The 60,948-nt window shown below is 42.3% G+C and overlaps 3 protein-coding genes and 1 pseudogene across 3 annotated transcripts; 1 reads left to right on the top strand and 3 right to left on the bottom strand.

Moving 5' to 3' along the window:
* Positions 1-1,565: 1,565 nt before the first annotated feature.
* On the bottom strand, positions 1,566-2,246 carry LOC143552044 (secreted RxLR effector protein 161 pseudogene; annotated as a pseudogene).
* A 1,689-nt stretch (positions 2,247-3,935) lies between these two features.
* LOC143552047 (putative mitochondrial protein AtMg00300) lies at positions 3,936-4,454 on the bottom strand. The gene has a single exon (XM_077042349.1). It carries the CDS (start codon positions 4,452-4,454, stop codon positions 3,936-3,938), a length of 519 nt encoding a protein of 172 aa, XP_076898464.1.
* A 113-nt stretch (positions 4,455-4,567) lies between these two features.
* On the bottom strand, positions 4,568-13,557 carry LOC143552048 (uncharacterized). Its single transcript, XM_077042350.1, has 2 exons — positions 12,987-13,557; positions 4,568-5,070 (listed from the first exon to the last, which is right to left on the bottom strand). Exons 1-2 carry the CDS (start codon positions 13,555-13,557, stop codon positions 4,568-4,570), a joined length of 1,074 nt encoding a protein of 357 aa, XP_076898465.1.
* Positions 13,558-48,717: 35,160 nt separating this feature from the next.
* Positions 48,718-50,548, top strand: LOC143552060 (1-aminocyclopropane-1-carboxylate oxidase-like). The gene is made up of 4 exons (XM_077042362.1): positions 48,718-48,889; positions 48,975-49,201; positions 49,619-49,952; positions 50,092-50,548. The coding sequence occupies exons 1-4, from the start codon at positions 48,785-48,787 to the stop codon at positions 50,383-50,385; spliced, it is 960 nt and encodes a 319-aa protein (XP_076898477.1). The 5' UTR covers positions 48,718-48,784; the 3' UTR covers positions 50,386-50,548.
* Positions 50,549-60,948: the final 10,400 nt, after the last annotated feature.

Genomic DNA, 60,948 nt, shown 5'->3' on the forward strand with positions numbered 1-60,948 from the left:
AATTTATAAAGTATAGTTTGTTAAAGTTAAATGCAAAACATAAGAGATATTTTATATCTTTATTAATACTTTAGAAGAAGAAAACATATAAATATATGATATGCAATATAAACTTATACATATAACTTGTAAGTATATATTAAAAAACAAAGAAAAAATAATTGAGTGATTTTGCAAAATAATATATAGATAATGGCTTCTAACTTTACATATCTAATAATAATTTGATCCTAAATTATTTAGTTGACTAGAAAGTACAAATGTTCTTTTGTTATTTTTAACTTGTGTTTATGATTAGGTTATGGGCATTAGATTCTGTTAGCACCCAATAAGATTTGAACATGCTTAAAAGCCCCACCACATAACTTTGTACTTACCGCACCACAATATATATATCATTGACTAGTACTATCCTCCTCGTCAATAATTGAACACTACCAGCAATGTTAAAAAAAAAGATTATAATGAAACTAAAAAGTTATAAGAAAACGAGAAAATTATTATTAACCAATCAAATTTCTTTTAGTTTATATTATAAGGTTACAAATATATATAAGAGAAAAAAATAGAAAAAAAAAAATATTTAGCTCAAAACGTTACACACACATGATTTTTTTTAATGACCAACGAAGAAAATTTTATTAAAATACTAGCAAGGTGCTAGGTAGCGGTATCCGATTTTATAATGGTCAACAAAAGCAATACTTTCAAAAGAAAAACAACCCAACACTCTCTATTGATCAACTACATTAAAAGCCCATCAACCTTTCCATGTTAATCCCGACCACCTTGCTCGACTCTTCACCCACAAAAAACTTGGTGCTTTAATTTCGCCTATCAACCGGCTTAAACATGTCGACTTCCTATTGAATACCACCTCATTCCTTGTCCGCCAATATGATTGTTAAACACACTTGGTGAAATGCCTTAGCCATTTTCCCTAGAAAGAACGTGTATTTGTATAACTCTAGCAAGTCATGGAGAAAGCATAATTTATGAGAACTTACATCATGTTAAAATACCTACCCGATTGAGCAAATTGGCAGGATATAAGTAAGTGTTATGCCAATTCCACTTCTTGACTTTTTGAGTATTTTCTTTGTTTGGTAAGATTTGAGTATATATTCTGTTAAACTTGGAATCGTTTCACAAGTGATAATTACACCACAGTTTAGAACACGAACTACAGCAACTGTTTATTGTTGCTGATCAACCAGAACCAAAACAAAAACAAATTGCTTTGATCTTCAAGCTACTGATTGCAATTGACACAAACAGAATAAACCAACTAATGATTATGCTTTATTGATAAAAGACAAACTAAAAACTCAACAAAACACCAATACAAGGGTATACATATATACCCCACGGTTCACAATCCTATTCTATATCAAATACATAATTTGACTCAAAAACAAATAGGACTAAATAGATAAAACTAACTTATTAAGATAAGACTAACTTATCAAATTAAATACTAAACTAATTATTATTTAAAAATAATCTCCTCCAAGCCACCCCATGAGATTTTACCGAACCGCCCTTCATAAAGTAATATCGCATGTTTAATGCTCCCTCTTGATATTAGCTTTCATCATGCCAATATCGCTGCAAAACTTCATGATCTTTTCATGAGACAAACTCTTGGTGAGCATATCTGCAACTTGCTCCAATGTGTTAACATATTTAAAATCAATTTCCTCGTTCAAGACTTTTTCTCGAATGTAATGATAATGGAATTCTATATGTTTTGTTCGAGCGTGAAACGTAGGATTCTTGGCTAGCATAATTGAAGACATGTTATCTCCAAACAATGTTACCTTAGCACTCACCTTTTGATTCAACTCCTTCATGAGCTGCACTAACCAAGTACTCTCCTGAGCAACCATCGCGGCTGCACGATATTCAGCTTCGGTGGTAGACAATGAGACGGTTGGTTGCCTCTTGCTACACCAAGCTACAGCTCCACCTCCCATAACGAACACATACCCGGTCGTCGAACGTCGAGTAGACACGTCTTTAGCATAATCGGTATCACAGTAGCCGACCAAATCCAAACTTGACTCCCTCTTAAACTTTATACCGTAAGTCGAAGTTGTTTTAACATACCTCAACACCCGGCGAATAGCATCCAAATGAGGTTTCAATGGCTTTTGCATGAACCGACTAAGTACGCCTACCGCAAAAGCTATGTCGGGCCTTGTTAGTGTAAGATACATGAGGCTTCCAACAAGCCTTCGATACATGGTGACATCATTTAACTCTTTTCCTTTTTTCAACATGCAACTGTAGATTCACTTCCATTGGTGTTGAAGCTGGTTTAGAGCATTCCATACCAAATCTTACTAAAAGATCCACAACGTACTTACGTTGATGCAAGATCAGCCCATCATCTTCATATTTAATTTCTAGACCCAAAAAATGGCTCAACCGACCTAGATCTTTCATCCGAAACCGAGTGTTCAGATTCGCTTTTAGTTGGCTTATAACCTGTACTAAATCGCCGGTGATAATTAAATCATCTACATATACCAACACCATCGCAACATGCTCGCCTTGAGTTCGAACAAACAAACTTGTGTCGGCTAAAGTTGGTACAAAACCGTTTGCCTCCAAGAACTCGCCGATCTTCCCGAACCAAGCTCGCGGTGATTGTTTTAGCCCATACAACGCCTTCTTTAATTTACAAACATGATTTGGAAATTCTTTTTCACGAACCCACCCGGTTGTTCCATATAAATAGCCCGATCCAAATCTCCATAAAGAAACGCGTTGCTCACGTCCATTTGCCACAAATCCCATTGCTTACTCGTAGCTATGGCTAAAACAACTCGAACGGACGCGAGCTTTGCTACATGACTGAATGTCTCCTCATAATCGATTCCGAACTCTTGAGAAAACCCTCGAGCAACCAAGCGGGCTTTGTACCGATCTATCGACCCATCGACTTTTCGTTTAATTTTAAAGACCCACTTACACGAAATAGGTTTTGCATCAGCTGGTCTCTGAATTAGTTCCCACGTCTCGTTCTCGTTTAAAGATACTAATTCATCTTTCATTGCACGTACCCAGTTTTGATCGGTTAACGCCTCTTCAACCGTTTCCGGTTCCCGTTCATTTTTCTCGATTATGGCCACGTTGGCGTATTTTGGATTTGGGCGCTAAACTCTTTCTGACTTTCGAACCGTAGACGAACTCGGTTCATTGTCTTCTGTTTCATTCGGTCCATTTTGATGACTTGGAGATAGGCCCGTTTGCCATGATGTTCGCCTTTGGGATGACCTTTGAATGGATTTAGTTGTTTCTTCTATCACCTCAGATTCATCATCTAATTCTTCCATTCGTAAAGAGACCTTCTCATCTAATACTTTCTGAAAATCAACTGCATCGGGTAATGCCTCATATTTAGTTGACCACCATGACGACGCTTCATCGAAAATTACGTTCCGGGACACGTAACACTTCCCGGTTACCGGTTCACAACAACGCCACCCTTTCTTTTCGTTATCATACCCAACAAACATGCATCGAACTGCTTTCTTTTCCAACTTGTGTCTTAGATGGCCCGGGATGCACACGTAACACACGCATCCAAAAACTTTAAAATGACTAACATTCGGCTTAATCTTGAACAATCTTTCAAACAGTGACTCATAATCCATACCTTGTTGAGGCAAACGGTTACTCACGTACGTAGCCGTTTTCATACCTTCAGCCCAAAATCTTCCGGGAACATTCTTGTCATGCATCATACTTCCACACAACTCTGTTAGGTGACGGTTTTTCCTTTCGGAAACGCCGTTTTGTTGAGGCGTATTCGAACACGTAAGTTGGCGCTTTATTTTGTGTTCTTTCAAATAATCTGAGAACTCTTTCGATATATACTCTCCACCATTGTCAGATCTTAGACACACGATCGAACACTTGGTTTCTCGTTAAGCTTCCGACTTTTCCTTCATAAAGTTGGTCCAAAAATATCTTGAAAAATCATCAATAAACGTAATCATATACCGTTTACCTTCGATTAACGATTGTTTAACGGCACCGAACACATCGGTATGAACCAACTCGAGAGGCGCGGTTGAACGGTGCTGTGAGCTTCCGTATGGTAGTTCATGTGCCTTACCATATTGGCACCCGCTACACACTACATCGAGATTAACGTCCAAATTAGGCAAACCAATTGCGAATTGTTTCGTCATCATGAGTTTTAACTTGTCATAGCCCACGTGGCTTAGTCGTTGATGCCACAAATCTGCACTATTGTTTGTTTTCACCTTCCCTACAAAAGCCGTTCCAGCCGACAATACGTACACCGACTCGTTCTTCTTCCCGCCCACCACCGATTTCGATTTGGTCTCGAATTCATCAAAAATCATTACTTCTTTTGGCCCAAAAAGAACATATCTCCCGGTGTCGGTTATTTGGGGAACCGAAAGTAAATTTTTCTTCATTCCCGGAATGTGGAACACATCCTTCAGGAGTAACATATCACTTTTGCTTCCCGGGAATAATTCAACGTCTCCGATATGCTCAATACCGTGCCTTGAGTTATCCGCTATCACCACTACTTGGTTTCCCTCGGGTCCTTCAAACGAGACTTATCTCCTGTCATGTGATTGCTACATCCCGAATCAACTATCCAGTCTTGGATTTTATTACTCAACGATTCAGTTGTTGCAACTAGAGCATGGATCGACTTAGTAACCGTTTGGGTGAAATTTGCTTCTGCGTCCCAAGCAGGTTCAACTCTCGGTTCTGCTTCAGCAACGTTACCCTCTTCTTGTGATTTCGATGGACAATCTCTAGCTATGTGCCCTCGACGACCACAATTGTAGCACTTAAATGTTTTCTTTTTCTTATTCCAATTTCCCTGTTTTTGATCACCACTCCACTCCTTTTGTTCACGTTTATTGTTGTTGTTTGCCCTGCTATCTTCAGCCCCTTTTGTTCGAAACCCCGAGTTTCTTTTTCCTTGCCACTTTGATTTTCCTTTACTTGCATATAAGGCTTCCGATTCCTGCTTGACTGGGCCCGAAACAGAAACATCTGACATCTGTTTTGCAAGAGCTTTGTTGGTACATGATGTCAGTAGTTCAGTGTCTAGTGTCTGTAATCGAGTTAGTTGGATTTGTATTTTGTATTAAGCGAAGTTAGCTCACAAGTTCGCTTATATAGGCGAACTTGTGGAACAAGCGAAGTTAGTGACAACTTCGCCTAAACATGTTAGCGAAGTTGTCGTCTGTTATATACGGCTAGGTTACTGCTGAATTAGATGAATCAGTTTATGAGTTGTTCAGAGTTTGTATAATCGGTGATCAGTGAATCACGTGTTTCCAGTTGCAATACAACGTGTCTTTGTTTATTGTAACGTGTGTTTGATTGTGTTAACGTGTATCGTTTTCTACGCTCGTATCGTCTTACGTAGGGATTCCGCACCTACGTAGAACGAGATATTCCGTGTAGATCCGGCTGGGAACCTACAATTGGTATCAGAGCCTTAGGCTCTTATGCTATGGTTCGAGATCTGCGTTTTGGTGTTTCTAGCACGTTTCTAATGCGTTTATGGCCGAACAGCCGCTGCAGGCGAAGTTATGGGGTTCAGGCGAAGTTGTCGCTTAAATTTTAGGGTTTAGGCGAAGTTATGGACAGGCGAAGTTAAGGAGGGGCGAAGTTATGGACAGACGAAGTTATGGACAGGCGAAGTTAAGGAGGGGCGAAGTTGACTTTTAGGCGAAGTTAAAAAAAAAAAATAAAAAAAAAAAAAAAAATTGTTTGGAGTTTTCGTCTGTATGGCCAGGTGTACACGATTATTGTGAGACCGAAGACGTTGTTCTGTCAACGAGTGAAACTTGTTATCTCTTGGTCTTACGTGTGAACAAATACGTGTCAACTCTGGATATGGAGTTGAGGTTGTGAATGGGATATTGATTGAAACTGGATATTGACACATAGTTGGGTGTTTGTGGGCAATGAAATAGTTGTTGTTCGAGGTTGACCAACTGAAGAAAGTCAAATTGAACTGAAGGTTTTTGTCATTACTGGATTGCGGTCAGAGCATATTATTTATGTTATTTTCAAGGCGTTCGAGAATTGGATCCTGAAACGTGATGCTTATTTATTAAAGTGAAAATTTTGGAACAAGTTGGATTTAATCGGGAATTAAAGTGTTTATGTTCTTGATCATTATCCCTGGTGATTGAAGATGCTTCGGATTAATTAATGGTCATGTGTGTTAGATTCTGTCAAGGTGGTTTTGTGATGAAATTGATCACTTGATGTTGAGTAGTTGAAGATTAAACCTTATCGTATGCCGACGTGTTGGTGAAGTTGTGGAGGGAGCCCAACTTCACGTGTTGGTGAAGTCAGAAGGACTTCACGTGATTGGTTGAGATGATCAATTAGGCACGGGGATGCATGCATTTCAAAGACCTCAATCTATATAGTCGGAGAAGCTTACACTGAAGGGGAGATCTGATATGGAAGACGCTGGGTGATTGGTAGATTTGTGAAGCTACAAGACAGTTTAAGACACGGCTGGTTGAAGAGCAAACAGAAGATCATCAGTTAAGAGGGAGTCTGTTGGTGCATGTTTTGTAACAGATGATCTTTTGTGTTTGTTAGAATTGAGAGCAACGGTCAAAGGGGAGTCTGTTGGTGCATTTTGTGACCGTCGCTATGCAATTCTAATCAGCGGAAACGAAGTACGAAGTTAGAACAACTTCACCATAGGCGAAGTTATAACAACTTCTGCCATAGGCGAAGTTAGAACAACTTCGCCATAGGCGAAGTTATAACAACTTCGCCTACTGGCCAAAGCCCAAGCCTGCGAAGTTGTTTTGTCTATATATATATGTGTCTTGTTTAGGTTTGAGTATCCAGAAAATTAGAGTATTGTGTGTTCAGTTCAATTGTCTAGAGAGAAACCCAGAGGGAGAGTCGTGTGGGACGGCCCGAGGTAGAGCTCACCTCGGGTCGGACGTGTTTTGGTTTATGTTCGGTTTGTAACGTGGTTTGATTATTATATAAAAGATCTGCAGATTCGTTTATCCCATTCGTGTGTTTGTTCGTGTGTTTGTTTGTGTGTAATCGTGTTCTTCGTCTTCTACACCATTAAACGAGTCTAGGAGGATTCCGCACTCCTAGACCTCGTGCGGATCTCGTATCGATCGGCGACGCCCCGGTCGCCATTTCTACCTGTGAAGCAGAATACATGGCAGCATCGAACTGTTGCTCCCAGGTTCTTTGGATACAACAGCAATTGCGCGATTATGGTCTGAATTTCACTCATACTCCTATTTGCATAGATAACACTGCTGCTATCTCAGTAACTAACAATCCCGTAAAGCATAGCAAAACTAAACACATTGACATCCGTCATCATTTTATACGGGATTGTGCTGAGAAGAAATTGATTGTGCTCGAAAAGGTTGATTCGTTAGATAGTTTCGCTGATTTGTTTACTAAAGCGTTTGACAAAACTCGTTTTCAAAACCTTGTTGAGCTAAATGGGATGATCAATCCCGAGTAACCGTGTTTTTCGTTTTTGAGTATTTGTAAAAAAAAAAAAAAAAAAAAAAACCCGTCACTATCGCTTAGAATTATGTCGGTTGCTTCAGTTTGAAGGACATATCTTCGGATATGTTTGGTCCTCATTTCTACCTGTAGAGTATGAGGATAGCCATTAACCAGATGACTGAAAGTGACTGAGGCGGTTTATGATGTGTTTTTATTCTTTCGCTGAAAATTAGTCGTTCATACTTAGTTAGAAGGACACATACTCGTATGTGGTCGGTCCAGCTGATCCATTGGATCTTCAGGATAGCCGTTTACCTGAAGACTTCAAATTGATCGGGGCGATAGAAGTTAAATTTTTTTTTAGGGAGATGAAATTATTTTTCAAGTCTACTACTTCGTAAGAAGTTTCTTTACTATGTTTAAAAGAAAATTGATCCAACCTTGGAAAGTGATAGACAAACTGATTTTGTGTGCTTAATTAGTGAAGTTATTAGGCTTAAAAGACTTTAGAACAGTCATTGTATGTCATGGTAGCTTTTTATGGTGCGTAAAAGTAGAAGTGATACAAACTAAATCTCCTCGATTTTACGTGGAAACTCTTTAAGAGTTGTGCATGTCTCCATATATATCTTTCCGAATGATAGGCAGAAAAACGATTACCCAGTCATACACGAGCCCGTGAGTGTTCTGATTCCCGTGAAAATAGCGTGTCAAGAAACTGCAGTGATCCAGATTCAGGACTTGCAGTTGTTTACGTCTCTGAAACTGTGTAAATCTTGTTATTAAAAAAAAAAAACTGAGACATTTTAGAGCTTATAATGTTAATACTTCTCAATCAAGATGCAAGAAAGAGAACGTGAAGAAGAGTCTAAAGATCGAAGAGTACTTACTATTTAATCAGACACTACGGGTTGAGGTCAACTCGGGGTGACTTGGGGAAAGCCAAATACGCTTTGAGAATAGATAGGAGACATCACAATCTCTGATGTGTTGCCCATTTAAATTTTGAGCTTAATTGAACCTAACCCGTATCACAGAAGCGATGAAAACCATTTTAAGTTATTTACCTGCTTACAACCTGTCTCTTTATGTCATAATACAGCTGAACATGGATCTATGTGACAGTCACGTAATTAGTATGATTCATGTTCGGATCTTTTCTAAAACGTGGTAGTCCCTGTCGAGACTGAAATTTGATCCCGTGTACCTTATTTCTAAGTTTTATCCTACTTATGTAATTGTATGATTTTATACCTGGTTACTTGGTCTTGATCGTATCATTTAACTCTTTAAAGGATGTTTTAAAACTTAATTGCAAATTGTTCAAATTATAGGGGTTTGTTTTGTAAATTTTAACATCGGCGAAGTTATCCCAACTTCGCCTGCAATAGGCGAAGTTATCCATAACTTCGCCTGTATAACCTTGACCCTATATAAAGAAGTTTTTGGTCAAATGCTCAGTATTGTTTTTCAAAATCCGGCGAACTTATTCCCAGTAACCCTAAGCGAAGTTATATCTCGATCAATCTGTGTTATTTTTTCTCGAGTTCATTCCGTGTTAAAGGTGTGTAAGGTTGTTGCATCTTTTAATCTATGTCATTGGCATTAATCAAAGGTCGTTTCGACCCGTTTAGTGACCTCGTTCTTTCAAACATCCAATACCCGATTTTCAAACTTATTTTCACGTGGTCGTAATCATATTGATCGTCTAGATCTCCATAAAAACATGTGTTTAACAGTCCGCAATCTCCAAATTGACCAAATCAATTCGTTTGAACAACTAAACTGTTGTCGATTCATATTCAGGCGAACTTACAGTTTAGGCGAAGTTATCCTTAACTTCGCCTGAGGGTTAACTTCGCCTGATAATTAATTATGTAACAGTACATGAGGCGAAGTTGTGGTTAGGCGAAGTTATCATTAACTTCGCCTGGCCCTTTTTACTTAACATTGATCAGGCGAAGTTCAAGTTGAGGCGAAGTTGTTCCCAACTTCGCCCCACCTCTAACTTCGCCTATACAGAATAAATCATAACTTCGCTCATGGTAACAGGCGAACTTGTGATTTGCCACGACGATTCTCTAACTTAGTCTGTTTTTGTTGCAAAAATGGCAGTTGTAGCTGGAGCAGGTGGTGCAGGTGGTGACGAAGGAGGAGATAACCATCGACAGTTTTTCCCGGGGCATAACATGTACATCACATTGGACCCGGATGCGAGCGGTGTTGATGATTTCCGCGATATCATCACATTTCTACTCCGCTCGCGTATCTTCCACGCTATTACTACAACACTGCCTCTCTCATTGCCAAACATAGAAGATTTCTGGCAGACAGTGGAATATGACTGTCGAGTCGAGCCCTCGGTTATGCGTGCAACGGTTAACAATCAGATAGTACAGTTCTCGTCTAAACAGATCAGGGTGGCTTTACAGTTTGGGGATGAAACGAGAGACGATCCTACAGACTTCGTAGCTCCATTCAGAGATGGTGCTTTTCTGAGGATGGGATATTCTGGTCCATTGGGAGATACTCAAAGACGAAAGGGATTCTTATTAGACCAATGGCGATTTCTTATGCACGTGATGATCGTGTGTATGTCAGGGAGAAAGGCTGGTACGGATGGAATGGGTGCGACCATGCAGTCGTCGATGACTGCACTGACTTACAATATGCGGTATAGCTTTAGTCAGATAGTATTCTACGAGATAGACCGTCAAAGAAGAGCGGTGGCGCGTGAGAGATTTCTGATGTATCCAAGATTCCTTCAAATGATCTTGAATCATGTTGCTCCCACGTTACCTCAGCGCCGCCCGATTAGATATGTGGAGAGTGTAAGCAAGAGGATCTTCGCTCAGTGTAGATCATCAAGTGCAAGAAGCAAGCCTGAGCTCCGTCCTCGACATACTCCATTATTTGGGTACTTGATCAACCCAGAGTATGTTCTAGCTCGCGGGGACGAGTTTCGGGATCCGGCACCACAACAGGCTGGAGCACCTCAACCACCACCTGAGGTACAACAAGCTTTACCTGCTGCGTTTGGCGGTCAAGGATTTTTTGATATGGATCGTGTTGACCCTGAGGAAGAGGTACAGGTCTCGGTAGCCCGGGTTACTAGTGTGGATGTTTCTAGGGCAACTACGACTGAGGCTGATTCTGATTCTTCAGATGATGATGTGGCTGAAGCTAGACGGATTTTGGTTACACAAGAAAGGATTCATGGGAAGAGGAAGAGAGACAATGATGACAGTGAGTCGGATTTTGAGGAAGATTTACATCAGTTGGTCCATAGATCGAGAAGGAAACGGGCAGGTGCAGGTTCGGGAGCTGGTGAGAGCTCAAGGGTGGTTCGTTTCACTCCACCAGCACTGTCTGGTATGACTATAGTCCCTACACCATTGCAAGTTATAGGGCCAATCGCCACGGATGTTCCCGTGGTGACTACCTCATCTTCCTTCGGCATCCCACCCACTACATTCCAGCTCTCGGCTCCGGAGATTGTGTCCCTTCCACCTCCAACTCTTACTCCAACGGAGGTCGTAGCAAGGTTTGTTGAGTCGACAGTTGTTGCTACTGCATGGTTGTCGGTTACGATACCACCTGCGGTTACGTTTCCACCTGTTTCTGAGGTGCCGGTTACATTGGGAATCCCTCCTCCGTACGCTCAAGACATATCATATATGAGGTTTGATTTCAATGCAACCTTATCCGATTCGGAAAGAATAGCAGCGCTAGAAAGGGTCGTGGCAGAACAATCAAGGGTAAATCTTATCCAGACTCATGCTATTCAGCGCCTCGTTGCGGAGAATCAGATTCAGTCGTCCCTCCTGATCGAGCATGGTAAAATAATTGATGCCTTGAAACAGTTCTTGGCATCTCAGGGGGAGACGGGCTGTAAGGGTGATGAGCTGAGGACGAAGAAGCGTAATGATCGAGACGATGATCCCAATGCATCGAAAGGTGCAGGTGGAGAGTTGCCAAGAACTGAACAAGCTCTTGGGACTTCCACATCTCAGGGGGGGGGGGTCAACGAGTGCAGCTAGCGGTTCAGGGGGTGATGATGTGGTGGTTGTGGATGCTGAGGAGGTGTTAGATGATGTTATAGGTGATGAGGATGTGTTACCGATGGAGTAGATAGAGAAGATAGGGGCTGAGATTGTCATTGATAGTGAGATTGAAGAAGGAGAGATTGTGGAGGAGAACGTTGAGCACGAGATTCCGGAAGTTGATAAGGCAGATATGGGTCAAGATATGGGAAGCGATGAGACGGAATGGGAGGAGCAGCCAAGATGGAAAGAAGGCTACGTCAGTGGTTCGTAAAGAATAAGAAACCGGCGGTCCCTACTATGTTCAAGAAAAGTTACAACATCAGGGGTTATGCTGAATCGAGAAAGGGGATTATATGCTGGTTATATGATGAGCAGTTGAGGCTTTTTGTGATTAAAAGGTATGATGGGGTTCAGTATTTCAAGAGGCTGTTGAGATCGTTGAATACGTTGCCTGAGTGTGAAGTGAAGGACTTAGCCAGGTTGGGGTTGATAAACAGGAGTGATGATAACATGGCTAGGGTCATTGGGAAGATAGTCTGGAAGGAAAGCATAAAGGAGAAAAAGTTCGAGCTGTTGAAACCACAGAAAGGAAAGCTTGTTGAAGACAAAGACAGATGAATGAGAGCAGATGGCAAGTATAAGCCGATCCAGTGTTTAAAAGAAGTGCCGATGAAACAAATGCCCAAGGATGTGCTCAAAGATCTGAAGTGGTGGTATGTGGATTGTGAAACAGCTGAAGCAGTAATGGAGGATGAAGATGAACAAGAGCTGATGAGAGTTTATGATCCTATGCATCTAGTGAATCTGTCTCAAGCTGATCTGCAGGTGCTGAACGAGAAAAAGATATTTTATATTCCTGCTTGGAAAGAAGAAGCAAAGAAGTATCAAAGAGTTGTTTCGGTTTGTGTACAAGAAGGCGTTCATGCTTGAAGATGAAAGATACAAGATCTTTGGGATTACAAGACACTTGTTTGAAGATAGAGATATGAAGCTACTGCCAAGGGGGAGTCTGTTGGTACATGATGTCAGTAGTTCAGTGTCTAGTGTCTGTAATCGAGTTAGTTGAATTTGTATTTTGTATTAAGCGAAGTTAGCTCACAAGTTCGCTTATATAGGCGAACTTGTGGAACAAGCGAAGTTAGTGACAACTTCGCCTAAACATGTTAGGCGAAGTTGTCATCTGTTATATACGGCTAGGTTACGGCTGAATTAGATGAATCAGTTTATGAGTTGTTCAGAGTTTGTGTAATCGGTGATCAGTGAATCACGTGTCTCCAGTTGCAATACAACGTGTCTTTGTTTTTTGTAACGTGTGTTTGATTGTGTTAACGTGTATCGTCTTCTACGCTCGTATCGTCTTACGTAGGGATTCCGCACCTACGTAGAACGAGATATTCCGTGTAGATCCGGCTGGGAACCTACAAGCTTCTTGACTAGCAAGAAGATTTTCAAATTCTGCTAACGAGGGCTGGTTTGGCCACCCTTGAACAGCTGCAACGAAGCTTTGGAATTCTGGTTTCAACCCCTGCACGATAATTCTCTTCATACGTGCCTCACCAATACGGGCTAGTGGATCAAGATCGCCTATTTCTCGACATAAGGACCCAACCTTATGAAAATACTGTGGGATCGCCAAATTTTTCTGAGTTATAGATAATAACTCATTCTCCAACAGTTGAAGTCTCATATCATTCTTCTTGGAGAAAAGGGATGCCAAAGCATCCCATGCTTGCTTCGGTGTTTCGAGATCCCGTATGTGTTCCAAGAGTTCATCTTCAATAGTGGTTTTCAAGGTAAACATAGCCTTACCCTTCTTAACTCTCCACTTGTGAACAACCCCATTCGTATCGACCCGTGGTTCGGCGGTACTATCTCCGTTTACAACTTCCCAAAGATCTTGTCCTTGTAGGTATGAAACCATACAAGTTGACCACGTGTTGTAATTGTTGTTTTTCAGTTTCCTTATCGCAGCGGACACTTGAGAATCAGCCATAGTGAATGGGTTGACTCCTCTTCCTTCTCACCTAAATATTCTTCGACCTACAGCCTGATCGTTCGCCCAGAAGCAATCGATCGTGAGACTAGTCTCGTTGGCTGGACCTCGATCGCGAGAATCTTGTAACGAACGGACGCTTCGGTGATGTGGCTTTGATACCACTTGTTAAACTTGGAATCGTTTCACAAGTGATAATTACACCACAGTTTAGAACACGAACTGCAGCAACTGCTTATTGTTGCTGATCAACCAGAACCGAAACAGAAACAAATTGCTTTGATCTTCAAGCTACTGATTGCAATTGACACAAACAGAATAAACCAACTAATGATTATGCTTTATTGATAAAAGACAAACTAAAAACTCAACAAAACACCAATACATGGGTATACATATATACCCCACGGTTCACAATCCTATTCTATATCAAATACATAATTTGACTCAAAAACAAATAGGACTAAATAGATAAGACTAACTTATTAGGATAAGACTAACTTATCAAATTAAATAATAAACTAATTATTATTTAAAAATAATCTCCTCCAAGCCATCCTATGAGATTTTACCGAACCGTCCTTCATAAAGTAATATCACATGTTTAATATATTCATCTTTACTTTATTATTTTTTTTTTCTTTTTCTCTAATTTGAAACAATGTTTATAGATTCAGAACATGAACAACTTTACGAAACTAAGTATAGGAATATTTGAACGGTGATCGAGTAGAATAATAAACCATATATTGTTGTCAACTTGTGGTTAATTTCATGGTTCAAATTAAGTGTTGATAAATCATTAGTTTTTGATTGATATAAAAAAACTTTTGAACATGGCTGGAAAGCTAAAAATGGGATGATGGTAAAGCACATGCATTGTTTCGTTTGCCACTAATTGACAAATCATGTCATAGGGGTGCATCATCTACTTCCTCCTTTCATGTTTCTTTCTTTTTAACATGAGATTTTATTTTTACTTAAAATCCTTTAAACCTTGTATTTGTAATGATCGGAACTCATCATCTTTAATTTGAAAGGGTGAACATCATACCACTAAACCATCAGAAATTCTACGAAGAAGTCAAGAAGATGAAGTTTCAAAAATGTCATCCCCTATTTTGAGTTGAAATGTGTACGTTTGAAAATAGTCGGGTGAGATGGAATTGAGTTGAACATGGTCGGAGAAGACAAAGTTGAAAATGGTCAGAGAAGACGAAGTTGAGTTCTTTCATTTACGTTTAAACTAATAAATGAACTAACATAACGAATTAAACTAATTAATGAACTAACATAAACACTTACAAAATATTGTTTGTATTGTGTTTCTATTTTTTTTTTTTTGAGAAGGTAATTAAACATACGGATATAAATACTTAAAAATATATATACCTTATAAAATATCTAATTTAAGGTATATATAATATATGTTCTTCGATCATTAGTTTGGCCTAACTTTGTAATCAAACATATTACACACACACAATATATGATGATTTAAAAGTGACTGTCTATTGTTTGGTTAAAAGACAATTTTTAGATGGATAGGAGGGAAATAAGAGGAATATCTGATTGAGGTTTTGTATTTTGTGAGTTGTGGGTCAGGCTGTTTTAAGCAAATCTTAATACCAAGTGATCAAACACGAGAAAGTGTGTTACTAACACATGTTTATACTATTTTGTATTTGATAAGTTTGATTTGCTTGCGTAATAGCAATGCTATGACCCATATATATATATATATATATATATATATATATATATATATATATAGTTTTTGTAAAACTTAGTTTTCTATTCAAGAAGAGCAACCGGCACAACTTGTTTCTCATTTGCCATGTGTGGTGAGGTCGGAGGTTGTGTTAAAAATACGGATAGATTCGTGCAAGTGAAAATAGTGTATTTAAGAGTTATTCCAAATAAAGAAACAATGGAGATGATTAAAGATCGAGACAACTCATATCGACTTTATTAAAAGACCAAAAAATAGATCGGATTCATAGTATTTTAGACTACATCCAAATTCATGAGTGGCCACATGCCTGTTTTTGTAGACGTCAATTCATACCGCATATATCTTGCCAATTTTAATTTTTCCTTTTCTAATTATTTGTATTTTCAATCTTCAACTGTACACCACTCAATTCATATAAAATCGATATCATGTTTGAAAATTCATTTCGGCTAAAATCGGAGATAATTCAAATCTGTACTTATATTTATAGTTATAGCATTTCTTTGTAATTTATTGACACGTTTTTTTTACATATAACATTATATATATTCTTTTTATGTGTGTTCATACTGGGATTATATATTAAACATATACATTTTTAAGTGATATAAAAGCTAATTTGACAATTAAAAATTAAGTGGTTATAAAAAATAAACGGAAAAATTGATAAAAATTGTAAGAAGATTTGTTCTTGTCGTTGTTGTGTCATGATAAGACAAGATTTTAGTTATCTTTGTCCGCTCTCCCTCTTTTCACTTTGGCACCCGTTGAGCTACAACTACCAATTATCAACTATTATGAACGGTAAATTATCTTATTACTTTTAGAAGTTGAACTCAAGAGTCAAGACTTTTGGATTATTAAGATTTAAGAGGCTCTACATGGGCCACCAAGCCCAAGACACAAGTCATAAGTTGAGGATGTCGTTAAGGTGTTGAAAACCGAATTTCTCGGTGTTCAAAATTCTCCCAAATATGTGTAAACCACAAAACATCAAAGAAAAGTAATACAAAAGTATTTTTTTTTAATATTTATTTATTAAATTGTAAGTGTATTTTGGTTTGTTTCACATCAAGTAGGATGGACTTTATATATGCAAATTGTCATTATCATGGTTTATGATTTTCGAATTCATATATGCAAATTATCATTTTCTTTTCATGGTTTACAACATTTTATTTTACATGTAGAAAAGTTTTTTTCTAAAGCTAGCAGGACTCATATAGAAGTATCCCTTATATTCTTTGTAGTGTTAATGGACTAAGTTGGGCTTGGGTATTGGTAATCTTAGTCTCATACTTTGATACTTGGCTAATACACGTCTAGTATTTTTCGGGTAATTACTTGACGAATATATGGTATATCTGTTAGTTTGTTAAAGAAAATACCCATTGAGATCTCCAAGCACATTTCTTTCTTTTTTTTTACCATTATAACTGTTGTATAACTTTTAGTTGTATAAAAACTATAACTGAAGAAACGTGGATCGGCTCACTGGTAGACGATCAACTTTCCTCGGGTATGAGTGTGCTATATCACCGATGGTTCTCCGGAGTATGAATTCTTCCACCTACAAAATGAGCAGCACCGTAAACTTACCCCTCAGAAAGGGACAGAGGGGTCCTCTTTGGGGTAACCCTCCGGTGTGAGAATAAGAGATTGTAGGAGAAGATAATAATAATCTGAGAGTGAGTAAGGATTTAGAGTGTATTTTCTTGCTTACATCCCCTTGTAGAGGTGGTGTGGTATTTATAGTGTTAGGGTTTCCAATCATTGGGCTTAGGTCCCATTAGGGCCTTTTTGGCCTCCTCCTATTGCTTCGCGCCACGTGTCCTTAGGACACCTGGTGCTTTTTCATTGATTATTCTCTGACCAAGGTATTTCACCTGACCCATGTGCAATCACGTGGTAGCACATGGGTTTTGCTGAGTTGTCCACCTTTCATTGGCAGCTGTCAACATCAGCATATTCTTTATTCCTTAAATGATACCTTCTAGAAGGTTGTCTGATGAGCACAATCAGGGTTGTCCTTATCCTGATTTGGATAAGGACGAGGTTGATTATGTGCATGTGTGATATGCGCCTATCCTGAGGATGCGCGAGGTCTTCTCTTTATTCTCACGCGCAGATGTTTCATGCGCAGATGTTTGATGCGTGGGCATATGTGATATGCGCCACGCGCGGATGCGCCACGCGCAGATGTGATATGCGTGAGCATATATGATGCGTGAGCATATGTGATATACGCCACGCGCAGATGCGCCACGCGCAGATGTGATATGCGTGAGCATATATGGTGCGTGAGCATGTGATACGCGTGAGCATATGTGATGCGTGAGCATATGTGATATGCGTGAGCATATGTGATATGCGCCATGCTCATAGGTTTTGGCTTTGTGCCTTCATGACATCTTGATTTCAAGTCTCTTGTCTATATCTTGTGGGTTGACCCGCCCCGCTCGATGTTAGGGCGGGTGCATACCTCTTCAAGCCCCCCCAGTCTAATGTGTGTCTTGTCTCGCGCGAGCGAGGTAAGATAGATATTAGACTTGATAGTTTGCTCTTTTAATAGGGTTTGTTTTTTCTTTTTTATTTCTCATCGTTGCGCGAAATTCTATCCTTTTTGTTGGTACATGTATGTCAGTAGTTCATAGTCTAGCATTTGTAATCGAGTCTGTAATGTAATTATGTTTTGTTTATGTTTGTTTTGTAATGCGCGAAGTTGTCAACAAGTTCGCTATGGCGAACTTGTTGAATCAGCGAAGTTATTGACAACTTCGCCTGTGGCGAAGTTGTCGTGTTTAAATACTGTTCAGCAGAACAGATTACGTGTTGTTCGTTTTAGGGTTTTCGTTTCAGTTTTCAGTAACCGAGTTACGTGTCATAGTCTGTAACAGTGACCTCGGGTCACGTGTTTGTTATCAATATAACGTGGTTGGTTTATTGCTTGTGTGTTCGATCTCTACATACTCTACACTCGTATCTACCTACGCAGGGATTCCGCACCTGCGTTGTTAGAGACATCCCGTGTACGATCCGTCCAGGAACCTACAATTGGTATCAGAGCCAATCGGCTCGATTGTGAGGTTCGGGATTTCACGCGGGTGTAGAAAACGTCTCGTTTGACCTATTCGCGGGACGTGTTTTTGTTGGGATTGAGTTTTGCTAGTGCTTGACAGTCATTTTCAAGCCTTTGCATTGATCGGGAGCTGCTGGATTGACGAAAACAGATCTGAACAAACTTCCCTGTTCATCGGGCGAAGTTACCGTTCATCAGGCGAAGTTACCGTTCATTAGGCGAAGTTACCGTCGCTGGAGTTGCCGTCGCTGGAATTAGGGTTTTTGGCGAAGATATAAGGATTAGCGAAGTTAACTACAACTTCGCTCACTTCATAAGTTCGCCTTAGCGAAGTTATCCGCAACTTCGCTTCAAACCCAAGTTCGCTCAACTCATAAGTTCGCCAGAGCTAAGCGAAGTTATTCTTAACTTCGCCCAAATCAAGCGAATTTAAGATCTCAGCGAAGTTCTCTTTCAGCGAAGTTAACCTTCAAGCGAAGTTATTCTTAACTTCGCCAACTGAGCTGTTTTAATATTTTTTTTTGTTTTTTCAGGTTTTTCAGGTTTTTGCAAGGATGTCGTCGATCAATATCTCCGATTTGGTCAAGATGGAGGTAGAAGCGGGGTCTGCCACTAAGGCCCCGAGGCTTATGAAAGGAACTGACTTCGTGGCATGGAAGGATAGATTCATCCAATACATCAAATACCAGGATGCCAAAATGTGGGTGTGCATCCAGGATGGATATATCCCTCCTACTATGCAATACGAGGGCCGTGACGTAGTTAAGAAGTACAGCAAAATGGAGGACGAAGAAAAGAAAATGTACGAGGCCGAAAGCAAGGCCCATGCTGCGATAACAATGGCACTTCCTCAAGAAGTTCTCCATACGTTCCGAAAGTACACTTCTGCAAGAGAGCTTTGGGATGCTCTTGAAAATAGATTCGAGGGGAATGTGGGTATCCGTGCATCGAAGGTAAAACTTTTGAAGACCCAGTTCTCCGTCTTCAAATTTTTGAAGAACGAATCGCTGGATGATATTATCACCAGATACTATCATCTAATGACAGAGCTTAGCAATTATTCGATTGCTTACCGAGAAGAAGAGATCGTTGAAAAACTTCTCGATGCTCTTCCACCGAAGTGGGAAATGTACACCGTTCTTATGAGGGAAGATAGAGACTTTCCTAATTATGATCTTGAAACGGCAGTGAACAAGCTCAGAACTTATGAGCTTAATATGGTTCGAAAAGAAACACCTACAGATCAGATACAAGACCCTGGTATGTATGGTGCAAAGGTCAACTCAGGCTCAAGTTCAAGGCCTGAATCTGCTGCTTATTACTCTAAAGGGGAGTCAGGCTCTGACTCGTCTCATGAAGGAAACATTTCTGTAAACACGAATGGTGATGTATGTTTCGTTGCTGGAGGATCTAGTACTTCAAAGCCTCAAGCATCCACAAGTAGTTTTTCTGCAAATGCATCTAGCAATAGTTATTCCAAGATGCCTATGAGTGTAAAATCTGCTGAAGAGCAGTTTGCAGTCTATGCATCATTTATTGCTTCCTATGAAAACTACATCCAGGGGAAGATTGTGGACCCTGCTGTTCTGGATGAGGATTATGACCAGATCGATGCTGATGATCTGGAGGAGATGGATTTGCAATGGCAAATGGCCATGATAGTGAGGAGAGTCAAGCGTTTCATGAATAAGACGGGGAGAAAGTTTGTTGGTGGTCGGCCCGGGTTCGACAAGTCCAAAGTAAGGTGCTATAATTGTCAACAGTACGGGCACTTTGCCAAGGAATGCATAAATGAGAGGGTTGAACGAGGACAAGGTCGACCTACACAACACTCAGGAGTTAACAGAGAGATAAATGCCATGTTGACCAGAGAGGCAGGAGAGTACAACTGGAATCAACGCTCAAGTGGTTCTGGTGAGCAAGCAAACATGGCTGAGTCTGAAGCTGAAGAATGTGAGAAGGTTGAAGAAATTGAGAAAGCAAATGAAGAAGAAACCGCTTTCATGGCAAATGACAAAGATAATCGCTCCGAGGTAAGTCCTAAAACTATTTGTACTAGTTGTGAGAATTTGTCTGAGCAACTTAAAACAATAACTGATCAGTATGTCCATTTAGATGCTGACTTTAAAACTATTAAAGAAGATCACCATTTTACGAAAGCAAGAGAAACGAGTTATAAAATTAAAATAAAAGCATGTGAAAAAGACGTTCAAAGCTTAAAAATTAAACTTGCTGAGAAAATTGAAATAATTGATCTTAGTTATGAAGTTTTGGAGGAAAAAACTAAAGTGATTGCTGATCGGGATAAACAGATTGCTGACCACCAGGTAAAGGTGGTGGAACTGAACCGCAAACTTGAGCAGTTCAGGAATTCCTCGGCCATCCTTGATCACCTCGTGAGTGATCCAGGTACCTCTGCAAAGAGGGGAGGAATCGGATATAATGAAGTTCCACCACCCTTTAACCACAACTATACTTATAATCCGAGTGTTCAGAAATCTGTCGATTTCGAAGTTCCTCAGACAACTCCAATCAAGATTACAAGTGTAAAACCAAGTGTTAGCTGTGGAGAAACAAGTTCGAAAGTTTCTAATGTGAATATTTCTGTTTTGAGTCCAGTCTCATCAGATTCGGATAAGTTGTCCGAATCTGGTCAGACAAAAGAGAAGGTAGGTTTACCCACCGATGGAGATAAAAATAAAGTTTCTAAAAAGAGTTCTCCACTTAATCCGTACGTCCCACCTTATGTGAGACGAACGGCTGGTAACACTGCCTCTACATCCAAACCAACATTTGACAAGAAATTGGAGCGTCGATGTTGCTTTAGATGTAACAAATTAGGGCATTTAGTTGCAGATTGCCCTCTGGAGCCGAGATTCAGAGGTGTGAAGTCAGACAAAACTGAGTATAAGCGTCATTTTGATACTGCTAAAAATGAAAACTTTAAAAAATGCCAAAATGTAACGAATTCATGTTTTCATAAAAACCAACCTCAGTTTTACAACCAAACATCCAGAAATAACACTTTCAATTCTCAAAGGTTTGGTAGGCTTTACCCTCAATCTGCAAGGAGACTCCCGAACAGGACTTACAGAAATTATCGAGTCTCTAACTTGAGAAAGCCAGGGTACGGGACGTATCGATCCAAGACCAATTGGTCTTGGGTCCCAAGATTCTAACTCTTTGTTTTATTGTGCAGGAACAGTTGAACAGGGCTGCAAACAATCTTTGGATTGTAGATAGCGGCTGTTCCAGGCACATGACAGGCAACAAACACTTGTTGCAAGACTTAAAACCTGTTCAGGGAGCTAGAGTTAGTTTTGCTGGTGAAAGCGGAGGAAGGATTACCGGTAGAGGAACTGTGTCGAATGGGAGAATGACACTTGAAAATGTAAACTTTGTGGAGGAATTAAAGCACAATCTGCTGAGTGTGTCGCAGATCTGTGATAAAGAATACACTGTCCATTTCACTAAAAATGAAGCGATTGTATTGAAGCCTGGTTTTCATATACCAGAAGAATGGATAGTAATGAAAGCTCCACGTGAAACGAATACATATGTGATGGACATGAGGTCTACTGAAATGGCCACTGGAGAATCTTGTTTAATGACAAAAGCAAGCGAATCAGAATCAGAATTGTGGCACAGGAGAATGGGACATATTCATCTTCGTAAGATGAACTTCATTGTCAAAAATGGGCTTGTGATGGGCGTTCCCTTAAAGAGTTTTAACTTTGAAGATAAATGCATAGCGTGCAAGAAGGGAAAACAACACAAGAAAAGCCATCTCACCAAGACGATCAACTCAATTGCTGGTACTCTAGAACTACTTCATATGGATCTCTTCGGTCCGGTGAATGTACAAAGTCTAGGTGGTACTTCTTACTGCTTGGTGATAACTGATGATTACTCGCGATACTCGTGGGTATATTTTCTGAAAACGAAAGACGAGACGACTCAGATGGTGAAGAATCTAATTACAAAAGTCGAGAACGTCATGAGTAAATCAGTTAAATTCATCAGAAGCGACAATGGGACAGAGTTCAAGAACTTTGAGATGGAAATCTTTTGTCTTCAGAAGGGTATTGAGCATCAATACAGCGCTCCGTATACTCCACAACAGAACGGAGTAGCTGAAAGGAAGAACCGAACGTTGATTGAAGGAGCCAGAACTATGCTGGCAGACTCAAAGCTTCCTGTGATGTTCTGGGCTGAAGCAGTTGCTACAGCCTGCTATGTTCTGAATCGGGTGTTAACCGTTAAGAGACTTGGAAAAACCTGTTATGAGCTTATGCACGGAAGGAAGCCCAACTTGTGCGGTCTTGAACCTTTTGGGTCTCCTTGTTCGATTTTGAAGACTAATTCGAAATTTGGTGAAGTAGCTGATGAGGGAATCCTAGTCGGTTATGTTGTTGGGACTCCCAACAGACGGGTCTTCAATACGACAACTTGCAAGGTGGAGGTGGTTTGTAACACCGACATTACTAGTTACCAACCGCCAAAACCAAGCAATGGACCTGCTGAGCTGTTTGACTATGTTAAACTTTTTAAGTCGTTTAACGTACCTACTTTGGAAATTTCTGAAGAAGACGAAAGAGCAGTGACGAAGATGATTTTTGATGAGGAAGAGGAGGTAGTGCAACATCAGATGACAGAAAAATCTCAGCCTTCCACATCAAACCCTATCGATACCCCTGCGGCCTCAACTGAAGATGAGTTTATTAATCTTTTTCACTCTCAGCCTGAAACTACCATAGATGAGATCTCTTCAAACTTGGAAGACAATTTGCATGTCGGTGCTGTTCCGACCACGAGAATTCACAAAGATCACCCATTGGAGAATGTTATAGGTGACGTGTCCTCTAGTGTACAAACCAGAAGTAGCTTGAATGAGCACACCTGTGTTTATACAAGCATTAAAGATACAGGTATCATGAACGAATGTTTGTACTCTTGCTTCATAAGCCAAGTCGAACCGAAAAATTATCAAATGGCTTTAAAGGACAGCTCGTGGGTCGAAGCCATGCAAGAAGAGTTGGCTCAGTTCGAAAAAATGGAAGTTTGGACTTTGGTTGAAAAACCAAAGAATGTGCATGCTATAGGCACGAAATGGGTGTTCAAGTGCAAGAGAGATGAAAAGGGGATTATCGTGAGAAATAAGGCGAGGCTGGTTGTTAAAGGTTTTAATCAACAAGAGGGTATTGACTACAATGAGGTTTTCGCTCCTGTTGCCCGGTTAGAAGCGATTAGATTGTTTTTGGCGTTTGCTGCATCTAAAAAGATGAAGGTGTTTCAGTTAGATGTGAAGAGCGCGTTTCTTAACGGGAAAGTTGATGAGGTTGTGTTTGTTGAGCAACCTCCGGGTTTTCCTGACCCAGACTTTCCGGATCACGTATACAGGTTGAGCAAGGCGTTATATGGGTTACATCAGGCACCTCGTGCATGGTATTCAACGTTATCGGACTACTTGCTGGAAAATGGTTTTGAAAGAGGATTGATTGACAGTACGCTGTTTGTGAAGAGAGAAGGATGTGACTTCTTACTGGTTCAAGTCTACGTGGATGATATCATTTTTGCTGCATCAAGAGTATCCATGTGTCAGGATTTTGAGGCTGTCATGAAGAAACGATTCGAAATGAGTGCTATGGGTGAACTAACCTTCTTTCTAGGATTGCAGGTTGATCAGAAGAAGGATGGGATGTTCATTCATCAAACAAAGTATGTTCATGATGTGCTGAAGAGATTCAAGATGGAGGACAGTTCTCCATATGACACCCCAATCTGCGTCAATCACAAGTTGGGCGCTGAATCAGATGGTGACGCAGATGTGGACCCTACTCTGTATCGGGCGATAATAGGTTCATTAATGTATTTAACTGCTTCTAGGCCCGATATAATGTTTTCTGTTTGTCTTTGTGCTCGTTTTCAGGCAAACCCAAAGGAATCTCACATGAAAGGTGTGAAGAGGATTTTGCGGTATCTTAAGGGCAAGCCGAAACTAGGGTTGTGGTACCCAAAGGGAGGAGACGTTGAACTGGTGGCGTATACAGATTCCGAGTAACCATGTCTTTGATTTAAAAAAAAAAAAAAAAAAAAAAACATGGGTCATTTTTGCTTAAAATTAGTCGGTTACCTCAGTTTGATGGACATATCCTAGGATATGTTTTGGTCCTCGTTTCAACGTAGAGAATGAGGATAGCCATTAACTGGAAGACTGAAAGTGACCGGGGCAGCTATGACGTGTGTTCTTTCAGTTGCTGAAAATTAGTCGGTCATACTTAGTAAGAAGGACACATACTTGTATGTGGTCGGTCCAGTTGATCCATTGGATCTTCAGGATAGCCGTTTACCTGACGACTTTGACGTGATTGGGGCGATTGAATTTAAAGTTTTTTTTTTTTTTGTGGGAAATGAAATTAATGTTCAAGTCTGTTACTTCGTATGAAGTTCTATGCTGTGTTTAACAGAAAATTGATCCAACCTTGGAAAATGATATATATATTGATTGTGTGTGCTTAACTAGTGAAGTTATTAGGCTTAAAAGGCTTTAGAACAGTCATTGTATGTCATGGTAATTTTTATGGTGCGTAAAAGTGTATGTGATACTCACTTAAATTTACTCGAATTTACGTGGAAACTTCTTAAGAGTTTTGTATGTCTTCATACATATCTTTTCGAAGGATAGGCAGAAAAGCGACTACCCAGTCATACACGAGCCTGTGAGTGTTCTGATTCCCGTGAAGAAAGCATTTCAAGATACTGCAGTGATCCAGATTCGGGACTTGCAGTGATTTAGTACTCCGAAGTCGATAAAAATGTTTAATTTAAAAAAATATATATATATATATATATATATATATATATATATATATATATATATATATACGTGTATATAAATTTCTCAAGTCTGGAGTTAGAAGAAAACGGGAGGCAGACATAGTGTATCTACAAGATAATCAGACATTATGGGTCGAAGTCAATTCGGGGTGACTTGGGTATAGCCAAATACGCTTTGAGAATAGATAGAAGACATCATTATCTCTGAGATGTTGCCAACTTAAATTTTTGAGCTTAACTGAACCTTAATCCGTATCACAGAAACGATGAAAACCATTTACGTTATTTACATGCTTACAACCTGTGTCTCTATGTCATAATACAGCTAAACACGGATCTAAGTGACAGTCACATCGTTAGTATGATTCCTGTTAGGATCTTTTCTAAAACGCAGTGGTCCCTGACTAGACTGAAATTTGATCCCTTATTTCGTTAAAATTTTTCTAAGTTTTTTTGTTGTTTTTTGTAGTTATATTATTGTATTGTTGGTTACTGGGTCTTGATCATATTTGTTTAACTCTTTTTGGTAACTTATAAGGTTAAATTCAAGATTATTCAAACTTAAAGGGCTGATTTTGAAAATTACGGGCGAAGTTGTTGAATTCGGCGAAGTTGTGCTTAACTTCGCCTTGGCGAAGTTAAGCGTAACTTCGCCTGAACCAACTCTGCCCTATATAAGGGATTTTAAACAGTAACAGTATCACTTATTTTCGAAATTCCGGCGAACTTGTTACAATAACCATTATATCCGGATCTTGTTATTCACTTTCGATTTCGATCTTGTGTTCCTAGTTTCTACTACACTCGTGGTATGTGTAGTCAATATCATCCTATCTTTCTCGTTATAGTTTTACCCGGTTCGAGACCTCGGGTCGTCGAACCTTAGAAACCAAGTTTTCCGACCTCACGTTACGTGTTCATGGACAACCTTTTCGTCCTAACACCATTGAAATATGTTGGACTTCATTGTTAGATCGTTAAATCGGTCCGAAACATCGGATAAACCTTGTTTGAATCTGAACAGTCGCCGTTTCAGATTCAGACGAAGTTAAGGTTTACGCGAAGTTATTCTCAACTTCGCCAGTGGCTTAAGTTCGCCTTCAGCGAAGTTATCCACAACTTCGCTTGAAGCTTAATTTCGCCTATGGCGAAGTTATCCATAACTTCGCCTTGAACACAACTTCGCCTATTTCAAATTTTTTATAAGTTTATAGACGAACTTACAGATGAAGCGAAGTTGTTCCCAACTTCGCCTCAACTTTAAATTCGCCTGTACATCACAACTTCGCATATGGTACACAGCGAACTTGTGAGATGATTATATGGTCTCTAACTTGATTTGTTTTGTGCAGATATGGCTGCTGTTGGAGGTACTGGAGGTGATGATGGTGATGAGCAACGACAATTCTTCCCAGCCCATAACCAATACATCACTTTGGATCCAGACGCACGAGGCGTTGAAGACTATAGGGAGATTATCACATTTCTCCAACGATCACGAGTTTTTCACGCGATCACTAATACACTACCCATATCTCTGCCCAACATTCAAGATTTCTGGCAGACGGTGTATTATGATTGCAGACCTGAGCCTCCAGTGATGCGAGCAACTGTCAATGGTCAAGACATACAGTTTTCCTCGGAAGACATACGGTTGGCTCTGCAGTTCGGTGATGAAACGAGAGACGACCCAACGGAATTCGTAGCTCCTTTCCGTGACGGAGCTTACTTAAGGATGGGTTATTCGGGTCCGCTGGGGGACTCGCAGAGGAGGAAAGGCTTTCTGCTGGATCAATGGCGCTTTTTGATGCATGTGTTGATAGTATGCATGTCCGGCAGAAAGGCAGGAACAGATGGGATGGGTGCGACGATGCAATCGGCTATGATTGCGCTGACTTACAACCGCAGATATTCGTTTAGTCAGCTAATCTTTTACGAGATTGATCGTCAGAGACGGGCGACGGCGCGCGAGCGTTTTATTATGTATCCTCGGTTCCTACAAATGATTATCAATCATGTCGCTCCGTCTGTACCGCAAAGACGCCCTATCAGATACGTTGAGTGCGTAACAAAACGTATCTTTGCTCAGTGCAGAACGTCGAGCACTCGAAGCAACCCTGAGCGGCGTCCCAGGCATACTCCACTTTTCGGGTATCTCATTAACCCGGAGTATGTTCCTGCAGGAGGGGACGAGTTCAGGGATCCGCAACCACATCAGGCGGCAGCACCTCATGCTGTATCAGCTGCGCCTGTTGTATCTTCTGCTGCTGTGCCAGCTACTATATCTCAGGCTGTGTCCACTGCTGAAAACGTTGATCTAGATGCTGCTTTTAGTGGACATGGTTTGTTTGATATGGATGTCTCGGGTCCTCAGTTTATGGATGTTACCAGAGCAGCTACTTCGGTAGCTGACTCTGATCTAGACGAGACGTTTGCTGAGGCAAGAAGACTTATGGTGTCTCGTGAACGGACTACGGGAAAGAGGCCGAGAACTGTGGGGGAGGATGAGGATGAAGTGGATGAAGAGGAGGCAGTACAGATTGTGCTAAGACGCTCAAGAAGAGAACAGAGAGGGATAGGTTCGGGAGCTGGAGAATCTTCAAGACTAGTACGTTTTGCTCCACCTGCCTTATCTGGTATGTCTCTTATTCCTACTACTGCACAGGTTTCAGCGATCGAGACGTCGGCACCAACAATTGGATCCCTACCACCTCAACCGCTTAATCCACCGGTGGTAGTTGCACGGTTTGTGGAGTCGACAATCACCTCTACTGCAGGGTTACCAAGTGTACCACCTGCGGTCACTTCTGCTGATGTTCCACCAACTCCATTGCCTACTTCAGATACCGAGAGGATTCTTTCGCTAGAGCGGATTGTTGCTGAACAGTCAAAGACTATTGACCGCCTAGTGGAATCCAATCGACTACAAGCTGCCCTCCTGGTTGAACATGGACGAATAATAGATGCCTTCAAGGATTACTTGGCATCTCAGGGGGAGAAGACGTGTAGGGGCGATGAGTTGAGAACGAAAAGACGAGAAGATCATGACGATGATCCCAATGCACCTTCAGGTGCAGGTGATGAGCTGCCAAGAACCTCTCAGGCTCTTGGAGCTTCCACAACTGAGGGGGAGTCTACAAATGCAGATGGTGATGATGTTGTAGTTGTGGATGACGACGCTGATGTTGAAGACGTTATTGATGCGTTGAAGGAGTTGGATGAGGAGGAGGACGATGAGTTGATGGATGATGATGACGTGTTGCCTATGGATGAGATTGAGAGGATTGGAGAACAGATTAATGTGGAAGATGTATTAGAAGAAGGTGAGATTGTAGATGAGTCAGTGGAACATGAGATTCCAGCTGTTGAGAGATCAGAATTGGGGGATGAGAGTGTGATAGAAGATACAGTATGGGAGGAGCAGCCGAACTGGAAAGAAGGCTGTGCTCAGTGGTTTGTTAAAACCAAGAAGCCTGCAGTGCCAACGATGTTCAGAAAGACTTATAATATAAAGGGCTATGCAGAGTCAAAGAAAGGAATCATATGCTGGTTGTACGACAAAGAGCTGAAACTATTTGTGATCAAACGGTACGACGGCATTCAGTACTTTAAGAGATTGTTGAGATCTCTGAATTCCTTACCAGAATGTGAGGTGAGAGATTTAGCGAGATTGGGGCTGATCAATAGAAGTAATGATGATATGGCAAGAATCATTGGGAAGATCGTCTGGAAAGAAGCCATTAAAGACAAAAAGTTTGAACTCCTAAAGCCTCAAAAAGGAAAGTTGATAGAAGACAAAGATCGTGGAATGAGGGCTGACGGCAAACCTTGGATGGTAATGAAGTATAAACCAGTCCGTCATTTGAAGGAAGTACCGATGAAAGTTATGCCCAAGAACGTCCTAAAAGATTTAAAATGGTGGTACGTGGATTGTGAGACAGCTGAGGCGGTAATGGAAGATGAGGATGAACAAGAAGTACTTCGGGTGTACGACCCGATGCATCTTGTTAATCTATCGAAGGCTGATTTGAAAGTGCTCAACGAGAAGAAGATCTTCTACATTCCTGCTTGGAAGGATCAAGCTAGGAAATATCAAAGGGTAGTGTCGGTATGTGTGAGAGAAGGGGCGCACGCGTAGAGGTAAAGATTACAAGACTCAAGATTTGAAGATCAAGATATGAAGCTACTGCCAAGGGGGAGTCTGTTGGTACATGTATGTCAGTAGTTCATAGTCTAGCATTTGTAATCGAGTCTGTAATGTAATTATGTTTTGTTTATGTTTGTTTTGTAATGCGCGAAGTTGTCAACAAGTTCGCTATGGCGAACTTGTTGAATCAGCGAAGTTATTGACAACTTCGCCTGTGGCGAAGTTGTCGTGTTTAAATACTGTTCAGCAGAACAGATTACGTGTCGGTATGTGTGAGAGAAGGGGCGCACGCGTAGAGGTAAAGATTACAAGACTCAAGATTTGAAGATCAAGATATGAAGCTACTGCCAAGGGGGAGTCTGTTGGTACATGTATGTCAGTAGTTCATAGTCTAGCATTTGTAATCGAGTCTGTAATGTAATTATGTTTTGTTTATGTTTGTTTTGTAATGCGCGAAGTTGTCAACAAGTTCGCTATGGCGAACTTGTTGAATCAGCGAAGTTATTGACAACTTCACCTGTGGCGAAGTTGTCGTGTTTAAATACTGTTCAGCAGAACAGATTACGTGTTGTTCGTTTTAGGGTTTTCGTTTCAGTTTTCAGTAACCGAGTTACGTGTCATAGTCTGTAACAGTGACCTCGGGTCACGTGTTTGTTATCAATATAACGTGGTTGGTTTATTGCTTGTGTGTTCGATCTCTACATACTCTACACTCGTATCTACCTAGGCAGGGATTCCGCACCTGCGTTGTTAGAGACATCCCGTGTACGATCCGTCCAGGAACCTACACTTTTGGTTGAAATGAAACGTCCATGTACGTGGTTGGTTGGTGTTGACACGCGTCAGAGATGGAGACATGTGTCAGACTTTTCGTGTGCTCGAGGTGCTACAGTTGCCTTTCATGTCCCCTCACACAGTGTCAGGAACACGTGTCGCGCTCGTGTTGGCCTGCACCTGCGAGTGGGGGCGCGTGAACTCTGATCAGTACCTGTTTCGTTCCCTTTCATGTCCCCTCACACAGTGTCAGGAACACGTGTCGCGCTCGTGTTGGCCTGCACCTGCGAGTGGGGGCGCGTGAACTCTGATCAGTACCTGTTTCTTTCTCTCTCCTGGGCCTATAAAAGCAAGCCTTTTGAGTTGTTATTCTTCATCTTTATTGTTATTTCAGAGCTTTTTCTTTCCTTCCATTTTCATTCCGATTAAGAGCCTGTCTTTTGCTTCCAGATTTCCGTTCTTGAAGTAACCGCTGTTTGATTCACAGTTGTATGTCTGATAACCCAGACACCACAATCTCCCCCAGCAAACGCCGTGTAAAATCATTAGTCATGTCCACTTTGAAGAAGACCGGCAAGGGAAAACGGGCTGCCGAGGCCTCGTCGGAGGAGGTGGGGAAGGGCAAAACAGTGAAAAGATGGAATGAGATTCCCTGCAAACTGAAACAGTCTGACTTTGACAGTCTCATCGCCTCTCAGGGTTTTCTCCCTGAGTACGGCTGTATGCTCCCGGCGGCCGGGCAAACGGCGGCGGATCCGCCCACCGGCTATATCTCCTTATACTGCCATTTTTTCACTCACTGTAACCTTCGTCTCCCGATGACAAGGTTTATGGGTGCGCTGCTTCAATTTCATGGGATTCACATATCCCAAGTCCATCCTTTTGGACTTGTGCGCATGACTCATTTTGAGTTCATGTGCAAAGCTCAGCGCGAGGAGCCCACCCCCCGGCGCTTTCAATATTTTTACAAGCCAAAAATCCAAGATTCTTGGTTCTCATTCATTCCTCGCAGTCAGAAGGTTAAGTGCTGCACTGTTTCCTTCAAAAGCCTTCATGACTGGTCTGAGAAATTTTTTTATATTAAGGCTGGTGTGATTCCCATCCGCATGACCATGCGCGCGATTACTTCTGTGCCCGCGGATGAGAATGTTCTTAAGAACCCAACTGGCGCATGGGTTAATAAGTTGACTGCTGAACCATCCCCCGCCAAGAATATTTGCGAGGAGGCGCTGGTGGGGGTTGGTATGAGCAAGAGGTGGACCGACAGCGCGGCTGAGCCTGTCATTCAAGTTGATGGCTTATGTGAGTTATTAGCTCATTGCATTATTTCTGCGCGAATATAATTCGTTTTGCTGATATCATTTGTCTTGTATTATGCAGTAAGCAAGGAATACGTCCACGCCGCCTATGATGAGCATATGGAGGGTGGCTCTGTCGCGCTGGGCGCTGGGGAAGTTGCTTTCCCCGATCGCTTCGATGATATGTTCATCCCTGTTGATTTGGGATTTTGCTTTGACAGCGATGCGCCTGGTAAGCCTTTGTACTTATGTTTATGCCTTTAGAATACCAAGTTTGGTTAACATTTCTGTTGCACGTATTGTAGATGCGCTCGAGAACTATGAGCTGGAGCTCGCGGAAGAAGAGGTGGAGGAAGAAGCTGAGGCGCCACAACTCAAGCGCAAAGCTAAAGGCAAAACTGGCACAGGGGCCAGTAAAAAACAGAAGAAAAATGATGCCCCTGTTGCTCAGGATCCTCCTACTCAAGCGAAGGAACTTGAGAAAACCAAGAGGTTTACCTCCAAGTTTTCATTGTCTTCTTTGCCTCGAGGTGTGGGCAGTCCTCCTGTCCAAACGAGGTATGGTGCCGCCACCTCATCTCTTCGCGCGGCGGACAAGGGAAGCGGCGCTGCGCTTGCTGTTTCCTCTTCTCCAACAGGTATACTTTGTTTAAATTTTGTGGTTTTATGAACGTGATTCCGATAGAGTTATTAATGAATCTTTGCTCACTCAAATGTTTGTAGAGCCGGCGACCTTGGTGGATCAACCTCAGGCGCAGCAAGGTACCGAGGCTGCGCCGAAGGTTGCTTTGAAGTCCCCTGTTTTACCCTCGAAAAGGGGGAAAATGGACTTCATGGCGATGTTCGACTCGTGGACGGCGGTGCGCCAAGGTATATATTGCGCTTTGATTTTCTGACTTTTTTCTTTTAGATCAAGTCATGAATCATTTCTCTTTGGTTTTTTCATAGGAATTATAGCTGTCACACAAGCTGCTGGCGGCACTGCTGGCGCCGGCGCCGGCGCCGGCGCCGTTAGCTCTGCTCCTGCTCTGACAAGCACTGAATCTCCTCTTATTGGGATTACTAAGGAGCAGGAGACTATTTTACGCGCTGATCTAGCGGCGTCGAGACCTCCCTCACCTCCTCCCACGCGCAGCCCTCCTCGCGAGACTGGTTTTGATTTTTCCAAGTCGCAGGAGAAAAGGCCTGTTACAGAGGAAGATGAGGAAGTCCATTTTGAAGACTCCGATGGCGGCTGCGCAAGCCCTGTAGCGCCACGAGATTTCGTGGCGCAGCCTTCTCGTGGGGCTGGCGCTGACTTTTCTGCTTGCTCCCCGCAGGTATAAGTTCGTTTTGCTCCGCTGTGCGGACTTCCATATTAGTGTTTAGATGACTAGAACGTTGCTTTGTGTTTGCAGGAAGCCGATCACATATACCGCCCGAGATGGAATATTACTGAGGATAGCTCATTTCAGTCCATGGGTGTGTGTGAAGACTTCTGGGCTCACTCTGTGCCTCCAGCTGAAAGGAGGTTTCAGGAGGAGCGCGCCCGCGTGGACTTGCTCAACGATCATCTTTTCGCTGGGTCAGCGTTCTTTGCTGCCTCCCAAGAGCTTCGCTATGACTATGTAAAAGTGCGTGATGCTCTTGTGGAGGCCAAGCAAGAGGCTAAGGTTTCTGCTTGGAATCTTTCTGACGCTCGAGAGAGAGCTGAGAAACTCCAAGCAGAACTCAGCGAGAACCGAGCAAGTGCCAACGCTGCTTTTGTGAAGCGCGGGCATGAGCTGCAGGCTGCGCGGGAGAAGCTGCAGGCGGCAGAGGCGGATGCAGCCAGGTATGCGCGGCGAGCACGTGATTTGGAGCTAGAGGCAGAGGCGCGTGATCAAACTCTTGTGCAGGCTATCACTGACAAATCTTTATTAGAGAGTGAGGTTGCGCGCCTGAAGAAAGAGCTCGAAGCTGCGCGGGCAGAAAAGGATGAAGCCCTGGCGACAGCAGCGTCTAACAGCGAAGAGCTCGATGCTGCGCGAGCGGAAAGGAATGAGGCCTTGGCGGCAGCAGCGTCCGACAGAGAAGAGCTAAAACAGACCAAGGAAACTGTTGAATTGTTAAACTCTCAGATTCCTGCTCTTGAGACGTCTGTTTCTTCCCTCGCGCAGGATCGCCAATGGCTAATCTCACAGGGAATGACTCGTTGCGCTTATGCGATGAAATACTCAGACGAGTTTCAGACCCTTGTGATGGATTGCAACGCTGCGTCGCGCTTGGTGGGTCGAGCTGAAGGGTTTAAGGATGGCTGTGAATATAGCATGCTGAAGAAGAACCCATCCGACTACCCTTATCAGCTCGACGTTGTCTGCGCTGACATGGCCGAGGTGGGGGAGAAGTATTTGAATACTCCCATTCCCATCCTTGAGCAGGTATTTTATTCTTACTGAGTTTACCTTGACTTATTTTCCTAGTCTTTTGTACTCAATACTTTTCCTTGTGACTTGCAGATAGCCGCGCTTGCTGACCAGCCCGATCTCGGCGCGCTAAAGAAATTACTTGACTAGTGTGAAGGGGCTGGTGGCAACGATGATGGCGCGGGCAATGCTGCCTCTGCTAGCGGCTCTGGCGTGGCCAAAGGACCCGCTCCTGACACTATCGTGATAGAAGACGACTCCATTCAAGACGAACAGCTTGACTATGGTCAGTTTGGAGATGACGAGGAGCGGGCTGCGCCAGATGCTGAGGGAGGAGCTAATGATGAGGACGATGAAGAGGCCGATGTTGATATAGAGACTTGAGAAGCCCTTCATGTTTTTTTTTTTTTTTTTATATTTGTAATTTGTATCTCATCATTTTGTAAATTTTGTAAACTTCTATGTTTTGGAATGAAATTTTGTTTTTCCCTTATTCGCATCTTGCGCATTCCAAATTCATCTCTTTATATTGCATGTGTTTGCTTGTTGAATATAAGATATGCTTGAACATTGAAACTTGAACAAGGTTGTAAGGAAATTATTTTACTTAATCCTTGTCATATTTCAAGTTGTTTTGGCGTTTCATTATTTCTCTTTTGCGCGACGTTATCGCGCATTTATTATAGGGAATTATGAATGAGTTTTTTAGCCTTTACGTGTCAGTATGTGTTACTCTGATATCCATTACAATTCCATGCGCGACCTCGACCTGAGACCTTAACAACTATGTTTTGGCATGTGCTTTGCCTTAGCTGTGCTTAGGTATTTTTATGGTCTAGCTGCGCAGCATGTAGGATGGATGTTGTGAGTGATTTGAGCTAAGGCTCGTATTATTGGGCTAAGGCCCTGAGCTAAGGCTCGTATTATTGGGCTAAGGCCCTGACGTTTTAGAGTTAAAACTCGTTAACGCGTTTGAGCTTGAAGCTCGCGCATGTATGTTTTACTTCGTTTTATTTTTTAGTTTTGATGTCAATACAATGTTGTCATATTGCTCAAAATTAATAAAGGGAAGTGTGAAACATGTATGCAAAAGGTAATAGAACACACATTAAGAGAAAATAGCGCTTATCATTATTCATAATGGCTTAAAAAGCCTTGATTACAAACTTGACAATTTTTACATGAAACATTTTCTAAGCTGTGCTGCGTTCCATGCGCGCGGGATCTTCTTTCCATTCAAATCTTTTAAAGCGTATGCGCCTTTTTCCAATTCTTCCGAGACTTGATAAGGTCCCTCCCAGTTGGGGGACATTTTTCCCGGAGGTATTGCGCGGCTAGCTTCATTGTTCCGAAGGACGAAATCATTCTTCTTGAAGTGGCATTCTTTCACGCGCTGATTGTAATATTTTTCTAGTTTTTTCTTGTATTTGGCTTCACTGATGATAGCCGCCTCTCTGCGCCCTTCAAGTAAGTTGAGATCCAACCTCCTTTCGCGCTCGTTATCTATCTTACTCATCATGAGCACTCTATGGGATGGGCATCCAATTTCTGCTGGAATCATAGCCTCCGTTCCATAGGTTAGGCTGAACGGGGATTCGCCATTGCTGGTTTTGCTTAATGTCCTGTGCGCCCACAGAACATTAGGTAGCTCCTCGACCCATGAATGGGATTCTCCCTCCAACCTTTTCTTCAGCCCATTCAGCAAGCTTTGGTTCGCGCGCTCCACTTGGCCATTCCCCTGAGGGTGGTATACTGAAGTGAAGATTTGGTTGATGCGCAATTCTTTGAGCCAACTGGATATCTTCCTGTCAGTGAATTGTTTGCCATTGTCGCTCACAATTTCCATGGGCAGGCCAAAACGGCATATGATGTGGCTCCAAATAAATTGCTTCATCGCCTCGGCTGTGATTTTTGCTAGTGGCTTGGCTTCAACCCATTTTGTGAAATAGTCTACTGCCACTACCAAAAATTTTACTCGCCCTTGCGCTTGCGGTAAGGGACCCACAATATCGATTGCCCATTTGTGGAAAGGCCATGCGGAGGTCACTGGAATCAGGTTGTTCTTTGGCCGCATGGTGTTTGGCGCATAGCTCTGACACGCTTTGCATTTTTGGATCTCTTTTAACGCGTCCAAGTACATGCCTGGCCAATAGTAACCTGCGTTCATTGCCTTGGCAACCACCATGCGCGGGCCAGCATGTATTCCACAGATTCCTTCGTGTATCTCTCTGATCACATAGCTTGCTTCCTCAGCATCTAGGCATTTCATGAGTGGTCCAAGATAAGAGCGTCGATATAACGTACCATTAAGCAGTTCGTAGTTCTGCGACTTGTGTCTTATCTTCCTCGCCTGTGCGCGATCGTCCGGTACCTTTCCCTCCTTCAAGAATTCCATTAATGGAGTTATCCATGATGAAGGTGTTGTATGAATTACAAGGACAGACTTCGCTCCCACCGACGGGTTGCTCATTACTTCCACCCTGACATCTTTGCCAAAGTGATCGAAGCTGGTTGATGCCATCTTGCTCAGCGCGTCGGCGGACTTGTTTTCACTGCGCGGAATATGTATGATTCTGAAGAAGTCAAATTTCTAGATGAGTTTTTTCGCCTGCTCTAGATACAGAGGCATAGTGTTCTCCTTGGCATCATAAAGGCCATTGACCTGTGCTGCTACCAAGTATGAATCAACATGGGCCTCTAGCTTTTTAACTCCGAACTTGTGCGCGATGCGCAGGCCAGCCAGCAGGGCTTCATACTCAGCTTCATTGTTGGTGCTCTTGAAATCCAACCTGATTGCGTAAGTATACTCATGATTTTCTGGATCCACCAGTTTGAGGCCTGCGCCGGACCCCTCGTTGTTTGAAGCTCCATCAGTGAATAATCTCCAAACATTTTCTTCATTATTGGCCTGCGGAGGGTCTACTTCGCGCTGAGCCTCTTCAATTTTTCCTTCGGGGATTTCTGCGATGAAATCAGCTAAGACTTGTCCCTTTATTGCTGGACGGGGCTTATAGGCGATCGTGTGCTCTCCTAATTCCAGCGCCCATTTTGTCAGCCTTCCTGAGAGCGCGGGACGCCGCAAGACTTGCTGGATGTTGTAACCAGTCAGGACTTCAATAGGATGACCATTGAAATATCTGTGAAGCTTGCGCGACGCATGCGTTAGTGATAAAACTAACTTTTCCATGATGGAGTAGCGCGTCTCAGGATCTGTCAGCACCCGACTTACATAATAGATTGGTGTTTGGATTCCCTTGCGATCCACCAACAACACTGCGCCAATGGCGCGCTCTCCTGCTGACAGGTACAACGTTAAAGTTTCACCAGGAAGTGGAGCTGTGAGCGCGGGCAGATTTATCAGACATTCTTTTATCTCATTGAAAGCTTGCTCGGCCTCAGGAGTCCACTTGAATTGGCTTTTCTTTAAGCAATTTCTCAATGTGTTAACAAATGGGGTAGATTTGCTTGCATGGTTCGCCAGGAACCTGTTGATTGATACCAATCTACCATTCAACTTTTGAACTTCCTTCATGGTGGATGGTGAGGGCATGTCAAGGATAGCCTCCACCTTCTGTGGGTTCACCTTGAAACCATCCTTGGTGACCATTACACCTAGAAATTTCCCTTCTTCTACGCCGAATGTGCATTTGCTCGGGTTGGGCTTCATGTTTACTTCCTTTAGGCGCCAAAGGGTTTTTTCGATGTCTTTGAGCATTTTTTTTTCCTCCCTGCTTTTAATCACCAAATCATCCACGTAGACTTCTAGGTTTCTTCCAATTTGCTCGTTGAAAACCGCATCCATGAGTCTTTGGTAAGTGGCTCCTGCATTCTTCAAACCAAAGGGCATTTTTGTGTAACAAAAAACACCCTTGTCAGTTCTGAAGGCAGTCTTGTCCTCATCTTGTGGTGCCATTTGAATTTGGTGATAGCCCTTATAGGCATCCAGGAAACATTTGAGCTTAAATGGCGCCACATAGTCCACCTTCGCGTCAATGTTTGGGAGGGGGTAACAATCTTTTGGACATGCTTTGTTGAGGTCCTTGAAGTCAATGCACATCCTCCATGACCCGTTGCTCTAATTTACCATCACAGGATTGGCTACCCATGTCTGGTATCGTATTGGGCGGATGATGTTTGCGCGCAGTAGATCCTCTACTTGCTCATTCATGGCCTTTGCCTTCTCATCCCCCATGACTCTCTTCTTTTGAGCAATTGGCTCTACAGACTTGAACGTGTTGAGAGAATGTTGCGCCAGGTCTCGCGGAACCCCAGTCATATCAGAATGTTGCCACGCGAAGACCGACATATACGTTGTGAGCAATCTTTTCATTCTCAACCTTGTGTCGTCTGATATCGTAGCTCCAATTGTGATTGTTTGCTCTGGGAATTTTGGGTTGAGAATCCATTCCTCTGGCGCGTTGTTTGCCATTGGAAGTTTCATTCTCCCTTCCCGCGGTATACTTGTCACTGCGCACAAATGATCTCGGTATACAAATGTTACACCTGTTGGTGTTGGGAACCCCAACGCGCCGTGCGCTGGCGACGGTATGGCGTTGAATTGGGCAATCGTTCCTCTACCCAAGATCATATTGTGGCATGAAGTGGTGGGCAAGACCAAGAAGTTGACAATTTCAGCTCGCTTGTGTTTCTCATCCTTCATAGTTAGTTCAAATTGTATCTGACCTAGGGGGTGAATAATTTCATTTGTAACACCCGAGATTGGTGCATTCACAATTTCGAGCCTTGCTTGATCTGCTGGATCCAACTTCCTGAAACATTGCTCATACATGATGTCTGATTCACTGCCGGTGTCCACCAGGACTTTTGACACCTCATAATGAGCAATGTGTGTAGTGATGACTAGAGGACTGCTGATAGACGGGCCTCCTCTGATTCTTGGGAAGATTACTTGTTGCTCGCGCCAATCTCCTTGGACTTGCGCGCTTCTCTTTCTCGATCTTTGCCCCAGCCTTCCTCCCTCGGCTACACAGATTCTTTTGAACTTTTTACTGGCTGAGGCTCCATTTGGTTGTTCATTCTCTGGTCTTGGGTTTTTCACCAGGTGAGCCAACTTTCCTGATTTCACATCTCTTTCAATCGCATCCTTCAAATGGTGGCATGCATCGGTGTTGTGCCCTGTGGACTTGTGAAACTCACAATACTTGCCACTGTTTGGTGGTCCCTTATAGTGTAGTGGCTTGGGGCTTTTAAACTGGACATTCTCTGTGCTTAACACTTGTGAAGGCGTTTTAGTGAGGGGAGTCCATATTCTTGGTAGAGGTCTGTTAGGCTCTCTGCCGCCTTCCCTCTTGTCACCCTCTCCGCGATTACGAGTGTCTTTTTGGGGCTGGGGTGAACTTGGTTGCGCCTGCTTTTCTGCGGGAGAAAAACTGGTTTGTTGCAACCTGGACCATACAGAGTTTTGTTTGCCCCTCCTTTCGTTGTTGCGCGGTGCTTCTGCTTGATGCCCTCTGTCTCTTGCTCTATCTTGGGCAATTTGTTTTTCATTTCGCGCGAAGACTCGCGATGCTTCCATTAGCTTGGCCCAAGTGGTTGGCATGCCATCTCTGCTCACGAGAGCTCTGCGGAGTTGATCACTGCGCGCACCTCGTATAAAGGCCACGCGCAAGACTTGCTCAGTGATACCTCCAATTGCAAGAGATTCCTGGTTGAAATGGGTTATGTAGTCTTCAATTGTTTCATCATTCCTGCGCACGCAGTGCATGATGTCATCGGGGTCGCGCGTGTGTCTGCGCTGCTGTACGAAGTGAGCTTGGAACTTCTCCAATAGCTCTTCGAACCCATCGATTTGTCCAGTCGGCAAGCTTTCGAACCAGACACGCGCCGCGCCCGTGAGGCAGCGAGCAAACATGTGACACCATGTTGGCATCGTCCAGCTTTCTAGGTTTCCAGTGTTGTAAAAACCTTGTAAGAAATCGTCTGGATCTGTTGTACCATCGTACTTGCCCAACCCACTTGGCATCTTGGTTTTGTGTTGAATGGGAGCCTTCGCGATGCGCTCAGTGAATTTTGAATGCTTCACCAAGATGGCTGGCCTGTATGGTGTGGTTACGTCCACTTGCCCTCTCGCTGGTGGGTTGTACGGTGTGTACAGATCCAGATCGGCTTTGGCTCCAGGCGCTATGTTCATGTGCGCGCGGAGCTGTGAGCCTCCTGCATGAGTATCTCGCGTCTTCCTCATGCTGTGCACTTCTTCATCACTAAAATCAGCATGTTCGGTGTGAACAGAGTGATCATCTTCCGGCGCGCGCGCCCTTTTTGTTGTTCCATGAATGGTTTGCTTATCAAATGCGAGCCTTTGTGTTAAGTCGGCTAACTTTTTGTGTTTGACCAGCTCATTGTACTTGTCCATTAAACGCCGTTTTCGTTTATGAGCCATTCTTTAGGGTCATTGGTTTCAACTTCTGGACCCATTGGTCCTTTTTGTTTTGCACCAGTCAGATTCTGGAACATGAGATCGTCTGGAGGAGTTTCAGTCTGGCTATGAGGTGTTGTGATGAAGGGATGGTTACTGGTGGTGCGCGCAGTATCACGCGGCGCCCCCAGAAACTGCTGTCCCTCATTAACATCCTCAAGCTCATTATCCTCCAGAACTTGATCGCTGTTTCGAACACCGGAAACCATGGTGAAGTTTTTCAGAGAAAACTGATGAGATTTTGTTGCCGTTGTAACAGGTGATGGCGCCAATGAAGAAACGTGGATCGGCTCACTGGTAGACGATCAACTTTCCTCGGGTATGAGTGTGCTATATCACCGATGGTTCTCCGGAGTATGAATTCTTCCACCTACAAAATGAGCAGCACCGTAAACTTACCCCTCAGAAAGGGACAGAGGGGTCCTCTTTGGGGTAACCCTCCGGTGTGAGAATAAGAGATTGTAGGAGAAGATAATAATAATCTGAGAGTGAGTAAGGATTTAGAGTGTATTTTCTTGCTTACCTCCCCTTGTAGAGGTGGTGTGGTATTTATAGTGTTAGGGTTTCCAATCATTGGGCTCAGGTCCCATTAGGGCCTTTTTGGCCTCCTCCTATTGCTTCGCGCCACGTGTCCTTAGGACACCTGGTGCTTTTTCATTGATTATTCTCTGACCAAGGTATTTCACCTGACCCATGTGCAATCACGTGGTAGCACATGGGTTTTGCTGAGTTGTCCACCTTTCATTGGCAGCTGTCAACATCAGCATATTCTTTATTCCTTAAAGGATACCTTCTGGAAGGTTGTCTGATGAGCACAATCAGGGTTGTCCTTATCCTGATTTGGATAAGGACGAGGTTGATTATGTGCATGTGTGATATGCGCCTATCCTGAGGATGCGCGAGGTCTTCTCTTTATTCTCACGCGCAGATGTTTCATGCGCAGATGTTTGATGCGTGGGCATATGTGATATGCGCCACGCGCAGATGTGATATGCGTGAGCATATATGATGCGTGAGCATATGTGATATGCGCCACGCGCAGATGCGCCACGCGCAGATGTGATATGCGTGAGCATATATGGTGCGTGAGCATGTGATACGCGTGAGCATATGTGATGCGTGAGCATATGTGATATGCGTGAGCATATGTGATATGCGCCATGCGCATAGGTTTTGGCTTTGTGCCTTCATGACATCTTGATTTCAAGCCTCTTATCTATATCTTGTGGGTTGACCCGCCCCGCTCGATGTTAGGGCGGGTGCATACCTCTTCAATAACAAATTAAAACGGGTGGTCGGGTATCATATAATCTCATATACATCTCACACTCGCGAAAAAACTTTAAAATGAATTCCAAATCCACCCAAGTTTGGGAATACCGGTTCCGGATGTTTTGTGTTTCGTTATACTAGCAGGGCTCGAGCTTTATTTTGCCATCTCTAATCATTTTGAGTAGAGAAAATGTATTTCTTTGTTAAGAAGTGAGATTTTATTGCATTGCATATTGTAAATTTCATAAAAGCTGTAAAATGAAACGTATGCATTTGATGACTAACAGATATATATACTATTAGCATATTATATTAGGATTAATTAGCCACTATTGTTGTTAAAAGTAGGTTGGATTTTGAACCCATAGAAAGAGCTACATATGTACATAGTCAAGGATCAAGTATTAATGTGCCACTCGGACAAATGTCACAAATCGTTACCTAATTTTTTGAAGTTTTATTGACTTAAATGAAACCTTACCAACTGACTAAATTTTTTATTCAGATTGCAACTTATGATAGCTTGGAACTCAATTTTTATCAATCAAGTTGTAGCATTATCCATTAAAACATAAAAACATCAAACACAATTATTCCAAATGCTATTGACTTTTATTGGGTATGTACATTGTGACATCCGTCAAATTCGAGTCTCGAGTTGCTTTCGTTTTGTAAACTTTTATTACGTGAACCCGACTCAACATAAGCATTAGAAACCTTTAAACTCGTTTTAAACAACCATTAGAACTTGGAGGGCTTGTTATGAAAATATACATACATATATCCCAACCCAAAACCCTAACCCTACCCACATTAACATACAACCTCCATCATCTTCTTCCTCCCTTTGTTTTCCGGCCGCCGCCGCCACAGCCGACGCCACCCCCGTCTCCGGCCACCACCTTCATCACAAACAACACAGCCGCCCCTCCACTCACCCCTACCCGTTTTCCGGCAGCCGCGACGGTGTTTCCGGCAAGCAGCCCATCTCCCTCGTTTTTCCGGCGACACCCCACCACCTCCGAACACTACTCTCACCTCCCGTTAACCCTCCATTTCCGGCGAGAAGTTGCCTCCGGCCACCACACCCGCGCCACCACCTACGGCCGCTCCCCTTTTCCCCTTCGGTTTCGTTTTCCGGTGACCCCGAACTTCCGGCAGCCCCTTTTCCCCCTGACCCGGTAGCACCGCAGAACCCCCCCTCGTTCTCTCTTCTTTTGCGTTTTTCCGGCGACCGGAATTCCGGCCGCCGTGGTTTTCTCCGTCAGCCGTCCCTCTCTCTTCTATATATATATATATATATATATATATATATATATATATATATATATCTCAGCAGTCTCTCTCTCCCTCCGTGTCTTCATCTCCGACTTGTAACGTCCTAAATTTCGTATTTAATAAAAAAAGTCTCATTTAGTTATTGGGCCTGAACAATAAATTAGTATTTATAAAGATCATGGACTCGGACTAATTAAGATGGATCAAAGGGAATGGGCCTTAGGTCCATGGGCTTTAAGGGATATAAATACCCCTTAAACCATCCTAAAACCCTAACTATCATTTCCATCTTTCATAAATCCCTACACACTCAAAATACACACACACCCTACACCACTATATTCGGTCGTTAGCTAGGGGAGAGGAACGAAGCCAAGCGAGCAGTAGTTGGTGATTAGATCTTTAGCATACAAGATAAACACAAGATCTATAGTTCATAACCAAGCCAAACGAAACCAAACGAACCCGTTAAGGTATGTTTTGGTCCTAAAGATTACGTTTTTATAAACGTTTAGTCTTGAAACTTAGAACGAGTAAAGATCGGATATAAATGAAACGTAAAGTTCTAAACTTGATGCTAAAACGAAACTAATGAACCCATAAACCTGTGCGGATCAATTAAATGAACCCTTAAAACTAGTATCGAACATTTTGAGCTTAAAGGTCCCAACTTTATGCGTTTTCGGGCCAAATCTTATCCAAAAACGACCATAGGATTGATCGTGAGTTGGTTAAATATCGTATCCAAGAATTTCACGTTAAAACAGATATGATTGTGGGGGATTAAGATTGAACATAGGCGGCAGCTGGGCAACTTCGCCTGCAGGTAACCTCGCCTGCAGCTAAGTTCGCCAAGCTAAGTTCGCCAAGCCAAGTTCGCCAGGCCAAGTTCGCCAGGCCAAGTTCGCCAAACCAACTTCGCTGAGGTTATAAGTTCGCTGCTGTGTGAACTTCGCTGGTTAAGTTTGCTAATATATAACTTCGCCTAGTGACAACTTCGCCTGGCATATGTTTGCTTAGGGTTAACTTCACCGAACACTAATTTCGCCTATGCTTAAGTTCGCTAACGATAAGTTCGCTTAATGTTAAATTCGCTTATTGTTAAGTTCGCTTACTGATAAGTTCGCTGGAGTTAGAAAATTAGAAAATAAATTAAAAACCTAATGAAAAATGTGTTAAGACAGCTCGACCCCAACCAGGGGCTCTGCCCCTTGGACCCTGCTAGGGGCTGCCGCCCCTAGAACCCCGCTGCCCCCGGACCCCCGTTCGTTGTGGGATTACAATAGACTAGAAAAATGATATGGGTAGTGATAGTTAATTAATACATGTAATTGTTATACAGTTAGCCGTGCACAGCTCAAGAAAGGAATAACAATTAACGGTGAACGTAACCGTGTTCAGGTGAGTTTCTAGCCCCATTTATATGTTATGTTTTCGGGGCTGTGTGCATACTCAATATGTTTGTTAATACGCTTATACTAAGAGATAAATGTATGCCTTATGTGAATAATGTGATATGTATGAATGATGGCTTGATGGTACGTGAACGATCTTCGGATATTGAACGTACTGTCAGGTTGTAACGCTATGTATAAGGTAAGTATGATATGTATGCTTATGTGTATGAACGTGATAAAGTTAATAAAAGAAGGAAAGGATGGTTGTATGGTTGTATGGTTATGAAAAGGGTACCGAGCCCTAATAATACTCGAGGTATGATGTATGGTTGTATGGTAACGAAGAGGGAATCGAACCCTACTAATATTCGAGAACTAGGGAACCGAACCATACTAATATTCGAGGAAAGAGGGTACCGAGCCCTAATAATACTCGAGGAAGGAGGGTACCGAGCCCTAATAATACTCGAGGAAGGAGGGTACCGAGCCCTAATAATACTCGAGGAATGTAGGGCGTAATGCTCTTTATAACGTAAGATATGAAAGCAAGTTAGTACAAAAGAAAGTATGAATGAAAGAATATAAGTTTGTGTGTATTGTATAATGTATGATTAACTAGAACTCACTCAGCGTAGCTGACTTTTAGTATGCACGCAGGTGAGTAGGATGAGGCAGCTCGCTTGAGGAGACATGTGGCATTGAATAAGAGGCTGGCATCAGAAGGCTCAAGACGTGATATGTTTTAATTACTTTGTTTTGAAAGACAAGTTGTTTGTTTAAGACAAGTTTTGGATTGTTATGAAATGTTTTATGAAAGTTTTTAATTTTCCACGAATGTTTTAATTAACTATGATATTTAGAACTGCGTTTATGAGTAAATCCAACACGAAAGTAGGGCTACTGGTAACGGGGCCTTACATCCGGCAACCTCGTAATCACCTAATAGGTAAACTAATTTGGATCTTGGTGTTATTAATTTTCGTATATCAATTATTAGATTTAAATCATTAATAATCGGTTTTATCTTTCGGTTATACCTTGAAACGAGTTGGATTGGAGATAGTGTTGTTTTGAATTTGGTTGTGGGTTTAAATTTAACAATTGTTATTTTGGTTCGGTTGGTTATACACGAGTTGTTGAACTAGAGGTCTCGGGTTCGGGTCTCGTTCTAGACCGGTTTTGGTATTATTAGTTGTACATACTTAACAAACTTATTTTCACTAATTAATACTAATATCACTACGTAGAAATTATTATTAGTATTATTAAGTTTAACTTAGCATTACATTTATTTAGTATTACTATTATATATCGTTAGTATTAATATGATAAGTTTACTATTATTAGTATAAATATGTTAAGTTTACTATTATATGTATTTATTATTAATATTATTATTATTACCATTATTATTATAAATATTGAAGTTAAAACTATTATTAACAAGATTATTATTATTATTATTATCTATTAAAATCATATTTTATCATTAATTACTACCAATAATATTAATATAGTTATTTTGTGAACTAGTTTAGAAATCGAACCGACATCGAGTATGATATCATTTTTACTATCAATATTCCTTATTATTATTACTATTTTTATTAACAACACTTTAAATTAATACCAAGATTTTTATTCTTTAACTATTATTATTAGTATCATACTATATTAGTATTATTAATAATAATTATTGAAATTATTATTATCGTCGTTATCTTATACATTTATCTATATATATATATATATAAATATAACATATTTTTTTAGATTTAATATTATCATTACTATCATTATCATTAATAATATTATTATAAACTATATTATAAATTCATGTTATGAAAACCGAACTCTTGATTTAAAACCCGTCTTGTTTCTATTTAATATTGGTTTAGTTATTTAAAAGCCCAAATAAAATAATATTATTTTATTTTAAATTACAATTAAGTATGAGTCCCTAACCATTAACAAATTAACCGATAATCCGATTTACAACCGAACCTTCTCGTCCAATGTTTCCAATATAGTTTCATTATGGTTTCAAGTTCATTAATATATATTACATTATTTATTTTAGCCAAGGTCTTTATCGTTTCAAGTCGGATCTGTTCGTTTACCGTTCGAGCTTCATTTATTTGTCTATTTATTTCTCGGTTCATCAATCGAGGTGAGTACATTTCATCCCCCGTTTTCACTTTTACCTTTTGGGGGTAACATGCATACTTATTCAAAACAAAAATGATTTATTATACACGTTTCTCAAACCACAAACTTTAGGGTATATGATACTTGGAATACTTGCTCTTTTGTGTGTTATATGCCTCGTATGCTTTACGTACGCGAGTGTTTATTTTTATGTCGTTGTTGAGCCTCATTAAGTATGATCATACGCTCCCCTAACTACTTAGCCTTGTTCTAGTATAATAGGGCCTCATTATCCGAGTATGTCGGTTGTTACCGAGTAGAAAGGATCCTCATTTACATATGTTTCATATGCCACGATTGATGCTTTTATTTATAGTCTCATATACGTATGTGGATTTCGCTCATATTATATATACTCAAACTATGAAATTTCTCACCAACATACGTGTTGACAAAATATTATTTTATGCATTGTTACAGGTTTGACTTTTATCGACTTGAGGACTTGACGAAAAACGTTACCAAGACTATTAGGATATTAGTAAAACGAACAATATATTTGTTTACTTGTGTTCAATTTGTTGTATGACCAAGATGTGTTGTTTATTGATTTGTGAAGTAAATGAGTTGATTAAATATTGTCACTTTAATAGTGTCTTGTGTATTTGTCCAATCACGTTGCACCCCGGCATGTTCCGCCTTTGGTCGGGGTGTGACATACATGTTCCGCAATCATGACTTTTTTCGAACATTTGCAACTGTCCTCCAACATTAATAATTATTACGACATCATAGGTTGTGAATGTGATTTAGGGAGGGAGAATTCTTAAAATGGGTATTTTTGTAAACATATTTCTAGTTTTACATATCATTTGCATAGAATTCTAAAAATACATATTTAGAAGCAGTCGGGACGAGTACTTTTGGTAACCAAACGAATAGTTTACTAAGCCACTTAAAATACGTCACGCGGCCACAAACCAACCGAAACGACTACATTTAATTGTTGTTTAGTCGTCATGAACATTGAATTTGCATGTCTAAGAAACAACATTCACGACTACTGCAACAATGTTTTCATCGAGAGGAGTAGATCTTACACTTTCCGACACACAAGTGGTTTACCAAAATAATCTTGGCGAGGTGTTTTGTTTACCAAGGACATCGGACCAGTTAGTTTTAGAAATGACTTACTGGACTAGTTAGTTTGCAAACTCAATTAGTTAATACAAGTTGGTCTTGGTCAACGACTGATTCTTCCGATATACATAACCCAATACGAGTATTTTGTTACCAGTTAATTCACCGCTACTAGTTTGGCAATCCGATCTATTTGAAAAATATATAAAAACATTATATAATCCCTTATTTTTATATTATTTTGTTATAAAAATCATTATATTATGTCCCCTATTTTATGTCATCCCTATTTTATGTAATCTTTTATAATAATATATAAAAAAACAAAACGTAAAATAATTTTAAGTGTCTCAATATATTATTATTCATATGCGAATGTATTTTGAAAAACTTGTGTTGATACAATATTTTACAACTATATGTTGGTTTACATATTAACGTTAAAGTTCCTATGTAGATGTAAAAATACAAACTTTAACGTTAATAAACAAAATGGTATACCCGTCCGTATTGTTGGAACTAGTGTCGGTATTCGTTTTAAGGTTTTCGATTGTTGTAACCTATTTTGTTTATTTTCAAATATAATGTTTTATAAAATTCCGCGATATATGCACTTATTTTTATCTACGTTGCTATACAAATTTCATTCGAAACCGTTCCATCACAATGCGCGATAATCCACTGTTCTATTCAAGTCAATAATGACTATAACCAAAACAATGTACCACGTTCACTCACTTTTTACAGTATATAGATAATACCCTAACGATGTAATAATAATAATAATAATAATAATAATAATAATATTAATATTAATAATAATAATAATAATTAATGCATCCAAATTAAAATGGTCAAAACTCAAAAATACAAAAAGCTAGCATAAGGTCACAATACATGTGTAAAACAGCATTCCAATAACAGCTAGCGAATTAATGCATCCAAATTAAAATGGTCAAAACTCAAAAATACAAAAAGCTAGCATAAGGTCACAATACATGTGTAAAACAGCATTCCAATAACAGCTAGCGACTTTTGCTTAGACGTACCCGACCCGGATGATGCCAGAGATGATGTATACCCGTGGCCATTGGATGACCATAACTTTTAAAAGGGTCCTACCTACAATACAATACAATACAATTGTTGCATAATGTTTTTGCAATTTGCGTGACTCCTCTTCCATATTTTCCATCAACACTTTAATACCTCTATAAATTAATACTCGTCTCCTATTCATTCCACATAAACACACACTCATCTCATATCTTTTACACACACACACACACAAGTAACACACTCATGGAGACTTTCCCAGTTGTGGACATGGAGAAACTCAATGGAGAAGAAAGAGGTGCCACACTGAACCTAATCAATGATGCCTGTGAAAACTGGGGATTCTTTGAGGTATATATGCATCATAACTAAGTAATATTTTATTATCAATATTGACATATATTAATACTAATAAGTAATAAGTTGATGTTTGAAGATTGTGAATCATGGGATCTCAACTGAGCTTTTGGACACTGTGGAGAAGATGACAAAGGGTCACTACAAGAAGTGCATGGAGGCAAGGTTTAAAGAGATGGTGGCCAGCAAAGGCTTAGAAGCTGTTCAAAGCGAAATCGATGATTTGGACTGGGAGAGCACTTTCTATCTTCGCCATCTCCCTCAATCCAACATCTCTGAGGTCCCAGATCTTGAAGACGACTACAGGTAGATATTAATTAATTTACCGCTTAATTGTCTAATCAGATTTCTAGATCATGCATGGTAGCTAGCCTTTTTAACCGCTAACATGCTAAAAGTGTTTATGGTATCAAATTCATTCTTGATTAATATATATTATTGATCATGAACCCTCTTTATATATATATGTTTAATATTAATACATCCTACAAATTAATATCGACTCGATATAATACAAATATAACGCAACATCAAATACAATCATAAATCTAATATAAAACTCTAATACACACCCTCTGTCAAGAGCGTACCATATATAGGACTATAAGTTATAGTCCAATATATGGTTCTATATAATATATAAACCTCAAGGCCTAAACAACAACGTACAAATTAAGGTAATACGTAGGTGCTAAAATAATATATATGTTATCTGTACAACAGGTTGGTTATGAAGGAATTTGCGAAACAACTTGAGAAACTGGCTGAGGATATTTTAGACATACTATGTGAGAATCTGGGATTGAAGAAGGGTTACCTAAAGAAGGTGTTCTATGGTGCCAAGGGTCCCACTTTCGGGACCAAGGTCAGTAACTACCCTCCCTGCCCGAAGCCAGATCTTATCAAGGGACTCCGGGCCCACACGGATGCCGGTGGCGTCATCTTGCTCTTTCAGGACGATAAGGTCAGCGGGCTCCAGCTACTTAAGGGAGACAACTGGATTGATGTTCCACCCATGCACCACTCTATTGTTGTTAATTTGGGTGATCAGCTAGAGGTACCTACCTAGCTACATTTATTAATTAATTACACATTTTTATTCATAGTCACAAAACTACTTCTACATATATATGTTTAAAAAAAAATGATTAATTAAAGGGTACGTGTGCTCAATTTAGTACTGAAAACATGCTCAGGTGATCACCAATGGGAGGTACAAGAGTGTGTTGCATAGAGTGATTGCTCAGACTGATGGGACCGGCCGGATGTCCTTAGCCTCATTTTACAACCCAGGGAGTGATGCACTCATCTATCCTGCACCAGAGTTAGTGAACAAGGAACAAGAGAAAAACAATATGTACCCGAAATTCGTATTTGAGGACTACATGAAGCTCTATGCTGCTGTCAAGTTTCAGCCAAAGGAGCCCCGGTTCGAAGCTATGAAAACCGTGGAAGACAGAGTCAGCGGTGGCCCCATTGCGACCGCTTAAACCACAATATTATTGGTGTTTGTATGAGTGTGCATTTAGTTAAATAAAGTTATAAGGTATTATACAAAAAGAAACAAAATGAAATGTATTGGGAGTATGTTCTTATTAGGTACTATTATCTTTCTGGTGTCTTGCAGATTATATCTATGAGTAGTTTCTGTAACTACACCATATCTTGATATATATATATACCGTAATGATTATCTCCAGATGTTGGTATTCTATACTTAAAGATCTCCAAGTTTTCTTGATATTTACATAGAAATATTGTTGACGGAATTACCCGGGATTGTTAGATCAGATTAAGCAATAACTTCATTAAACATTCGATCTCATTAGTTACAAGTACAAAATACAAACTGACTCCAATACAAATAATTCAAAGCATCTTTACACATCCAAAGTGTGCGTTTTTCTCCACAGTTCACGTGAACTGTTAGGGACAACTTGCATTTCCACATCCCAATTCCCAAACCTCTTAAGCTTGTACGTCGCGGGGCTACAAATGGGGCGATTTTGGGCAATTTTTTGAAGGAACACCGCCCCCGGCGATAAGAGGGGCGAACCGGGGGGGGGGGGGGTTGAGAATTTGTCTCCTGTTGAATATATTATTATTTTAATATGTTATGTGTGTAACACCACCATTACACCCCTAAAATAGCAATTCCCGCCCTGTTGAGTGTGCGCCGCATGTCACTTATCCCCTAAATTTGTACCCCCACTACACATAGCTTAATGAGTTCAATAGCATACTTCGATTGGCACACATATAACCCTTCCTTATAATGCACCACTTCAAGTAATAGAAAGTAGCTTAAGTGGCCAAGAAGACAATTCATACGCACTGATCATCTTTTCTTGAAACCGAGCTAATAACTCAATGGATGAACATGTATAGATAATAGCATCTACATATAAGCATACAATTATAAGATCATTGTAATTTGATGTTTAACGTACACAATTGGCTCACTCTTCGTTCTATGATATGCATTTTGTTGTAGGTTTTGTCAATTCTTTCATACCAAAAGCGCGCGGGGGGGGGGGGGGGGGGGGGCTGTTTTAGTCCATACAATGCTCTGTGTAGCTTGAACACTTTATCTTCTCCCCCCATCTCGAAACTTGGTGGTGTGCAACATATATATATATATATAATATATACTTCTTGTAGAGGCCTGTTTAAAAAGGCTGACTTTACATTGAACTGGTGTATAAGCCGACCTTTTTGAGTAGTAATAGAGTGTACTATTTGTATAGCTTGTTGGAAGTAATTTCAGACTTCACGTCACAAGTCGGTGAATTTGAGGGGCCAATGTTGACAAGTAGGTCATATTGGTTATGTTTCATAATTGTATTGTAATTATAATTGTTAATGTCTTGGCCAGCAAGTTAGGTTAGCCATATAAGCATGTCATGGTTAGGCATTATAGAGTGTGTGGTGTGAGGTGTAACCGAGTTAGGGTTCATCCAAAAGGCACACACGAGATGTAACCGAGTTAGAGTTCATCAAGAGTCAAACCGAGTTAGGGTTTGATAGAGTTGTAATCAATTTTTTGAGTTAGATTTTCTGATTATTAAACAAGTTATTTGTTTACATCGTGTTTGATTATTGATTCGGGACTTGATAGCTTCGAAACGGGCAACCTGGAAGAATATCTCTTTATAATCAATATCTTACTCTTGAGAGTATCCTTTAACTACTAAAAGTGTTTATTTCACCATTGGCTCCAACCTTGAAGAGGTAGGTCCCAGCAGAGACCAGTTGGTCCCGCAAGACTCACCTTGAACAGGGACGTCTGCGCAAAGGCCATCTGCTCCCACAGGACACACCTTGCTCATAGAATCTTACGCGCAGTACGCAAGCTGTACACACAGGGAAAGCCTCCCAATGGCGAAGTACCCCGCCTGTTCCCGCAGTTGCGGATACAAGCCATCAGGGAAGGCTACCCGCAGACAGCAGGGCTACACGCACAAGACACTAGCTACTTCAGCAGTCACGTGAAGGAATGAGCAAGGCGGGAGCAATCCCGCCCAAATGAGCCAGTCTGATTCTGAAAGATCTTTTGTACCATACCTACCAAGGTATGGATAGGACAGACGATCTGACCAGAACAGCCCATGAGCCAATCACAGGGTGACAGCTCACCGACAACAGTGCGAGGAGGAGCACCCTCTAGTACTGTTTGTCACTATTAGCCGCTGCCTACTCACCAACCCTTACTGTGGAGCATGCGCAGCCTACAGTTGGTGGAATAGTGTTACTGTTGGCCGTAACCTATTCACCAACCAGCATGGCCTGCGTACAATCCACAGTAAGTGGGACGTGCATAGTCTACAGTTGGTGGAATAGTGCAGCCGACTTTGTTACTGTTGGCCGTAACCTACCCACCAACCAGTATGGCCTGTGCGTAATCCACTGTTGGTTGAACAGGAATACTATTCAGCCGGCTGTACCTTCTAGAAAACCTACCTTCGGCTATAAATACTCCAACATCTTGGAATGGTAAGATCATCTGCTATCCAGTTATCTAGCAATCTCTTAATATACACTTATATTCAGAGCAACCTAGTCTGATTCTCACGCCGGAGGGTGGTCACAAGGAGGAACCCCCCCCTTCTCAGTGACGAGCTTACGGTGTTTGTTTTGCAGGTCTCCTGAAGAACAGCCTTCTCAGCTAGACCTCATTCGTGGGAAACATTACTTAACCCCCAGATTATCTATAATCTGTACCGGGTCACTTAGTGTTTCTTCATTGGCGCCATCCGTGCATAAAAGCTAGAACTATTTTAGTTTTCACAATTTCTGAAGAAATGGTTAACGTTACTCCGGTCCAAAGGCCTGTAACTGACCAAGAAACCCCGGTAACCACCCCAGCAACTGGGGGGAACACCGGCGGTTATACAATCCTTACGAACACTACCCCGACTACCCAAGCCGGGGCAAGTGGAGTAAATATTCCATTGGGGTTCACCGATACCCAACTGGAAAAACGAACGAAGGTCCCTCGCCAAACACTAGATCAAGTGAAGGCGTGGGCCGAAGCACGGCAAAGAGAATTCCAAGCCGAATTGGATGAACGCTTGCGTTCAGCTCAACAGGCTGACGAATTCACCAGTACTCGCCAACACCTCAATATGAGCAGTGACTGCGAGTACTCAGAAGACGAGTTGGAGTCTGATACCGACGCGAACCCTCGCCATAAGGCGAAAGGAAGCGTAAGGACACGGACGTCCAACCAAAAAGGAATTTTGGGGAAGCTTTTAAACCAATCGCGGAGAGAAACCCGCGTGACTTCTCCAAAACCTTTAGACCAACTGCTACAAATGCAGGAAGGTCAAAATTCGCAAGAGACATTGCGGAGGCAATCGCCCCGAGAAGTGCCAAACAAATGTCAAACATTGGCACTTATGATGGTCTATCCGACCCAGACGACCATCTGAACAGGTTCATTGCGGGGGCTACCGTCAGCAACTGGACGGAACCCACGTGGTGCTACATGTTCCAGATGACTCTGGTCGGAGCAGCCAGGGCATGGTTCGATCGTTTACCGATCCACCACATATATGACTGGGCGGACTTTCAGAACAAGTTCAGCCAGCACTTCAGCCAACAGAGGAAGTACACTGAAGAGCAGTGGACGATCCTCAACTGCGTGAGAGAGGAGGATGAATCTTTACTAGACTTCATCACTCGCTTCAACTCCAAAAAGCTTAGTCTCGGCAACATAAGTGAGGATCTGGTTCGCGCCGCCTTCATCCAAGGCGCCGAATACCCAGAACTTATCCGCACGTTGACGGGTAAGGATGGCATGCCATCCACATGGGATGCCATCATGACGGCGGCAAAGCGCTTTGCCGAGACGGAAAAGCAACTGGGAAGGGACCTTCCCCAGAGTACGCACCTCTACACGCAGAGGACAAGAGAGAACAATGTCCGGATCGCCCGGCAGAACAAAAAGAGGAGGCTAGGTATTTGGCAGTCAAGGGTAAACTTTGACACCTCATCCAGCTCTCGCCCTCTTGTTGGCGGAAGGGACAACACACACCCTTCAAATCGAAAACACCGGTGGACGCCACTCACAAAGAGCGTCACGGAGATATTTGCCACGGAAAAATTGCCATGGCCCAAAGCCCCATCGATCCGGCAGAAACCTAATGCGGATCAGAGCAAATCCTGTGATTTCCACGGGACAAAGGGTCATGGTACTGAAGAGTGCACATCCTTGAAGGATATTATTGAAACATTTGTTAAGGATGGAAGGCTTGCACATCTCGTGGCATCGATCAGGAAGGGAGGAAGGAATGACAACCGGTACAGAGGTAACGGACGAAAGCCCGTCGACATCAGCATCAACATGGTTCATGGCAAGGTCAGAGGAAGAAAAAGACGGGTGATAGAACCATGCGCGTGGAAGGAAGCTGAGGTGCGCTTCCCGCGAGTGCCAGGAGGCCCCAGCAAAGAAGGCCCCATCGTCATCAGAAGCCAGCTGGGGCACTACATCACCTCCCGCACTCTTGCTGACAACGGCGCTTCGTCGACAGTGATGTACAGGCAGTTCTTTGATAAGCTGGATGATGAAGACAAGGAACGCTTGGAAACGGTCTACGCTTCAATGGAAGGGTTTGATGGCAGCACAGAAACACCCCTGGGTATCCTATCTTTCCCCGTTACTCTTACTGATGGGAATCATTCACGCACAGAAGACGTGGATTTTGTCGTGATGAAAAAGCCACACCACACATACGACATCCTATTCGGAAGAGATGGGATGGCAAGATTCAACGCCGTGGTATCTTCAGTCCACGGCATGATGGGATGGCCAACAGCTGAGGGTGTAGCAATGATCTCTGGCATTCCCCAGGTATGCATTGCATCTGTCTCATCTAAACCCAAACCGAAGAAGGCTAAACCAACCGTCACTGAACCGGAAAAATGGGCCTTCAATGGCAAATACCCCGACCAGGCCGTTACCATTGGACCAACAATTGTTGATCCCACCCGCACCTTACTCAAGCGCTTACTGCAGAAAAACGCTGACATCTTTGCGTGGACACCAGCTGACATGACTGGTGTACCCCGAAGTAAGGCGGAGCATAAGCTCAAATGCGATCCGGCTGTTACGCCAATCGTACAAAAGCGCAGGGTAATGGGGCCTGAACAAACTAACGCGTGTAGAACCCAAGTCAAGGAACTCCTTGACGCAGGCATCGTACGCGTTAGTAGATATCAAACATGGGTTGCAAATCCCGTAATGGTACCGAAGAATGACAAACAATGGCGCATGTGCATAGATTTCAAAGATTTGAACAAAGCATGCCCCAAAGATTGTTATCCGTTACCAGAAATTGATCTCAAAGTGGATTCGTTGGCGCCATTTCGCCTTAAATGCTTCTTGGATGCGTATAAGGGGTACCACCAAATCCACATGGCCATTGATGACCAGGACAAAACCGCATTTCGGACGCCCGATGGTACATTTTGTTATAAAATGATGCCATTCGGACTTAAGAATGCAGGGTCCACATACCAACGACTAATGGACAAAGAGTTTCATGCCCAAATCGGGAGAAACTTGGAAGTCTATATGGATGATTTGGTCATCAAAAGACTCGAGCCTGAGGCGATGTTGAAAGACATTGAAGAAACTTTCAACACGCTCCGAAAGATAAACATGAAGCTCAACCCGAGCAAGTGTTCATTTGGGATGGAAGAAGGGAAGTTCTTGGGAGTCATTGTTACTAAAGATGGCTTTAGAGCGAACCCTGAAAAGGTCGAAGCCATTGTTAAAATGGAATCACCTACCACCATCAAACAGGCTCAGACACTGAATGGGCGACTAGTCGCACTTAATCGCTTCTTGGCAAACCATGCGGATAAGTCGTTTCCTTTCGTGTCAACACTGAGAAACTGCTTGAAGAAAACGCACTTCCGCTGGACACCAGAAGCGGAAGCAGCTTTTCAGGAGATTCGGTCACGCCTGATCGAACTCCCAACGCTTACAGCACCACAAGCGGGAGAGGAGTTAATCCTATACCTTTCCGCAACAGATAGAGCAACCGGGGCAGTCTTGCTAGTAGAACGAAAGGGCATCCAGATGCCAATCTATTATGTTAGCCGTGTACTAACAGACGTAGAAACCCGGTACTCTATCCTCGAAAAATTGGTCTTAGCACTTATACACGCTTCACGCAGGTTAAGACGATATTTCCAGGGCCACCCAATCACCATTCTCACCAACTTCAAACTCTCAAATGTTCTAGGCAAACCCGAATTATCGGGACGTCTAGCCAAATGGGCAATTGAATTGGGAGAATATGCAATTAAGTACAAGCCAAGACCAGCCATAAAAGGCCAGGTCTTGGCCGATTTTATTGCAGAAGTCCCCGTTTCGCGGGAAAAAGAGTGCCAGGAGGAGGCTCAACCCTCCCCAGCACAGGACGTCAATGATGTCTGGCGACTCTACACTGATGGAGCAGCCAGTAACGAGGGTTCAGGCGCAGGGTTAAAATTAACCAACCCAGCAGGCCAAGAATATACTTACGCTATTCGGCTGGACTTTCCAAGTACGAATAACGAAGCCGAATATGAAGCATTCTTGGCCGGTTTGAGAATTGCGCGTAAGATGGGAGTGAAAAACTTAGAAGCCCACGTGGATTCCATGCTGGTGGCCAACCAAATAAATGGAACATACACGGCTGTGAATGACACCATGGCCCTGTACCTCGCCCAGGCAAAAACCCTTATGCGTGATTTTAGTGATTGTAAAGTCATACACGTCAAGCGCAGCGAAAACAAATCTGCGGATGCGTTAAGCAAGCTTGCATCACTAGCCTTCACCCACTTGGGAAAGGACATCCGCATTGAACTCCTCGAAGCACCATCAGTCCCGCACAAGGAAATTTGTGTCATCCAGAACAATACAGAAACATGGATGACACCAATAATAAATTACCTTGCAGCAGGAATACTACCAGAGTCAAAAACACAGGCAAGAAAACTACGCTGTAAAGCACTGAATTATCAACTCGTCAATGACATCCTTTACAGACGTAACTTTCTTGGCCCACTCTTGAGATGCGTGGACAACCAAGATGCCAACTACCTCCTAAGGGAAGTACACGAAGGCATCTGTGGGGTACACGCAGGTCCCCGCGCTGTTGTAGCCAAGCTAAACAACGCGGGATACTTTTGGCCAGGGATGCATACGGATGCACTGGCATACATCAGAAAATGCAGGTCTTGCCAGCTTTACGCACCTAACACGCATCGCCCGAAAAACGAACTGGTTCCAGTCACTTCTTCGTGGCCATTTCAGAAGTGGGCCATCGATGTGACAGGCCCATTTCCTACAGCAGCAGGAAATGTTCAGTTCCTAGTGGTAGCCATCGACTACTTCACCAAGTGGATAGAAGCAAAACCTTTAGCCCAAACAACCGCAAAGCATATCAAAAAATTTATTTGGGAATTTATAATTTGTCGTTTTGGACTTCCACAGAATTTGGTGAGCGATAACGGCACCAACTTTGCTGACAAGAAGCTACAACAGTGGCTGAAAGAACTTCAAATCACCCACACCTTTACCTCAGTGGCACACCCGCAAGGTAATGGTGAGGTGGAGAGAGCAAACAAGAGCATCGTCGAAGGCATCAAGAAAAGACTTTTGAAACACAGATCCGGCTGGGTGGACGAGCTTCCGCACGTCCTTTGGGCAAACAGAACGCTGAAGAAGGCCAGTACGGGGGAAACCCCGTTCAGCCTCACTTATGGCACGGAAGCCATGATCCCGGTCGAAATTGGTCTACCCTCACCAAGGGTCTTGAGTCAGCCAGAAGACAATGATGCGGAAAGACGGTTGGATCTTATGCTAACCGAGGAACGCAGAGACTTAGCCGCAGTGCGTGAAGAGAATTACAAACGACAAATGCAAAAGTACTACAACACGCGGGTAAAACTCTGCAACTTCAAGGAAGGAGACTACATACTGCGTAACAACGAGGCTTCGAACCAAGAACGCCCAGGAAAGTTGGCCCCAGTCTGGGAAGGGCCATATGTTATCAAACAAGTTCTGGGAAAGGGCGCATACCGGCTCGAAAGGCTCGATGGCACTCCCATCCCAAGAACATGGAATGGAGCTCAATTACGCAAATGTTATATGTAGATCAATTCTAAAACTTGTAAAGAAAAGGCCAAGAGCCACTTCTAATGGAAATGATTCTCCTTTCATAATGTGTTTACCTTTATTCTTATGAACTCCCCACTGGTGCCGGTGTTTACCACATAAAGGGGGAGAAGTAAGTCGTTACGTGTGGAAGGCGGCAAAACCCGCATAAACACAACGTTAAAAATAAGGGAAACCTACACGCAGGTATGATGTAAGTAAAGTTTAGCCATCCTTGTAAGTGCAAGTGACGGTCTTATCCGCACAACCACAAATAAGGAAGCAAAACTTTAAACTATCATTTACCACGTTCAAAGGTTATCCTAAAAAAAAAAAAAAAAAAAAAAAAAAAAAAAAAAAAAAAAATACAAGGAAAAAAGTAAACCCTACACGCAGGTCAGGTATGGGTAAAGTTTAGCCATCCTACCAAGTGCAAGTGACGGTTCTATCCGCACAATCACGAAGGAGGAAGCGAAACTTTAACCCACTATCAACCACGTTCAAAGGTTTAACTTATCCTAAATACTTAGAAATGAGGAAAACCTGCACGCAGGTCAGATAAAGGTTAAAGTTTAGCCATCCTACCAAGTGCAAGTGACGGTTCTACCCGCACAATCACGAAAGAGGAAGCGAAACTTTAACCCATCATCAACCACGTTCAAGAGGTTAACTTATTCTAGAACACTTGGAAAATTGCTAACTTAAACTAAGTATGCAAGTCATGAGTTTATAAAGCAAGGAATCCAAAGAAGGAAATAACAATCTTATACGCAAAAAAGATTTATATTTCAATAATATATTACAAGAATGGCCGGGTTACTACCCGCCTAGAAGAGAATCTATACAAGTCTAAGCAATGGAAAGGGATCTTCGGGGTCAAGCTTCAGGGCCGCCTCCACTAGGACCCGCTCCATCAGAAGAACGGGGTGGTTCGAGGAAAGCTTTGAGGACAGCTAACCCATCATCAGCAACAGCTACTTCATCCACCTTTTCCACCACTGGATGCGGGAAGGAGGCGTATTGGTTCAATGCTTGGTCGTAAATGGCTTCGGTATCCACATCGAACAAAGGGAAGTTGGAAGGCGGGACGCCTTTCTCAACAAACCCTAGACCAAGCATGAAGCCGGCCTTTTCCCCATCATCATGAGAAGCGTTGAGGGCTGTGGTCATAGCATCATCGTAGGAGGTCTCTGAAAAGACCCGACGCACAACCTACAAAGAAAAAAATACAAGTATTAGAACCTTTTCTTACAAAAGAAATGCGTGAAGATAAATCTAAACATACCTGAGGCAACGCTTCTCGAAGAAGCCATTGGAGGGCAGCTTGAGCTTCGGTATGGGCGCGTTCGGCTTCGCTCTTGTTAAGGTTGGCAAGTAAAACTTCCTTAGCGGCAGCCTCTTCGACGCCCTTAAGCTTCCGCTCGGTTTGGTCAAGCACCCCCCTCTGGTCCAGGATTTCCTGGAGTTTCTTGGCATCTTCCATTGCCAAGGCATCATGAGCGCGTTGAAGAGCCTCTAATTTGCCTTTCAGCTCCTCATTCTCCAAACGCAGAGGCTCAGCAACGGCTTCAGCCTGGGCAGCCCTCTCGGCTGCGTTTCGCGCAGTTTCCCTGGCCAGCCGAAGCTGTTCATTCACAGCTTGGGCAGCCTTGGAACGGGCCTCGAGTCGCGCCTGAACTTCAACCTCGAGGGCCTTGAAGGCCTTCTCCTTGGCGGCGGCAGCTGCCGCCAGCTGTTGGTTCTCCTCCCAGAGAGCACGCGCTTCAGATACGTCTTTGGCGCGAGCTGCTTTCAACTTGTCGTTTTCACGACAAAGCAGCTCGATGCGCGGCTGCATCCGGGCCTGGAGAACCCGAAGCTCATTGGTTAGCCTACCCTCCTGGTAGCTAGCCATGGCTTCCCCCAACGCACCATGAGGAGCAGCGTGGCGAGCCCAGTCCACGCACTCCACAGGGGTACGAAGGGTTGTTCCTCGGCGTATGTTCCATCGTGGAACATACACTTCATTGGAATCCGACACTGCAAAAGAAACAAAGACAGTAAGGAAAAGATGATAAAAAAAAAGGGGAAAAACAAAGGAACCCTACGCACCTATAGGGTCAATGACAGGCCGATATCCGCCAAACCCATCACCTGAACCTAAAGGAAATCCATCCAATAGGTCAGGCAGATGGGAAGGTGGCAAAGATCGGCGGGAAGCCCTGCGCGTACCTGATGGTCCGGCTGTCGGTGCCGGTGGCGCGGGCATGGTGGCAGCCGCCGTGGTCGCCGTCGTGGTCTCCGCCGCGGTCGCCGCCTCCTTAAAAGCAGCAGTAACCGCCGGTTCCGTGAAGGATGCTGTAAAAATCGCACTCACGGCCGGCGGTGACGTCATCTCGGCCGGAACAGTTGGCTCGACGGAACG

The sequence above is a fragment of the Bidens hawaiensis genome, unplaced genomic scaffold (genome assembly GCF_021521415.1).
Source record: "Bidens hawaiensis isolate Kalapana, Puna unplaced genomic scaffold, B.hawaiensis_p1.1 tig00016758_1, whole genome shotgun sequence".
Taxonomy (NCBI): domain Eukaryota; kingdom Viridiplantae; phylum Streptophyta; class Magnoliopsida; order Asterales; family Asteraceae; genus Bidens; species Bidens hawaiensis.

Excerpts from the sequence above, each read along its gene's own strand:
- LOC143552047 (XM_077042349.1), bottom strand. The coding sequence starts at position 4,454 with ATGAAGAAAAATTTACTTTCGGTTCCCCAAATAACCGACACCGGGAGA.
- LOC143552048 (XM_077042350.1), bottom strand. The coding sequence starts at position 13,557 with ATGGCTGATTCTCAAGTGTCCGCTGCGATAAGGAAACTGAAAAACAAC. Across the intron at positions 5,071-12,986 it reads TCTTGCTAGTCAAGAAGCTT|CTCTTGCAAAACAGATGTCA; the intron begins GTAGGTTCCCAG and ends GTACCAACAAAG.
- LOC143552060 (XM_077042362.1), top strand. The coding sequence starts at position 48,785 with ATGGAGACTTTCCCAGTTGTGGACATGGAGAAACTCAATGGAGAAGAA. Across the intron at positions 48,890-48,974 it reads AAAACTGGGGATTCTTTGAG|ATTGTGAATCATGGGATCTC; the intron begins GTATATATGCAT and ends TGATGTTTGAAG. Across the intron at positions 49,202-49,618 it reads GATCTTGAAGACGACTACAG|GTTGGTTATGAAGGAATTTG; the intron begins GTAGATATTAAT and ends TCTGTACAACAG.